Below are 72,089 nucleotides of genomic sequence, written 5' to 3'. Positions count from 1 at the left end.
AAAGCTAGTGGTTAGTAGTCTGACGTAAAGTCAGAATGTAGTAACACAACTATAACCTCTACTAATGATCTATGTAGTAGCAATACTCTCCTGGCAGACAGCTTGTGTAAAACTTCAGAATTAAAAGAACTGACAAAACAGAGCTTTAATCCTCAAATCAGACTGTTTGCGTGTGTGCTTCTATGTTTAGTTCTGATGTGAGTGTCAGTGTGATGTGAAGGATCTTTCTCTCCCTATCTCTCCATCCCCCACCACTAACCCCAGCAGTCGTACCACAGTAGGATATCATCTATCTGTTGATTATTATATATTTTCCCCAGCGGTGGCACCCGGTGAATCAGACTTGTCAATCCAGTGTAAGCATACGTCCCAAATGGCACCCTATTCCTTAGGGGGTTCTAGTTCAAATTAGTAGGGAATAGGCTGCCATTTGGGACCTAACCTCAATCTCAAACACCACACGGAGAGGGAGGCCATGTTTATTTTGTTTATTTAGACCCAGAGCATATGTGAGAAAGCTGTTTAGCGTCGAAACCGAGCCGAAGTTTCAGAGTTCAGTCCTACTCCACTTGGCAACCGTTCAGTTGGCAGGAAGGAACACTGTGAGAGCTCACACACAACACACACACATCAAGACCTCACTGACCTCATTGGGCCACAAAGGACCTCTATACCAGGCGGTGTCAGAGGAAGGCTCCAGCCATCCTGGACCTCTATACCAGGCGGTGTCAGAGGAAAGCACCTGCCATCCTGGACCTCTATACCAGGCGGTGTCAGAGGAAGGCACCTGCCATCCATGACCTCTATACCAGGCGGTGTAAAAGGAAGGCTCCTGCCATCCTGGACCTCTATACCAGGCGGTGTCAGAGGAAAGGCACCTGCCATCCATGACCTCTATACCAGGCGGTGTAAAAGGAAGGCTCCTGCCATCCAGGACTTCCATTACAGGCGGTGTCAGAGGAAGGCCCTAAAATTTGTCAAAGACTCCAGTCACCCAAGTCGCAGTCGGTTCTCTCTGCTACCGCACGGTGAGCAGTAACGGAGCGCCAAGTCTAGATCTGAGCAGTTTCCTTCCTCTCCAGCAACTGACAGGAAGGACACCTGTATCTTTGTAGTTACTGGGTGTATTGATACCCAATCCAAAATGTAATTAATAACTTCAACATGCTCAAACAGATATTCAATGTTTTTTACCCATCTACCAATAGAGTACCACAGTATGAGTCATAATACCCATAGAACCTGGGAATAGAGGGAAATGGTTCCAATCGTTTTTCCACCATTCATTTTTCCTATAGAGGATTTTGTAAATCTCTCCAGGACAAGGTGACATTTATCAATATATTCGCCTGTAGTATTTAGCCCCCGAATATGAAATAATAATTAGCTGATAATGAGGCTATCATAAAGAAGAACAAATGCCTTGATGATCTGGACGAGACTGCCGAATCGAGGAAAGAATCTCGAAATATATTGATAAAAGTCCCCTTTTCCGAGCGAGAATTACATGGTTATCATAATGACATGCCAGAGCATTTCCTTATTTGACCGCTAGGTTTTATGGGTATTATGACACCTCCACTGTGTGGCTCTAAGGGGTGCTCTTCTTTGCGAGGCATTGGAAAACCTCCCTGGTCTTTGTGGTTGAATCTGTGTTTGAAATGCACTGCCTGACTAAGGGACCTTATAGATAATTGTACGTGTGGGGTACAGAGATGAGGAAGTCATTCAGAAATCATGTTAAAAACACTATTATTGCACACAGAGTGAGTCATTGTAATTTCCTATGTGATTTTGTTAAGCATATTTATACTTCTGAACTTATTTAGGCTTGCCATAACAAAGGGGTTGAATACTTATTGACTCAAGACATTTAAGATTTTCAAAAAAAAATAACTAATTCCACGTTGACATTATGGGGTATTGTGTGTGTGTGTGTGTGTGTGTGCGAGAGAGAGTGTGTGTGTGTGTGTGTGTGTGCGAGAGAGAGAGAGAGAGAGAGAGAGTGTGTGTGTGTGTGTGTGTGTGTGAGAGAGAGAGAGAGAGAGAGAGTGTGTGTGTGTGTGTGTGTGTGTGTGTGCGAGAGAGAGAGAGAGAGAGAGAGAGTGTGTGTGTGTGTGTGTGTGTGTGTGTGTGTGTGTGTGTGTGTGTGTGTGTGTGTGTGTGTGTGTGTGTGTGTGTGTGTGTGTGTCTGTGTGTGTGTGTGTGTGTGTGTGTGTGTGTGTGTGTGTGTGTGTGTGTGTGTGTGTGTGTGTGTGTGTGTGTGTGTGTGTGTGTGTATGTGTGTGTGTGTGTGTGTGTGTGTCTGTGTGTCTGTGTCTGTGTCTGTGTCTGTGTCTGTGTCTGTGTGTGTGTCTGTGTCTGTGTCTGTGTCTGTGTCTGTGTCTGTGTCTGTGTCTGTGTCTGTGTCTGTGTCTGTGTCTGTGTCTGTGTGTGTGTGTGTGTGTGTGTGTGTGTGTGTGTGTGTGTGTGTGTGTGTGTGTGTGTGTGTGTGTGTGTGTGTGTGTGTGTGTGTGTGCGAGAGAGAGAGAGTAGACCAGTGACGCACTATCTCAATGTCATATGTTTACAATGCAGGATGTAAAATACCAAAATGTGGGGGAAGTCAAGGGGTCTGAATAATTTCTGAAGGTGCTGAAGCCTCGCTATTGTTATTTTAATTGTGTTATTATGTTATCTTTTTATTTGCAAATGTTCGTACTTTTTAACTGTTGGGAAAGGTTTTTAACTCATTGTTGGGAAAGGTTTTTAAGGGCTCGTAAGCATTTCACTGTAAAGTCTTCAGTATAGTACAGTATAGTACAGTATAATACAGTATAATACAGTATAATATGGTATAGTACAGTACAGTGTAGTACAGTATAGTACAGTATAGTACAGTGTAATACAGTATAGTACAGTATAATACAGTATAGTACAGTATAATACAGTATAGTACAGTATAATATGGTATAGTACAGTATAGTACAGTACAGTATAGTACAGTACAGTATAGTACAGTATAATACAGTATAATATGGTATAGTACAGTATAGTACAGTATAGTACAGTATAATACAGTATAGTACAGTATAGTACAGTACTCATAGTTCATTACGTTATAGTCTAACCAGGGTATGCAATGCTACAGTATAGTACAGTATAATACAGTATAGTACAGTATAGTACAGTATAATACAGTATAGTACAGTATATTATGTAATAGTCTAACCAGGGTATGCAATGCTACAGTATAGTACAGTACTCATAGCTCATTATGTTTTAGTCTAGCCAGGGAAAAGGGGATAGTTCGAAATAGCCTGAGTGCCAGTCTGTTTGAGCTATCATGCAAACTAGGAAAGCAATGGAGTTGGCAAGAATACAACCAGATCTGGGACCAGGCTATAGGAGGAGACAACATATCTGGGACCAGGCTATAGGAGGAGACAACAGATCTGGGACCAGGCTATAGGAGGAGACAACAGATCTGGGACCAGGCTATAGAAGGAGACAACTGATCTGGGACCAGGCTATAGGAGGAGACAACAGATCTGGGACCAGGCTATAGAAGGAGACAACAGATCTGGGACCAGGCTATAGAAGGAGACAACAGGTCTGGGACCAGGCTATAGGAGACAACAGATCTGGGACCAGGCTATAGAAGGAGGCTATAGATCTGGGACCAGGCTATAGGAGGAGACAACAGATCTGGGACCAGGCTATAGAAGGAGACAACAGATCTGGGACCAGGCTATAGAAGGAGGCTATAGATCTGGGACCAGGCTATAGGAGGAGACAACAGATCTGGGACCAGGCTATAGAAGGAGGCTATAGATCTGGGACCAGGCTATAGAAGGAGAACAGATCTGGGACCAGGCTATAGAAGGAGACAACAGATCTGGGACCAGGCTATAGGAGACAACAGATCTGGGACCAGGCTATAGAAGGAGGCTATAGATCTGGGACCAGGCTATAGGAGGAGACAACAGATCTGGGACCAGGCTATAGGAGTGTTACGGATACAGTTATCCTGTGTGTGTGTGTATCCTGTGTGTTTCTTTTCTCTCCTTCTCCCCTCACAGGTGAAAACCATCACTCCCCAATCAGTCAACAATCAATCATCAATCAGAAGACACACCTCCTCCTACTTCCTACGCTATCACAGTTCCTTCCCCATGGTTTAAAAACCCCATCATTTGTTTGCTCTGGAGCAATCTCTAGCTCAATCTCTCTGTAAATGCCATGTCTGTAGGTCTCTGTGTTTCACTCTCGCTTTGTGTCATAACCTCTCTTTTGTTTAAGCACCTCCATAGCACTTTGTCATCACCTGTGAGTATTGTTTTTGGTTATGGTGTTTGTGTTTGTTTGCTGGTGGGAAAAGGGGAAACCAAGACAAGTCGCCCATGGGCATACACTACCCGTAGGTAAACTTTGTTAAATACACTAGTTAGAACTGGGCGGACCACCCACTGTATTTTTGGTTAGTTAGTTAGCTGTTGTTAAAGTAGGCTAGTCTAGCTTAGGGGTGTTTTGGATGCTTATTGTTTCTTTCCTTGGGTCCAGCTCAGCCCCTTTTCCTGCTCCCCCCATTACCGTGTGTTTATAAATAAACCTAGAGTTTGACGGTAGATTTCTGTTGTCGTGGTTATTTCGTGCACACTTTTACTTTGTCACAATAATAATTTGCATGAGGTATGTTACGGGTCTCATTACCATCCCCCCTAGACTGTCGGGCCAAAAGGGATTCGTAACATAAGTGGGGGCTCATCCGGGATCTGTCATAACTGACACCCATGCCGCTCATGTAGATTGTTGTAGTGGTATAGTTCAGTGTTGAGCGTCATAGCTGAAGTAGCATTAGTGTTTGCTATTTTCTTTGGCACTTGTGAAGTAGTGTAAAATGACTACTTTTGATTTGAGATCCTTTTTGGATAACCCTTCGTGGGAGGTTTTTGACAAATGTCGTAGAGTTGATTTAATGACCTTGGCTGACCATTATTCAGTATCGATTCCGCAGAGTTTAGTTAAGGCGGAGGTTAAACAGCTAGTATTAAATGTATTGTTGGAAGAGCAGGTGCTTGTGTTACCGCTGCCTGAGCCTACTACCCCTGTAGGGGATGTTGCTGCTCCTGTAAGCCCATTGGTGTCTGATAATGAGGGAGAGGCTAAAACACCAGCCACATTGTCCCGTTTTGATCCACTCTCCCCACTGTCAAACGGTGATGCCAGGAGGGATGTCCGTTTAGCACAGTTCCAACTGGAGGTGGAAGAGAGAGCCCAAATTAGGCAAGAGACTCTCCAGTTGGAGATATATAAAATAGAGGCAGAAAAAGAACGAGAACAACGACATTTGGAGATGTGTAAAATTGAGGCAGACAGAGAACAAAGGCAGTTGGAGTTCAAAATGCGCCAGATGGAACTGGAGGCAGAGACAGCGAGGCTAGCCTCCGGTCCTACTGTGCCTGTTTGTGAGCCGTCCTCACCTGCTGTGTCCTCAAACACGTTTGACATTAGTAGGCAGATTGCCTTATTACCTTTGTTCAGAGAGTCAGAGGTTGACTCCTATTTTTGTGTATTTGAGCGTATAGCCGTAGCATTGAAATGGCCTGAAGAGGTATGGTGCCTATTACTTCTGTGTAAATTAACTGGTAAAGCCCAAGAGGTTTTGTCAGCGTTACCTCTGGAGGACAGTCTGAATTACGAAGTGGTCAAAGCTACTGTTCTTCGTGCCTATGAGCTTGTGCCTGAGGCATACCGACAGAGATTTAGGTCTCATAGAAAGTCTTCTAGTAAGACTTATGTGGAATTTGCTAGAGACAAGGGAAATCTGTTTGATAAATGGCATGCTGCTAGTAAGGTAACTGATTTCAACTCTCTCCGGGAGTTAATCTTGTTGGAAGAGTTTAAAAATTGCTTGCCCGAACGCATTGTAGTTTACCTAAACGAACAGAAAGTATCCTCCCTGGCAGAAGCGTCTGTGTTGGCAGACGAGTTTGTGTTGACGCACAAGAGTGTGTTTTCGGCTCAAACTGAGAGTAGAGCCACTGAGTTTCCTACCTTTAGCCCTAGTCGGCCAGCAGTAGTATATCAAGCACGCCAGAAGAATGAGCGTCCCTGTTTCTATTGTCATAAAGTAGGACATATGATTAATGATTGCTTCCTGCTTAAACGCAAACAAGGGATGCCTCTTCGTGCCAAGCCACCAACAGGTGTTGCTCTAATTCGTACGGTTGTGAGGTATGCAACAAAACAGGTGCCTCAGGGTAACTGTAGTTTGAAAGTCTCAGTCCCCGACCACAGTTATGAACCATTCATTTTCGAGGGGTTTGTGTCCCTAACGAATGACGAAGCGCCTCAACGACCGGTTAAATTCCTTAGAGATACTGGTGCGGCGCAGTCGTTTATATTGTCTGATGTGTTGCCCTTATCTGACGATACATACTGTGGTTCCAGTGTGTTAGTGCAGGGTATTGAAATGGGTTTTGTCCCAGTGCCATTGCACTTTGTGAACGTACACTCTGAGTTAATCAGTGGAATATTCAGAGTGGGGGTACGCCCTATGTTGCCAGTGAAAGGTGTGACCTTTATAATGGGTAACGATATTGCCGGAGGAAAGGTAGTACCCGTATTGGAAGTATTGGATAAAAGTGACCACTCTCTCTCGAATGAGCTGGCACAGAGTTATCCACATGTGTTCCCCGCTTGTGCTGTCACTCGTGCTCAGGCACGACAAGAGGGTGACGTGATAGATTTGTCGAACACTGTTCTGTTCAAAGAGGTTGATCAAGAAGATGGATTGTGTGATACCTCTGAGAAGCTGATCACCTCTGACAAACAGCCCAGGAAAGAAGCAAAGAACGTTGAACTTATTGCTGATACAATACAGTTACCAGTCACTCGTGAGCAGCTGATTGCTAACCAAAAGGTTGACAACAAGCTTGCTAAATGTTTTTCTAGTGTTGTCTCATTGGAAGATGTGAAGAAGAAGAACGTGGCTTACTTCATTGATGGTAATCTCCTCATGCGTAAATGGAAATCCCATGTTGACGCGGATGGAGATTGGAATGCTGTTTACCAAATAGTGATTCCTACAGCCTTTCGACAAAATGTGTTATCCCTTGCTCATGATCACCAGTGGTCTGGTCATTTAGGAATCACAAAAACTTATGATCGGATCCTTCGACATTTCTTTTGGCCGGGTTTAAAACAAGATGTGGCTCAGTTCTGTCGGACATGCCACACATGTCAGATAACAGGAAAACCAAATCAGGTTATTCCTCCCGCTCCTCTTTGTCCCATACCTGTCATAGGTGAACCATTCGAGCATGTGGTGGTTGATTGTGTCGGACCGTTACCGAAAACAAAATCGGGTAACCAGTTTTTGTTCTGATAATGTGTTGGCAGATGCTTTGTCTCGTGTGTGAAAATGATTTCTGTATGTTTTGCAAGGATGTTGCTTTGTTGTGAGTATTCATTGAATACTGTAGTCGCAACCCCTAGGGTTGCTCTTTTAAGGGTGGGAGTGTTACGGATACAGTTATCCTGTGTGTGTATCCTGTGTGTTTCTTTTCTCTCCTTCTCCCCTCACAGGTGAAAACCATCACTCCCCAATCAGTCAACAATCAATCATCAATCAGAAGACACACCTCCTCCTATTTCCTACCCTATCACAGTTCCTTCCCCATGGTTTAAAAACACCATCATTTGTTTGCTCTGGAGCAATCTCTAGCGCAATCTCTCTGTAAATGCCATGTCTGTAGGTCTCTGTGTTTCACTCTCGCTTTTTGTCTTAACCTCTCTTTTGTTTGAGCACCTCCATAGCACTTTGTCATCACCTGTGAGTATTGTTTTTGGTTATGGTGTTTGTGTTTGTTTGCTGGTGGGAAAAGGGGAAACCAAGACAAGTCGCCCATGGGTATACACTACCCGTAGGTAAACTTTGTTAAATACACTAGTTAGAACTGGGCGGACCACCCACTGTATTTTTGGTTAGTTAGTTAGCTGTTGTTAAAGTAGGCTAGTCTAGCTTAGGGGTGTTTTGGATGCTTATTGTTTCTTTCCTTGGGTCCAGCTCAGCCCCTTTTCCTGCTCCCCCCCATTACCGTGTGTTTATAAATAAACCTAGAGTTTGACGGTAGATTTCTGTTGTCGTGGTTATTTCGTGCACACTTTTACTTTGTCACAATAATAATTTGCATGAGGTATGTTACGGGTCTCATTACCATCCCCCCTAGACTGTCGGGCCAAAAGGGATTCGTAACAGGAGACAACTGATCTGGGACCAGGCTATAGGAGGAGACAACAGATCTGGGACCAGGCTATAGAAGGAGACAACAGATCTGGGACCAGGCTATAGAAGGAGACAACAGGTCTGGGACCAGGCTATAGGAGACAACAGATCTGGGACCAGGCTATAGAAGGAGGCTATAGATCTGGGACCAGGCTATAGAAGGAGAACAGATCTGGTACCAGGCTATAGAAGGAGAACAGATCTGGGACCAGTTTGAAGTACCTCAGAAATGTAGGCTAGCCTATGAAACTAAAGTGTGAAAAGGAAATAAGAGTTGGAAGAAGGAGAAAATGAGTCATGGTGGAAATAAATGCAGCAGCTGGCAATGATTAGTAATTAGTGTTATCTTGGGCTTTAAAAAAATATATATATATATTGAACCTTTATTTAACTACGCAAGTCAGTTATTAACATCAAATTATTTACAATGACAGCCTAGGAACAGTGCCTTGTTCAGCAGCAGAAGAGATTTTTACCTTGTCAGCTCAGGGATTCGATCCAGCAACCTTTCGGTTCCTGGCCCAACGCTCTAACCACTAGGCTACCACAGGTTCTGAAGCTGAAGGGTAATTAGCTCACAGGTCTCTTTAGAAGTTAAATGAATATGTCAGTGTAACATTCATGGTCTCATGACAGCTCTCTCTCTCTGTGTGTGTCAGAACACTGCTCAGTCCTGGTCTCATGACAGCTAATGAGGGTCAGAGAGCATAGCAGCCTGGCTGCACTATACTGGAGGGCCTGTGTGGAGGAGCCTGTTAAGGCATGTAGAGGAGCCTATTAAGGCATGTAGTGGAGCCTGATAGGCATGTAGAGGAGCCTGATACGGCATGTAGAGGAGCCTGATACGGCATGTAGTGGAGCCTGATACGGCATGTAGAGGAGCCTGATACGGCATGTAGAGGAGCCTGATACGGCATGTAGAGGAGCCTGATACGGCATGTAGTGGAGCCTGATACAGCATGTAGAGGAGCCTGATACGGCATGTAGAGGAGCCTGATACGGCATGTAGTGGAGCCTGATACGGCATGTAGAGGAGCCTGATACGGCATGTAGAGGAGCCTGATACGGCATGTAGTGGAGCCTGATACGGCATGTAGAGGAGCCTGATACGGCATGTAGAGGAGCCTGATACGGCATGTAGAGGAGCCTGATACGGCATGTAGTGGAGCCTGATACAGCATGTAGAGGAGCCTGATACGGCATGTAGTGGAGCCTGATACGGCATGTAGAGGAGCCTGATACGGCATGTAGAGGAGCCTGATACGGCATGTAGAGGAGCCTGATACGGCATGTAGAGGAGCCTGATACGGCATGTAGTGGAGCCTGATACAGCATGTAGAGGAGCCTGATACGGCATGTAGAGGAGCCTGATACGGCATGTAGTGGAGCCTGATACGGCATGTAGAGGAGCCTGATACGGCATGTAGAGGAGCCTGATACGGCATGTAGAGGAGCCTGATACGGCATGTAGTGGAGCCTGATACAGCATGTAGAGGAGCCTGATACGGCATGTAGAGGAGCCTGATACGGCATGTAGTGGAGCCTGATACGGCATGTAGAGGAGCCTGATACGGCATGTAGAGGAGCCTGATAAGGCATGTAGAGGAGCCTGATACGGCATGTAGAGGAGCCTGATACGGCATGTAGAGGAGCCTGATATGGCATGTAGTGGAGCCTGATACGGCATGTAGAGGAGCCTGATACGGCATGTAGAGGGCATGTAGAGGAGCCTGATACGGCATGTAGAGGAGCCTGATACGGCATGTAGAGAGAATGTAGAGGAGCCTGATACGGCATGTAGAGGAGCCTGATACGGCATGTAGAGGGCATGTAGTGGAGCCTGATACGGCATGTAGAGGAGCCTGATACGGCATGTAGAGGAGCCTGATACGGCATGTAGAGGAGCCTGATACGGCATGTAGAGGAGCCTGATACGGCATGTAGAGGAGCCTGATACGGCATGTAGAGGGCATGTAGTGGAGCCTGACACGGCATGTAGAGGAGCCTGATACGGCATGTAGTGGAGCCTGATACGGCATGTAGAGGAGCCTGATACGGCATGTAGAGGAGCCTGATACGGCATGTAGTGGAGCCTGATACGGCATGTAGAGGAGCCTGATACGGCATGTAGAGGAGCCTGATACGGCATGTAGAGGAGCCTGATACGGCATGTAGAGGAGCCTGATACGGCATGTAGAGGAGCCTGATACGGCATGTAGTGGAGCCTGATACGGCATGTGTCTGTAGAGGAGCCTGATATGGCATGTAGAGGGCATGTAGTGGAGCCTGATACGGCATGTAGAGGAGCCTGATACGGCATGTAGTGGAGCCTGATACGGCGTGTAGTGGAGCCTGATACGGCGTGTAGAGGAGCCTGATACGGCATGTAGAGGAGCCTGATACGGCATGTAGAGGAGCCTGATACGGAGTGTAGAGGAGCCTGATACGGCATGTAGAGGAGCCTGATACGGCATGTAGAGGAGCCTGATACGGCATGTAGAGGGCATGTAGTGGAGCCTGATACGGCATGTAGAGGAGCCTGATACGGCATGTAGTGGAGCCTGATACGGCATGTAGAGGAGCCTGATACGGCATGTAGAGGAGCCTGATACGGCATGTAGTGGAGCCTGATACGGCATGTAGAGGAGCCTGATACGGCATGTAGAGGAGCCTGATACGGCATGTAGAGGAGCCTGATACGGCATGTAGAGGAGCCTGATACGGCATGTAGTGGAGCCTGATACGGCATGTGTCTGTAGAGGAGCCTGATATGGCATGTAGAGGGCATGTAGTGGAGCCTGATACGGCATGTAGAGGAGCCTGATACGGCATGTAGAGGGCATGTAGTGGAGCCTGATACGGCATGTAGAGGAGCCTGATACGGCATGTAGTGGAGCCTGATACGGCATGTAGAGGAGCCTGATACGGCATGTAGAGGAGCCTGATACGGCATGTAGAGGAGCCTGATACGGCATGTAGAGGAGCCTGATACGGCATGTAGTGGAGCCTGATACGGCATGTGTCTGTAGAGGAGCCTGATACGGCATGTAGAGGGCATGTAGTGGAGCCTGATACGGCATGTAGAGGAGCCTGATACGTCATGTAGTGGAGCCTGATACGGCATGTAGTGGAGCCTGATACGGCGTGTAGAGGAGCCTGATACGGCATGTAGAGGAGCCTGATATGGCATGTAGAGGAGCCTGATACGGCATGTAGAGGAGCCTGATACGGCATGTAGAGGAGCCTGATACGGCATGTAGAGGACCCTGATACGGCATGTAGAGGAGCCTGATACGGCGTGTAGAGGAGCCTGATACGGCATGTAGAGGAGCCTGATACGGCATGTAGAGGAGCCTGATACGGCATGTAGAGGAGCCTGATACAGCATGTAGAGGAGCCTGATACGGCATGTAGTGGAGCCTGATACAGCATGTAGAGGAGCCTGATACGGCATGTAGAGGGCATGTAGTGGAGCCTGATACGGCATGTAGAGGTGCCTGATACGGCATGTAGTGGAGCCTGATACGGCATGTAGAGGAGCCTGATACGGCATGTAGAGGAGCCTGATACGGCATGTAGAGGAGCCTGATACGGCATGTAGAGGAGCCTGATACGGCATGTAGAGAGAATGTAGAGGAGCCTGATACGGCATGTAGAGGAGCCTGATACGGCATGTAGAGGGCATGTAGTGGAGCCTGATACGGCATGTAGAGGAGCCTGATACGGCATGTAGAGGAGCCTGATACGGCATGTAGAGGAGCCTGATACGGCATGTAGAGGAGCCTGATACGGCATGTAGAGGAGCCTGATACGGCATGTAGAGGAGCCTGATACGGCATGTAGAGGAGCCTGATACGGCATGTAGAGGGCATGTAGTGGAGCCTGATACGGCATGTAGAGGAGCCTGATACGGCATGTAGTGGAGCCTGATACGGCATGTAGAGGAGCCTGATACGGCATGTAGAGGAGCATGATACGGCATGTAGTGGAGCCTGATACGGCATGTAGAGGAGCCTGATACGGCATGTAGAGGAGCCTGATACGGCATGTAGAGGAGCCTGATACGGCATGTAGTGGAGCCTGATACGGCATGTGTCTGTAGAGGAGCCTGATATGGCATGTAGAGGGCATGTAGTGGAGCCTGATACGGCATGTAGAGGAGCCTGATACGGCATGTAGAGGGCATGTAGTGGAGCCTGATACGGCATGTAGAGGAGCCTGATACGGCATGTAGTGGAGCCTGATACGGCATGTAGAGGAGCCTGATACGGCATGTAGAGGAGCATGATACGGCATGTAGAGGAGCCTGATACGGCATGTAGAGGAGCCTGATACGGCATGTAGTGGAGCCTGATACGGCATGTGTCTGTAGAGGAGCCTGATACGGCATGTGGAGGGCATGTAGTGGAGCCTGATACGGCATGTAGAGGAGCCTGATACGTCATGTAGTGGAGCCTGATACGGCATGTAGTGGAGCCTGATACGGCGTGTAGAGGAGCCTGATACGGCATGTAGAGGAGCCTGATATGGCATGTAGAGGAGCCTGATACGGCATGTAGAGGAGCCTGATACGGCATGTAGAGGAGCCTGATACGGCATGTAGAGGACCCTGATACGGCATGTAGAGGAGCCTGATACGGCGTGTAGAGGAGCCTGATACGGCATGTAGAGGAGCCTGATACGGCATGTAGAGGAGCCTGATACAGCATGTAGAGGGCATGTAGTGGAGCCTGATACGGCATGTAGAGGTGCCTGATACGGCATGTAGTGGAGCCTGATACGGCATGTAGAGGAGCCTGATACGGCATGTAGAGGAGCCTGATACGACATGTAGAGGAGCCTGATACGGCATGTAGAGGAGCCTGATATGGCATGTAGTGGAGCCTGATACGGCATGTGTCTGTAGAGGAGCCTGATATGGCATGTAGAGGGCATGTAGTGGAGCCTGATACGGCATGTAGAGGAGCCTGATACGGCATGTAGAGGAGCCTGATACGGCATGTAGAGGAGCCTGTTAAGGCATGTAGAGGAGCCTGATACGGCATGTAGAGGAGCCTGATACGGCATGTAGAGGAGCCTGATACGGCATGTAGAGGAGCCTGATACAGCATGTAGAGGAGCCTGATACGGCATGTAGAGGAGCCTGATACGGCATGTAGTGGAGCCTGATACGGCATGTAGAGGACCCTGATACGGCGTGTAGAGGAGCCTGATACGGCATGTAGAGGAGCCTGATACAGCATGTAGAGGAGCCTGATACGGCATGTAGTGGAGCCTGATACAGCATGTAGAGGAGCCTGATACGGCATGTAGAGGGCATGTAGTGGAGCCTGATACGGCATGTAGAGGTGCCTGATACGGCATGTAGTGGAGCCTGATACGGCATGTAGAGGAGCCTGATACGGCATGTAGAGGAGCCTGATACGGCATGTAGAGGAGCCTGATACGGCATGTAGAGGAGCCTGATATGGCATGTAGTGGAGCCTGATACGGCATGTGTCTGTAGAGGAGCCTGATATGGCATGTAGAGGGCATGTAGTGGAGCCTGATACGGCATGTAGAGGAGCCTGATACGGCATGTAGAGGAGCCTGATACGGCATGTAGAGGGCATGTAGTGGAGCCTGATACGGCATGTAGAGGAGCCTGATACGGCATGTAGTGGAGCCTGATACGGCATGTAGAGGAGCCTGATACGGCATGTAGAGGAGCCTGATACGGCATGTAGAGGAGCCTGATACGGCATGTAGTGGAGCCTGATACGGCATGTGTCTGTAGAGGAGCCTGATATGGCATGTAGAGGGCATGTAGTGGAGCCTGATACGGCATGTAGAGGAGCCTGATACGGCATGTAGTGGAGCCTGATACGGCGTGTAGTGGAGCCTGATACGGCGTGTAGAGGAGCCTGATACGGCATGTAGAGGAGCCTGATACGGCATGTAGAGGAGCCTGATACGGCATGTAGAGGAGCCTGATACGGCATGTAGAGGAGCCTGATACGGCATGTAGAGGAGCCTGATACGGAGTGTAGAGGAGCCTGATACGGCATGTAGAGGAGCCTGATACGGCATGTAGAGGAGCCTGATACGGCATGTAGAGGGCATGTAGAGGAGCCTGATACGGCATGTAGAGGGCATGTAGAGGACCCTGATACGGCATGTAGAGGAGCCTGATACGGCGTGTAGAGGAGCCTGATACGGCATGTAGAGGAGCCTGTTAAGGCATGTAGTGGAGCCTGATACGGCATGTAGAGGTGCCTGATACGGCATGTAGTGGAGCCTGATACGGCATGTAGAGGAGCCTGATACGGCATGTAGAGGAGCCTGATACGGCATGTAGAGGAGCCTGATACGGCATGTAGAGGAGCCTGATATGGCATGTAGTGGAGCCTGATACGGCATGTGTCTGTAGAGGAGCCTGATATGGCATGTAGAGGGCATGTAGTGGAGCCTGATACGGCATGTAGAGGAGCCTGATACGGCATGTAGAGGAGCCTGATACGGCATGTAGAGGAGCCTGTTAAGGCATGTAGAGGAGCCTGATACGGCATGTAGAGGAGCCTGATACGGCATGTAGAGGAGCCTGATACGGCATGTAGAGGAGCCTGATACAGCATGTAGAGGAGCCTGATACGGCATGTAGAGGAGCCTGATACGGCATGTAGTGGAGCCTGATACGGCATGTAGAGGACCCTGATACGGCGTGTAGAGGAGCCTGATACGGCATGTAGAGGAGCCTGATACAGCATGTAGAGGAGCCTGATACGGCATGTAGTGGAGCCTGATACAGCATGTAGAGGAGCCTGATACGGCATGTAGAGGGCATGTAGTGGAGCCTGATACGGCATGTAGAGGTGCCTGATACGGCATGTAGTGGAGCCTGATACGGCATGTAGAGGAGCCTGATACGGCATGTAGAGGAGCCTGATACGGCATGTAGAGGAGCCTGATACGGCATGTAGAGGAGCCTGATATGGCATGTAGTGGAGCCTGATACGGCATGTGTCTGTAGAGGAGCCTGATATGGCATGTAGAGGGCATGTAGTGGAGCCTGATACGGCATGTAGAGGAGCCTGATACGGCATGTAGAGGAGCCTGATACGGCATGTAGAGGGCATGTAGTGGAGCCTGATACGGCATGTAGAGGAGCCTGATACGGCATGTAGTGGAGCCTGATACGGCATGTAGAGGAGCCTGATACGGCATGTAGAGGAGCCTGATACGGCATGTAGAGGAGCCTGATACGGCATGTAGTGGAGCCTGATACGGCATGTGTCTGTAGAGGAGCCTGATATGGCATGTAGAGGGCATGTAGTGGAGCCTGATACGGCATGTAGAGGAGCCTGATACGGCATGTAGTGGAGCCTGATACGGCGTGTAGTGGAGCCTGATACGGCGTGTAGAGGAGCCTGATACGGCATGTAGAGGAGCCTGATACGGCATGTAGAGGAGCCTGATACGGCATGTAGAGGAGCCTGATACGGCATGTAGAGGAGCCTGATACGGCATGTAGAGGAGCCTGATACGGAGTGTAGAGGAGCCTGATACGGCATGTAGAGGAGCCTGATACGGCATGTAGAGGAGCCTGATACGGCATGTAGAGGGCATGTAGAGGAGCCTGATACGGCATGTAGAGGGCATGTAGAGGACCCTGATACGGCATGTAGAGGAGCCTGATACGGCGTGTAGAGGAGCCTGATACGGCATGTAGAGGAGCCTGTTAAGGCATGTAGAGGAGCCTGATACGGCATGTAGAGGAGCCTGATACGGCATGTAGAGGAGCCTGATACGGCATGTAGAGGAGCCTGATACAGCATGTAGAGGAGCCTGATACGGCATGTAGAGGAGCCTGATACGGCATGTAGTGGAGCCTGATACGGCATGTAGTGGAGCCTGATACGGCATGTAGAGGACCCTGATACGGCGTGTAGAGGAGCCTGATACGGCATGTAGAGGAGCCTGATACGGCATGTAGAGGGCATGTAGAGGAGCCTGATACGGCATGTAGAGGAGCCTGATACGGCATGTAGTGGAGCCTGATACGGCATGTAGAGGAGCCTGATACGGCATGTAGTGGAGCCTGATACAGCATGTAGAGGAGCCTGATACGGCATGTAGAGGGCATGTAGTGGAGCCTGATACGGCATGTAGAGGTGCCTGATACGGCATGTAGTGGAGCCTGATACGGCGTGTAGAGGAGCCTGATACGGCGTGTAGAGGAGCCTGATACGGCATGTAGAGGAGCCTGATACGGCATGTAGAGGAGCCTGATACGGCATGTAGAGGGCATGTAGAGGAGCCTGATACGGCATGTAGAGGGCATGTAGAGGACCCTGATACGGCATGTAGAGGAGCCTGATACGGCGTGTAGAGGAGCCTGATACGGCATGTAGAGGAGCCTGTTAAGGCATGTAGAGGAGCCTGATACGGCATGTAGAGGAGCCTGATACGGCATGTAGAGGAGCCTGATACGGCATGTAGAGGAGCCTGATACAGCATGTAGAGGAGCCTGATACGGCATGTAGAGGAGCCTGATACGGCATGTAGTGGAGCCTGATACGGCATGTAGTGGAGCCTGATACGGCATGTAGAGGACCCTGATACGGCGTGTAGAGGAGCCTGATACGGCATGTAGAGGAGCCTGATACGGCATGTAGAGGGCATGTAGAGGAGCCTGATACGGCATGTAGAGGGCATGTAGAGGACCCTGATACGGCATGTAGAGGAGCCTGATACGGCATGTAGTGGAGCCTGATACGGCATGTGTCTGTAGAGGAGCCTGATATGGCATGTAGAGGGCATGTAGTGGAGCCTGATACGGCATGTAGAGGAGCCTGATACGGCATGTAGAGGAGCCTGATACGGCATGTAGAGGGCATGTAGTGGAGCCTGATACGGCATGTAGAGGGGCCTGATACGGCATGTAGTGGAGCCTGATACGGCATGTAGAGGAGCCTGATACGGCATGTAGAGGAGCCTGATACGGCATGTAGAGGAGCCTGATACGGCATGTAGTGGAGCCTGATACGGCATGTGTCTGTAGAGGAGCCTGATACGGCATGTAGAGGGCATGTAGTGGAGCCTGATATGGCATGTAGAGGAGCCTGATACGGCATGTAGTGGAGCCTGATACGGCGTGTAGTGGAGCCTGATACGGCGTGTAGAGGAGCCTGATACGGCATGTAGAGGAGCCTGATACGGCATGTAGAGGAGCCTGATACGGCATGTAGAGGACCCTGATACGGCGTGTAGAGGAGCCTGATACGGCGTGTAGAGGAGCCTGATACGGCATGTAGAGGAGCCTGATACGGCATGTAGAGGAGCCTGTTAAGGCATGTAGAGGAGCCTGATACGGCATGTAGAGGAGCCTGATACGGCGTGTAGAGGAGCCTGATACGGCATGTAGAGGAGCCTGATACGGCATGTAGAGGAGCCTGATACGGCATGTAGAGGAGCCTGATACGGCATGTAGAGGGCATGTAGAGGAGCCTGATACGGCATGTAGAGGAGCCTGATACGGCATGTAGAGGAGCCTGATACGGCATGTAGAGGCGCCTGATACGGCATGTAGAGGGCATGTAGAGGAGCCTGATACGGCATGTAGAGGGCATGTAGAGGACCCTGATACGGCATGTAGAGGAGCCTGATACGGCATGTAGAGGGCATGTAGAGGAGCCTGATACGGCATGTAGAGGAGCCTGATACAGCATGTAGAGGAGCCTGATACGGCATGTAGTGGAGCCTGATACAGCATGTAGAGGAGCCTGATACGGCATGTAGAGGGCATGTAGTGGAGCCTGATACGGCATGTAGAGGTGCCTGATACGGCATGTAGTGGAGCCTGATACGGCATGTAGAGGAGCCTGATACGGCATGTAGAGGAGCCTGATACAGCATGTGTCTGTAGAGGAGCCTGATATGGCATGTAGAGGGAATGTAGTGGAGCCTGATACGGCATGTAGAGGAGCCTGATACGGCATGTAGAGGAGCCTGATACGGCATGTAGAGGGCATGTAGTGGAGCCTGATACGGCATGTAGAGGAGCCTGATACGGCATGTAGTGGAGCCTGATACGGCATGTAGAGGAGCCTGATACGGCATGTAGAGGAGCCTGATACGGCATGTAGAGGAGCCTGATACGGCATGTAGTGGAGCCTGATACGGCATGTGTCTGTAGAGGAGCCTGATACGGCATGTAGAGGGCATGTAGTGGATCCTGATACGGCATGTAGAGGAGCCTGATACGGCATGTAGTGGAGCCTGATACGGCGTGTAGTGGAGCCTGATACGGCGTGTAGAGGAGCCTGATACGGCATGTAGAGGAGCCTGATACGGCATGTAGAGGAGCCTGATACGGCATGTAGAGGAGCCTGATAAGGCATGTAGAGGAGCCTGATACGGCATGTAGAGGAGCCTGATACGGCATGTAGAGGAGCCTGATACGGCATGTAGAGGGCATGTAGAGGAGCCTGATACGGCATGTAGAGGAGCCTGATACGGCATGTAGAGGAGCCTGATACGGCATGTAGAGGAGCCTGATACGGCATGTAGAGGGCATGTAGAGGAGCCTGATACGGCATGTAGAGGGCATGTAGAGGAGCCTGATACGGCGTGTAGAGGAGCTTGATACGGCGTGTAGAGGAGCCTGATACGGCATGTAGAGGAGCCTGATACGGCATGTAGAGGAGCCTGATACGGCATGTAGAGGAGCCTGTTAAGGCATGTAGAGGAGCCTGATACGGCATGTAGAGGAGCCTGATACGGCATGTAGAGGAGCCTGATACAGCATGTAGAGGAGCCTGATACGGCATGTAGTGGAGCCTGATACGGCATGTAGAGGGCATGTAGTGGAGCCTGATACGGCATGTAGAGGGCATGTAGTGGAGCCTGATACGGCATGTAGAGGAGCCTGATACGGCATGTAGAGGGCATGTAGAGGAGCCTGATACGGCATGTAGAGGAGCCTGATACAGCATGTAGAGGGCATGTAGAGGACCCTGATATGGCGTGTAGAGGAGCCTGATACGGCATGTAGAGGAGCCTGATACGGCATGTAGAGGGGATGTAGTGGAGCCTGATACGGCATGTAGTGGAGCCTGATAAGGCATGTAGAGGAGCCTGATACGGCATGTAGAGGAGCCTGATACGGCGTGTAGAGGAGCCTGATACGGCATGTAGAGGAGCCTGATACGGCATGTAGAGGAGCCTGATACGGCGTGTAGAGGAGCCTGATACGGCATGTAGAGGAGCCTGATACGGCATGTAGAGGAGCCTGATACGGCGTCTAGTGGAGCCTGATACGGCATGTAGAGGAGCCTTATACGGCATGTAGTGGAGCCTGATACGTCATGTAGAGGGCCCTGATACGGCATGTAGAGGAGCCTGATACGGCATGTAGAGGAGCCTGATACAGCATGTAGTGGAGCCTGATACGGCATGTAGTGGACCCTGATACGGCATGTAGAGGAGCCTGATACGGCATGTAGAGGGCATGTAGAGGAGCCTGATACGGCATGTAGAGGAGCCTGATACGGCATGTAGAGGAGCCTGATACGGCATGTAGAGGGCCCTGATACGGCATGTAGAGGAGCCTGATACGGCATGTAGAGGAGCCTGATACGGCATGTAGAGGAGCCTGATACGGCATGTAGAGGAGCCTGATATGGCATGTAGCCTCTAATACTCTATAGACCATATAATCTAATACTGTTTTTATCTAGGTTTATTATAATCTAATACTCAGGAAGAAGGAGAGATGTTGTCTGCCTCCTAAAGACCCTCTGACACACTCGGTCGCAGAATGAATCAGTCCCACACGATGGCTGCTGCCATTGTCCCAGATGATGTTGACACGTCTTCCTCGCAGGGTCTGAGACGACGGTGTCATTTAGACCCCGATATACCCTGGAGTATTCTCCTCCTCACGCAGACTGCTTAATGAAGCAATTAATGGCCCCGAGAGGAAGAGTGTAGGGGGAAGGGGGAGAGAGAGAGAGTGTAGGGGGAAGGGGGAGAGAGAGAGAGTGTATGAGGAAGGAGGAGAGAGAGAGAGAGTGTATGAGTGTGTATGACAAAGAAGGGAGAAGGAGAGAGAGAAGGGAGAAGGAGAGAGAGAAGGATGGAGGGAGAAGGAGAGAGAGAAGGATGGAGGGAGAAGGAGAGAGAGAAGGATGGAGGGAGAAGGAGAGAGAGAAGGATGGAGGGAGAAGGAGAGAGAGAAGGGAGAAGGAGAGAGAGAAGGGAGAAGGAGAGAGAGAAGGATGGAGGGAGAAGGAGAGAGAGAAGGGAGAAGGAGAGAGAGAAGGATGGAGGGAGAAGGAGCGAGAGAAGAAGCCGTGGAGGGGTACTGATGATGAATGTTAAAGCTAAAACGCCTACCTGCCATTTACCTCCACTGATTAACATCAATTTTAACACATCAACACTGTGGTTTTGTTTCTGTCACATCTAGGTACAGTACATTACTGCATTGGTACATGACTGTATTGGTACATAACTGTATTGGTACATGACTACATAGGTACATGGCCACATTGGTACATGGCCACATTGGTACACAACTACAAAGGTACATGAGTACATATATACATGACTACATTGGTACATAACAGTATTGGTACATGACTGGAACGGTACATAACTGCATATATACATGACTACATTGGTACATGTCTACATTGGTACATGACTACATTGGTACATGACTAGAACAGTACATGACTACATATGTACATTACTACATATGTACATGACTACATTGGTACATGACTAGAACGGTACATGACTAGAAAGGTACATGACTACATATCTACATTGGCACATGACTACATTGGTACATGACTACATTGGTACATGACTGCATTGGTACGTGACTAGAACAGTACATGACTAGAAAGGCACATGACTACATATCTACATGACTACATTGGCACATGACTAGAACGGTACATGACTAGAAAGGCACATGACTACATATCTACATGACTACATTGGCACATGACTAGAACGGTACATGACTAGAACAGTACATGACTACATATCTACATGAGTACATATATACATGGCCACATTGGTACATAACAGTATTGGTACATGACTGGAACGGTACATAACTACATATATACATGACTACATTGGTCCATGACTGTATCGGTACATGACTACATAGGTACATAACGACATATGTACATGACTGTATTGGTACATGGCTGTATTGGTACATGACTGTATTGGTACATGACTGTATTGGTACATGGCTGTATTGGTACATGACTGTATTGGTACATGGCTGTATTGGTACATGGCTGTATTGGTACATGACTGTATTGGTACATGACTGTATTGGTACATGGCTGTATTGGTACATGACTGTATTGGTACATGGCTGTATTGGTACATGACTGTATTGGTACATGACTGTATTTGCTGTGTCGCCACATACCTACATCGGCACATGGGTGTATTTACTTCATTGGTACGTACATGTGTTGGTACATGAATGTATCGGTACATACATATACCTACTATATCGGTACATGAATGTATTGACTGTGTTGGTACATTAATATATTTACCTTATTGGTACATGAATGTATGTGTACATGGCTGTATTTGTACATGTATGTATTGCCTGTATTGGTACATGACTGTATTGGTACATGACTGTATTGGTACATGACTGTATTGGTACATGGCTGTATTGGTACATGACATGTTACAAAACATTAGGAATACCTTCCTAATACTGAGGAAGCTTTTTGCCCTCAGAACAGTCTCAATTTGTCAGGGCATGGACTCTACGAGGTGTCGATAGCGTTCCACAGGGATGCTGGCCCATGTTGACTCTACGAGGTGTCGATAGCGTTCCACAGGGATGCTGGCCCATATTGACTCTACAAGGTGTCTAAAGTGTTCCACAGGGATGCTGGCCCATGTTGACTCCAATGTTTCCCACAGTTGGGTCAAGTTGGCTGGATGTTCTTTGGGTGGTGGACCATTCTAAGTGTGAAAACACCAGCAGCGATGCACCGATGCACCTGGCACCTACTACCATACCCCGTTCAAAGGCAATTCAATATTTTATCTTTGTCCATTCACACTCTGAATGGCATAAATACACAATCCATGTCTCAATTGTCTCAAGGCTTAAAAATCCTCCTTTAACCCGTCTCCTCCCCTTCATCTACATGTCTCCTCCCCTTCATCTACATGTCTCCTCCCCTTCATCTACATGTCTCCTCCCCTTCATCTACATGTCTCCTCCCCTTCATCTACATGTCTCCTCCCCTTCATCTACATGTCTCCTCCCCTTCATCTACATGTCTCCTCCCCTTCATCTACATGTCTCCTCCCCTTCATCTACATGTCTCCTCTATCATCTACACTGATTTGTATTTTTTATTTTACCTTTATTTAACCAGGCAAGTCAGTTAAGAACAAATTCTTATTTTCAATGACGGCCTAGGAACAGTGGGTTAACTGCCTTGTTCAGGGGCAGAACGACAGATTTGTACCTTGTCAGCTCGGGGGATACGATCTAGCAACCTTTAGCATGCCACCATTTAATAGCAGGTACATTTATGTAATTTCGATGTCACAGACACATCACTTGAAAAACCCTTTAAACCCATTTAAAACCCATTCAAATTACAGACTATATATATATATATATATATATATATTTTTTTTTTTTATATATCTGGCTTCCAGACCTTCTTTCTCATACAGGACAAGAACAAATTGGCCTAGCAGCATTGACAAATGTCACTTGGTACAAGTAACCTACAGTACTCCCATCTGAAGCGATGTCAGGCAACACAGTAAGTAAAGCATTACCCAGACACATTATAAGGAGATCTATTAGTGACCGCTGTGCAGCATGGGTAATGGGCCACCCACGGGAGAGCAGGAAATCATTTGAATCTCCACCCCAAATGGCACCCTATTCTCTATAATAGTGCACTACTTATGACCAGGGCCCATATTGTACTATATAGAATAGGGTGCCATTGGGACACAGTTTAAACTTCAGTAAATTCCAAGCAGAGGCAAGCCTCTGCAATCTGCACGCAGCCCCAGGCAGACCATCACTGGTATTATCAGGCTGTACACCATCACGGACCAGATGCAGTTAGAGGGTTACAACGTTCAACCCAGCAAACAAAGAGACATGTAAATTGCTGTTACATTTAAGTCATTTAGCAGACGCTCTTATCCAGAGCGACTTAATAAATCATGAAACAAAGAAGAACAGAAATATTGAGAGGGTATTTCTATTATCTGATGAGCATGTAGGCCTACTGATATAGCTCAGTATCTCTCTATATGATTTACAATCATATCTGGATACTTTTCTTTAATTCAGTAGTTAGTTATTGAGAAGGTAATATTGTAATGACTAAGAAGGCTACCCCCCCCCCCCAAAAGAAAACGTGTAATATTAAATATCTGACCCCTATTTTAATACACTATTACCATATTTGAATGTATTTAACAGTTGATTTTATCTTTATAAACCTAGTTAAATTGCACAGAATCAGATGTTATGTTCTCCTAAATGAACCACAGATAGTCCTTTCTCCTTTAAATCGGTATCTTCCTTCAAGATAACGATACGGGGTTGTTGGTTGGTCAATTGTCGGAAGACTGATCGTACGCCTGCAGCAGAAGAGTCTGGTAAGTGTGGAGGAGAGGCTCATATCAATATATTTATACAGAAACATGCACTACACTACGTGTGCCACTGTGGTTAGTAATGTCCTGCTCGCTATTTCTGAGTCTATAGCTTCTTACCAAGCCGTTCTTAGACATTTTTGTGATGAGTGGAAGCGCATGTCGATTGTTTTTTGTTGTTGTCTGTGAGTCCCGCCTTCCACTCTACTATTGGTCAATTCCGCAAATACTCGTCTCTGATTAGAGGGATACATTGTCTAACATTAGTGGTGACGTGGAATACCAGGAAATGATCATTGGGGTGAAGTGATGTGTTGGCATGTTAAGGAGAATTTGGTGGAAAAATACAGCAAATCTGTCAATTATTTCTTACATGTTTGCAGACTGCAGACAGGCAACCTGAGAATGCAGAAGTACCTTGAATAAGCAACAATATTTCGACTTACTGAGTAGGTAAGTGCACCAATGTAGCAATGTATTTGGGTGTAGTCATTCGATATTGTGCACAGAAAGTGCAGCTAAATTATTGAGTTCAGCCTGTCTGTTGCAGTGGATATTGAAGAGTTGTACAATATGTAGTTGACACAATCACCGCGTAGGGAAAATATACAACTATTATTATCAACATTCTGGTATAAAATGGCTGTTGTGGATTTTTGCGTCCTCCTTGCCCAGGTTGACATTTTATAGTGAATTAAAGCAAGGTCCTAGTGCTGTTCCCTAATCAACCAATCCCACTGTACTGGACATAGGGTTTGTTTTAAAATGCATTTCCTCCTATTTCTTGGTATAGCTGGAGGTGCAAATGGTTTTCTCTGTGACGCTCACACCTTTTTGTTTACTCAGTCTTCAATGGGTTAGCCTACACACCTACAGGTTACTCAGTCTTCAATGGGTTAGCCTACAGGTTACTCAGTCTTCAATGGGTTAGCCTACACACCTACAGGTTACTCAGTCTTCAATGGGTTAGCCTACAGGTTACTCAGTCTTCAATGGGTTAGCCTACAGGTTACTCAGTCTTCAATGGGTTAGCCTACAGGTTACTCAGTCTTCAATGGGTTAGCCTACAGGTTACTCAGTCTTCAATGGGTTAGCCTACAGGTTACTCAGTCTTCAATGGGTTAGCCTACAGGTTACTCAGTCTTCAATGGGTTAGCCTACAGGTTACTCAGTCTTCAATGGGTTAGCCTACAGGTTACTCAGTCTTCAATGGGTTAGCCTACACGCCTACACACCTACAGGCTTCTTCAGACTAGGACCATATATATTATTTTACCTTTATTTAACCAGGTAGGCTAGTTGAGAACAAGTTTCAATGGGTTAGCCTACACGCCTACACACCTACAGGCTTCTTCAGACTAGGACCATATATATTATTTTACCTTTATTTAACCAGGTAGGCTAGTTGAGAACAAGTTTCAATGGGTTAGCCTACACGCCTACACACCTACAGGCTTCTTCAGACTAGGACCATATATATTATTTTACCTTTATTTAACCAGGTAGGCTAGTTGAGAACAAGTTCTCATTTACAACTGCGACCTGGCCAAGATAAAGCAAAGCAGTGCATCACAAACAACATGGAGATACACATGGAATAAACAAGCGTACAGTCAATAACACAGTAGAAAAAGTCTATATACACAATGTCTATATACAGCATGTGCAAATGAGGTAAGATAAGGGAGGTAAGGCAATAAATAGGCCATGTTGGAGAAGTAATTACAATATAGCAATTAAACACAGGAGTGATAGATGTGCAGAAGATGGATGTGCAAGTAGAGATACTGGGGTGCAAAGGAGAAAGATAAATAAATACAGTATGGGGATGAGGTAGTTGGATGGTTGTTGGATTGTTTGTCAAAGCTGCTGAGAGATAAATAAATACAGTATGGGGATGATCATCCACCTCTGGCCTGCTCGCCTCCCTACCACTGAGGAAGTACAGTTCCCGCTCAGCCCAGTCAAAACTGTTCGCTGCTCTGGCCCCCCAATGGTGGAACAAACTCCCTCACGACGCCAGGACAGCGGAGTCAATCACCACCTTCCGGAGACACCTGAAACCCCACCTCTTTAAGGAATACCTAGGATAGGATAAAGTATTCCTTCTCACCCCCCCCCCCCCCCCCCCCTTAAAAGACTTAGATGCACTATTGTAAAGTGGCTGCTCCACTGGATGTCATAAGGTGAAAGCACCAATTTGTAAGTCGCTCTGGATAAGAGCGTCTGCTAAATGACTTAAATGTAAATGGATGAGGTAGTTGGGAGGTTGTTGGATTGTTTGTCAAAGCTGCTGAGAAAGCCTGCGGGCGAAAGCCTCTTGCAACGTTTGAGTCGGGGTTTGTTTTGAGCGCTTGCCTGTACTTTTTAGGGTCTCATCCGTAGTAGACTCTCTCCATACTGTTCCACATGATTCTTCTAGGTAGTAAAGGAGGTTAGTGGTGTTTGAGCCTGTTGGTGGGAAGGGTGTAGGTGGGTAAAGGTTAGTGGTGTTTGGGCCTGCAGCATATTCTGCAGAGGACGGTTTTCTGGTCCGTGTCAGACTTTTCATTCCCAAACCACGTCCATGCGACCGAAGTAGCCCCTCTTTTAGGTCTCTGTCACGTTCTCCATGTTTGTTTGTTTGTTGCACATTTCTTTCCACACGACACGAAGAATGCAAAGCGACGTCCAATTGACAAAAAACTATTTCCGTAAAGTGATTTGCAACACAACGAAATAAACGCTAGAGCATAATATGAAACGATATAAAAACGTCTATCGTCGTAGAGAGATATAGATATCTCCCTAAAACAGAGTTTTGATGTAAAACAGTACTGTGTATAGGCCTAAGAGCTTTGATACAATACCACATTGATTAATAAAGGTTTTGTATTCAAGATTCATGTAATACTTAGCTGTAGGCCTATTGTCCTCAATGCTAACTCTTCTACTCTTCTTCCTCCCAGGTGAGGATGGGGAGGAAGGATGCATGCGCTGCGATGGCCCCGGTCGACCAGTACCGGAAACAGATCGGTGAGTTTCTTGTACTGAGTCAGAGCTAACGTAACTAGCTGGTACAGCCTGATAATACCAGTGATGGTGTTACCAGTGATGGTGTACAGCCTGATAATACCAGTGATGGTGTACACCCTGATAATACCAGTGATGCTGTACACCCTGATAATACCAGTGATGGTGTACAGCCTGATAATACCAGTGATGGTGTTACCAGTGATGGTGTATAGCCTGATAATACCAGTGATGGTGTTACCAGTGATGGTGTACAGCCTGATAATACCAGTGATGGTGTACAGCCTGATAATACCAGTGATGGTGTACAGCCTGATAATACCAGTGATGGTGTACAGCCTGATAATACCAGTGATGGTGTACAGCCTGATAATACCAGTGATGGTGTACAGCCTGATAATACCAGTGATGGTGTACAGCCTGATAATACCAGTGATGGTGTACAGTCTGATAATACCAGTGATGGTGTACAGTCTGATAATACCAGTGATGGTGTACAGTCTGATAATACCAGTGATGGTGTACAGTCTGATAATACCGGTGATGGTCTACAGCCTGATAATACCGGTGATGGTCTACAGCCTGATAATACCGGTGATGGTCTACAGCCTGATAATACCGGTGATGGTCTACAGCCTGATAATACCGGTGATGGTCTACAGCCTGATAATACCGGTGATGGTCTACAGCCTGATAATACCGGTGATGGTCTACAGCCTGATAATACCGGTGATGGTCTACAGCCTGATAATACCGGTGATGGTGTACAGCCTGATAATACCGGTGATGGTGTACAGCCTGATAATACCGGTGATGGTGTACAGCCTGATAATACCGGTGATGCTGTACACCCTGATAATACCGGTGATGGTCTACAGCCTGATAATACCGGTGATGGTCTACAGCCTGATAATACCGGTGATGGTCTACACCCTGATAATACCGGTGATGGGTGTACAGCCTGATAATACCAGTGATGGTGTTACCAGTGATGGTGTACAGCCTGATAATACCAGTGATGGTGTACAGCCTGATAATACCAGTGATGGTGTACAGCCTGATAATACCAGTGATGGTGTACAGCCTGATAATACCAGTGATGGTGTACAGCCTGATAATACCAGTGATGGTGTACAGTCTGATAATACCAGTGATGGTGTACAGTCTGATAATACCAGTGATGGTCTACAGTCTGATAATACCAGTGATGGTCTACAGCCTGATAATACCAGTGATGGTGTACAGCCTGATAATACCAGTGATGGTGTTACCAGTGATGGTGTACAGCCTGATAATACCAGTGATGGTGTACAGCCTGATAATACCAGTGATGGTGTACAGCCTGATAATACCAGTGATGGTGTACAGCCTGATAATACCAGTGATGGTGTACAGTCTGATAATACCAGTGATGGTGTACAGTCTGATAATACCAGTGATGGTGTACAGCCTGATAATACCAGTGATGGTGTACAGCCTGATAATACCAGTGATGGTCTACAGCCTGATAATACCAGTGATGGTCTACAGCCTGATAATACCGGTGATGGTGTACAGCCTGATAATACCGGTGATGGTGTTACCAGTGATGGTGTACAGCCTGATAATACCAGTGATGGTGTACAGCCTGATAATACCAGTGATGGTGTACAGCCTGATAATACCAGTGATGGTGTACAGTCTGATAATACCAGTGATGGTCTACAGTCTGATAATACCAGTGATGGTCTACAGCCTGATAATACCAGTGATGGTGTACAGCCTGATAATACCAGTGATGGTGTTACCAGTGATGGTGTACAGCCTGATAATACCAGTGATGGTGTTACCAGTGATGGTGTACAGCCTGATAATACCAGTGATGGTGTACAGCCTGATAATACCAGTGATGGTGTACAGCCTGATAATACCAGTGATGGTGTACAGTCTGATAATACCAGTGATGGTGTACAGTCTGATAATACCAGTGATGGTCTACAGTCTGATAATACCAGTGATGGTCTACAGTCTGATAATACCAGTGATGGTCTACAGCCTGATAATACCAGTGATGGTGTACAGCCTGATAATACCAGTGATGGTGTTACCAGTGATGGTGTACAGCCTGATAATACCAGTGATGGTGTACAGCCTGATAATACCAGTGATGGTGTACAGTCTGATAATACCAGTGATGGTGTACAGTCTGATAATACCAGTGATGGTCTACAGCCTGATAATACCAGTGATGGTCTACAGCCTGATAATACCAGTGATGGTCTACAGCCTGATAATACCAGAGATGGTGTACAGCCTGATAATACCAGTGATGGTGTACAGCCTGATAATACCAGTGATGGTGTACAGCCTGATAATACCAGTGATGGTGTACAGTCTGATAATACCAGTGATGGTCTACAGTCTGATAATACCAGTGATGGTCTACAGCCTGATAATACCAGTGATGGTGTACAGCCTGATAATACCAGTGATGGTGTTACCAGTGATGGTGTACAGCCTGATAATACCAGTGATGGTGTTACCAGTGATGGTGTACAGCCTGATAATACCAGTGATGGTGTACAGCCTGATAATACCAGTGATGGTGTACAGCCTGATAATACCAGTGATGGTGTACAGTCTGATAATACCAGTGATGGTGTACAGTCTGATAATACCAGTGATGGTGTACAGTCTGATAATACCAGTGATGGTCTACAGTCTGATAATACCAGTGATGGTCTACAGCCTGATAATACCAGTGATGGTGTACAGCCTGATAATACCAGTGATGGTGTTACCAGTGATGGTGTACAGCCTGATAATACCAGTGATGGTGTACAGCCTGATAATACCAGTGATGGTGTACAGTCTGATAATACCAGTGATGGTGTACAGTCTGATAATACCAGTGATGGTCTACAGCCTGATAATACCAGTGATGGTCTACAGCCTGATAATACCAGTGATGGTCTACAGCCTGATAATACCAGAGATGGTGTACAGCCTGATAATACCAGTGATGGTGTACAGCCTGATAATACCAGTGATGGTGTACAGCCTGATAATATACAGTATCTAGTCTGATAAATGAACAAGCCTACAGTCTATAGCCAGATAACATACAGTGTCTAGTCTGATAAATGAACAAGTCTACAGTCTATAGCCAGATAACATACAGTATCTAGTCTGATAAATGAACCAGTCTATAGCCAGATAACATACAGTATCTAGTCTGATAAATGAACAAGCCTACAGCCAGATAACATACAGTAGACCAACTCGTATTCTGTTCTTCTGAAATACATTTCCTTCATATGTTTCTTTGGACCTGACTAAAATAAATAATGGATTTATTGGGATGCTGTCTATTAAAATGATTTCTCACTGTTTAATGTAGATGTTACAGGTACACAACAGTGTGCTTGCAGGCCTGGAGATGTAACCGTGAGACCGGCAGGCTTCTTCTGCATTATGATAGTGCTGTATGCTCTAATCTCTACACTATGATAGTGCTGTATGCTCTAATCTCTACACTATGATAGTGCTGTATGCTCTAATCTCTACACTATGATAGTGCTGTATGCTCTAATCTCTACACTATGATAGTGCTGTATGCTCTAATCTCTACACTATGATAGTGCTGTATGCTCTAATCTCTACACTATGATAGTGCTGTATGCTCTAATCTCTACACTATGATAGTGCTGTATGCTCTAAGCTCTACACTATGATAGTGCTGTATGCTCTAATCTCTACATTATGATAGTGCTGTATGAAAGCACGGGACATAACAAACCACTCTCCCGCTGTGTCCCTTGTCAACGGGCTGAGGCCCAAACCGTACCCTGTTCCCTCTACAGGGGTCCATAGAGCTCCAAAAAGTAGTCGACTGTAAAAGGAGCAGGGGTGCCGTTTGGGACGTCTCTGTCTCTGCGACGTTTCCTCGCAGCCGTTCTCCTACTCATCAATTGAAACCGCAGGTCACAGACAGTCGAGCCCTCCTTTTTATTTCCCTGTGAAAAGAAAGAACCGGTTTTAGAGAACCGCTGGTTAACAACAAAGAGTATTTAAAAAAAATAAAAATAAAAAAAGAATCTTCCAGAATAGTACGAGGCAATTTTATTTTATTTTGAGACCTGAAAGGGAAACGCCGCATTGGTAATGCCGCTAAGGTAATTCATAGGCTGCCACTAATCTGGAGCTTTATGAAGAGCGAGGCTTCTGGGATGTCAGACACTGTCAAAAAGAGACCACTGCTGACACTGGGGGTTTAAATACTATTATTATGGGTTCATAATTGACTAGTCAGCTGTCATCCACCCACCTGCCTGGCCGAGAGTATGGGAGAAAAGGATTGGATGGGGGAGGAGGGAATGGGAGAAGAGGACGGGAGAGAAGAGGAGGAGGACGAGAGGGAAGAGGAGGAGGAGGAGGAGGACGAGAGGGAGGAGGAGGAGGACGAGAGGGAAGAGGAGGAGGAGGAGGAGGACGAGAGGAGGAGGAGGAGGAGGACGAGAGGGAAGAGGAGGAGGAGGACGGGAGGGAAGAGGAGGAGGACGGGAGGGAAGAGGAGGAGGACGGGAGGAGGACGGGAGGGAGGAGGACGGGAGGAGGACGGGAGGGAAGAGGAGGAGGGAGGGAGGACGGGAGGGAGGAGGACGGGAGGGAATAGGAGGAGGAGGACGGGAGGGAAGAGGAGGAGGAGGACGGGAGGGAGGAGGACGGGAGGGAGGAGGAGGACGGGAGGGAGGAGGAGGAGGACGGGAGGGAGGGAAGAGGAGGAGGACGACGGGAGGGAAGAGGAGGGAGGGAGGGAGGGAAGAGGAGGAGGACGGGAGGGAGGAAGAGGAGGACGGGAGGGAAGAGGAGGAGGACGGGAGGGAAGAGGAGGAGGAGGAGAAGGAGGACGGGAGGGAGGAGGACGGGAGGGAGGAGGACGGGAGGGAGGAGGACGGGAGGGAGGAGGACGGGAGGGAGGAGGACGGGAGGGAGGAGGACGGGAGTGAAGAGGACGGGAGGGAAGAGGAGGAGGACGGGAGGGAAGAGGAGGAGGAGGATGGGAGGGAAGAAGAGGAGGAGGACGGGAGGGAAGAGGAGGTGGACGGGAGGGAAGAGGAGGAGGAGGACGGGAGGGAAGAAGAGGAGGAGGACGGGAGGGAAGAGGAGGAGGAGGAGGACGGGAGGGAAGAGGAGGAGGAGGAGGACGGGAGGGAAGAGGAGGAGGAGGACGGGAGGGAAGAGGAGGAGGAGGACGGGAGGGAAGAGGAGGAGGACGGGAAGGAGGAGGACGGGAGGGAAGAAGAGGAGGAGGAGGAGGAGGAGGACGGGAGGGAGGAGGACGGGAGGGAAGAGGAGGAGGAGGAGGACGGGAGGGAGGAAGAGGAGGAGGACGGGAGGGAGGAGGACGGGAGGGAGGAGGACGGGAGGGAGGAGGACGGGAGGGAGGAAGAGGAGGAGGACGGGAGGGAGGAGGACGGGAGGGAGGAGGAGGAGGAGGACGGGAGGGAGGAGGAGGAGGACGGGAGGGAGGAGGACGGGAGGGAGGAGGACGGGAGGGAAGAGGAGGAGGACGGGAGGGAGGAGGACGGGAGGGAGGAGGACGGGAGGGAGGAGGACGGGAGGGAGGAGGACGGGAGGGAGGAGGAGGAGGACGGGAGGGAAGAGGAGGAGGACGGGAGGGAAGAGGAGGAGGACGGGATGGAGGAAGAGGAGGAGGACGGGAGGGAAGAGGAGGAGGAGGAGGAGGAGGAGAATGGGAGGGAAGAAGAGGAGGAGGAGGAGGACGGGAGGGAAGAGGAGGAGGAGGACGGGAGGGAAAAGGAGGAGGACGGGGGAGGGAAGAGGAGGAGGACGGGAGGGAGGAGGACGGGAGGGAAGAAAGAGGAGGAGGAGGAGGAGGAGGACGGGAGGGAAGAGGAAGAGGAGGAGGACGGGAGGGAGGAAGAGGAGGAGGAGGACGGGAGGGAGGAAGAGGAGGAGGACGGGAGGGAGGACGGGAGGGAGGAGGACGGGAGGGAGGAGGAGGAGGACGGGAGGGAGGAGGAGGAGGAGGACGGGAGGGAGGAGGACGGGAGGGAAGAGGAGGAGGAGGAGGAGGAGGACGGGAGGGAAGAGGAGGAGGACGGGAGGGAGGAGGACGGGAGGGGGAGGAGGACGGGAGGGAGGAAGAGGAGGAGGACGGGAGGGAGGAGGACGGGAGGGAGGAGGACGGGAGGGAGGAGGACGGGAGGGAAGAGGAGGAGGAGGACGGGAGGGAAGAGGAGGAGGACGGGAGGGAAGAGGAGGAGGACGGGATGGAGGAAGAGGAGGAGGACGGGATGGAGGAAGAGGAGGAGGACGGGAGGGAAGAGGAGGAGGAGGACGGGCGGGAAGAGGAGGAGGAGGGAGGGAAGAGGAGGAGGACGGGAACAGGAGGTGAAGGAGGACTTGAGGGGGAAGAGGATAGGGAGGGAGGAGGAGGAAGATTGAGGACGGGGGGGAGGAGGACAGGGAGGGAAGAGGAGGAGGAGGCAGACGGGAGGGAGGAGGGGAGGACGGGAGGGAGGTGAAGGACGAGGAGGAGGAGGAAGATTGAGGACGTGGGGGAGGAGGATGGGAGGGAGGGAAGAGGAGGAGGAGGAGGATGGGAGGGAGGGAGGTGAAGGCCGAGGAGGATGGGAGGGAGGAGGAGGCAGACAGGAGGGAAGAGGAGGAGGAGGAGGAGGAGGCGGCGGACGGGAGGGAAGAGGAGGAGGAGGAGGACGGGAGGATGGGAAATCAGATAATGCCTTCTCAGGAGCAGAGAGGAGGTGTTGCCAAGACACTAAATCAGATAATGCCTTCTCAGGAGCAGAGAGGAGGTGTTGCCGAGACACTAAATCAGATAATGCCTTCTCAGGAGCAGAGAGGAGGTGTTTTCTCTCCTCTTGACCTCTAACCTGACTGCACATATATAGTACAGTGCCATAGTGAAACTCAAATTATTATAATTTTTTGCCTTAAAATTGAATAGGGATTCAATGTTTTCCTACAGCTCTACACAGCCTACTCCATACTTTCAAACTGAAAGAGAATAATTCACAAAGGCTGTGTCCTACATGGCACCCTATGACAGCATAATGTTCTGAGTCGTCTCATTGGAGGAGACCAAAGACCGACGGCATAATGTTCTGAGTCGTCTCATTGGAGGATACCAAAGACCGACGGCATAATGTTCTGAGTCGTCTCATTGGAGGAGACCAAAGACCGACGGCATAATGTTCTGAGTCGTCTCATTGGAGGATACCAAAGACCGACGGCATAATGTTCTGAGTCGTCTCATTGGAGGAGACCAAAGACAGACAGTATAATGTTCTCTGAGTCGTCTCATTGGGATGGAGACCAAAGACAGACAGTATAATGTTCTCTTTCGGTCAGGGAGCCAAGGCAGGCAGTCACTTTCTATAGACCTGCTCTGGGGAAACAGCAGCTGATTGATAATGGGATGGATGTGAGCTCCTAGAAAACACAAAGGCCTCTACCTCCAGACCTGTTTCCATAAACAGTAGGGACTGAGAAGCAGCAACCGAGAACTGTGACTAAATGTGTATGTACTCCAAAGCCCACCTCTATACAGACAGACAGCAACCTCCAGAAGTTGCTCAGAGAACCGAGAGAAAGCAGTTTAACTTGCAGTAAGAAGGCATCGCTAGAGGCTGAGACACTGAGTTACTGTCCTCAGTGGAACATGTGTATACTTGCAGTTGAAATCAGAAGTTTACGTACAGATGACTATTAGACATGACCAGCTCTTCCACCCTGGTATCAGTCCCATAGATAACTATTAGACACGACCAGCTCTTCCACACTGGTATCAGTCCCATAGATAACTATTAGACATGACCAGCTCTTTCACACTGGTATCAGTCCCATAGATAACTATTAGACATGACCAGCTCTTCAATGGTCAGACCGTTTAGGAAAACCGTCCATCACCCACATCTTGCTCTTCACACTGGTATCAGTCCCACATAGATAACTATTAGACATGACCAGCTCTTCCACCCTGGTATCAGTCCCATAGATAACTATTAGACATGACCAGCTCTTCCACCCTGGTATCAGTCCCATAGATAACTATTAGACATGACCAGCTCTTCAATGGTCAGACCGTTTAGGAAAACCGTCCATCACCCACATCTTGCTCTTCACCACCCACAGCTCCTCTCCCTAACCCTGAGTCCTGTGATATGGTGTGTGATTAAATGCCATTGTTGCCCAAAAACCTACCTGTAAGGCAAAGCCACAAATAATGTATAATTATTTCAAATTTGTCTCTTCATATAGGACTACATTTAACATGACAGGATGTTTACTGACTAATCTCTCAGGAAACACAATTACTGGAGTTATTTAGTCTCTACACCCATGCATACCCCATAAGACATGCCACCAGAGGTCTCTTCACAGTCCCCAAGTCCAGAACAGACTATGGGAGGTGTACAGTACTACATAGAGCCATGACTACATGGAACTCTATTCCACAGTACTACATAGAGCCATGACTACATGGAACTCTCTCTATTCCACAGTACTACATAGAGCCATGACTACATGGAACTCTATTCCACAGTACTACATAGAGCCATGACTACATGGAACTCTCTCTATTCCACAGTACTACATAGAGCCATGACAACATGGAACTCTATTCCACAGTACTACATAGAGCCATGACTACATGGAACTCTATTCCACAGTACTACATAGAGCCATGACAACATGTAGTCACGTCTCTATGTAGTACTGTGGAATAGAGTTCCATGTAGTCACGTCTCTATGTAGTACTGTGGAATAGAGTTCCATGTAGTCACGGCTCTATGTAGTACTGTGGAATAGAGTTCCATGTAGTCACGTCTCTATGTAGTACTGTGGAATAGAGTTCCATGTAGTCACGTCTCTATGTAGTACTGTGGAATAGAGTTCCATGTAGTCATGGCTCTATGTAGTACTGTGGAATAGAGTTCCATGTAGTCACGGCTCTATGTAGTACTGTGGAATAGAGTTCCATGTAGTCACGTCTCTATGTAGTACTGTGGAATAGAGTTCCATGTAGTCACGGCTCTATGCAGTACTGTGGAATAGAGTTCCATGTAGTCATGGCTCTATGTAGTACTGTGGAATAGAGTTCCATGTAGTCATGGCTCTATGTGGTACTGTGGAATAGAGTTCCATGTAGTCATTGCTCTATGTAGTACTGTGGAATAGAGTTCCATGTAGTCATGGCTCTATGTAGTACTGTGGAATAGAGTTCCATGTAGTCACGGCTCTATGTAGTACTGTGGAATAGAGTTCCATGTAGTCACGGCTCTATGTAGTACTGTGGAATAGAGTTCCATGTAGTCACGGCTCTATGTAGTACTGTGGAATAGAGTTCCATGTAGCCATGGCTCTATGTAGTACTGTGGAATAGAGTTCCATGTAGTCATGGCTCTATGTAGTACTGTGGAATAGAGTTCCATGTAGTCATGGCTCTATGTAGTACTGTGGAATAGAGTTCCATGTAGTCATGGCTCTATGTAGTACTGTGGAATAGAGTTCCATGTAGTCATGGCTCTATGTAGTACTGTGGAATAGAGTTCCATGTAGTCACGGCTCTATGTAGTACTGTGGAATAGAGTTCCATGTAGTCACGGCTCTATGTAGTACTGTGGAATAGAGTTCCATGTAGCCATGGCTCTATGTAGTACTGTGGAATAGAGTTCCATGTAGTCATGGCTCTATGTAGTACTGTGGAATAGAGTTCCATGTAGTCATGGCTCTATGTAGTACTGTGGAATAGAGTTCCATGTAGTCATGGCTCTATGTAGTACTGTGGAATAGAGAGAGTTCCATGTAGTCATGGCTCTATGTAGTACTGTGGAATAGAGAGAGTTCCATGTAGTCATGGCTCTATGTAGTACTGTGGAATAGAGTTCCATGTAGTCATGGCTCTATGTAGTACTGTGGAATAGAGAGAGTTCCATGTAGTCATGGCTCTATGTAGTACTGTGGAATAGAGTTCCATGTAGTCATGGCTCTATGTAGTACTGTGGAATAGAGTTCCATGTAGTCATGGATCTATGTAGTACTGTGGAATAGAGTTCCATGTAGTCATGACTCTATGTAGTACTGTGGAATAGAGTTCCATGTTGTCATGGCTCTATGTAGTACTGTAGAATAGAGTTCCATGTAGTCATGGCTCTATGTAGTACTGTGGAATAGAGTTCCATGTAGTCATGGCTCTATGTAGTACTGTGGAATAGAGTTCCATGTAGTCATGGCTCTATGTAGTACTGTGGAATAGAGAGAGTTCCATGTAGTCATGGCTCTATGTAGTACTGTGGAATAGAGTTCCATGTAGTCATGGCTCTATGTAGTACTGTGGAATAGAGAGAGTTCCATGTAGTCATGGCTCTATGTAGTACTGTGGAATAGAGTTCCATGTAGTCATGGCTCTATGTAGTACTGTGGAATAGAGTTCCATGTAGTCATGGCTCTATGTAGTACTGTGGAATAGAGAGAGTTCCATGTAGTCATGGCTCTATGTAGTACTGTGGAATAGAGTTCCATGTAGTCATGGCTCTATGTAGTACTGTGGAATAGAGAGAGTTCCATGTAGTCATGGCTCTATGTAGTACTGTGGAATAGAGTTCCATGTAGTCACGGCTCTATGTAATACTGTGGAATAGAGTTCCATGTAGTCACGTCTCTATGTAGTACTGTGGAATAGAGTTCCATGTAGTCACGGCTCTATGTAGTACTGTGGAATAGAGTTCCATGTAGTCACGGCTCTATGTAGTACTGTGGAATAGAGTTCCATGTAGTCATGGCTCTATGTAGTACTGTGGAATAGAGTTCCATGGAGTCATGGCTCTATGTAGTACTGTGGAATAGAGTTCCATGTAGTCATGGCTCTATGTAGTACTGTGGAATAGAGTTCCATGTAGTCATGGCTCTATGTAGTACTGTGGAATAGAGTTCCATGTAGTCATGGCTCTATGTAGTACTGTGGAATAGAGTTCCATGTAGTCATGGCTCTATGTAGTACTGTGGAATAGAGTTCCATGTAGTCATGGCTCTATGTAGTACTGTGGAATAGAGTTCCATGTAGTCATGGCTCTATGTAGTACTGTGGAATAGAGTTCCATGTAGTCATGGCTCTATGTAGTACTGTGGAATAGAGTTCCATGTAGTCATGGCTCTATGTAGTACTGTGGAATAGAGTTCCATGTAGTCATGGCTCTATGTAGTACTGTGGAATAGAGTTCCATGTAGTCATGGCTCTATGTAGTACTGTGGAATAGAGTTCCATGTTGTCATGGCTCTATGTGGTACTGTGGAATAGAGTTCCATGTAGTCATGGCTCTATGTGGTACTGTGGAATAGAGTTCCATGTAGTCATGGCTCTATGTAGTACTGTGGAATAGAGTTCCATGTAGTCACTGTGGCTCTATGTAGTACTGTGGAATAGAGTTCCATGTAGTCATGGCTCTATGTAGTACTGTGGAATAGAGTTCCATGTAGTCATGGCTCTATGTAGTACTGTGGAATAGAGTTCCATGTAGTCATGGCTCTATGTAGTACTGTGGAATAGAGTTCCATGTAGTCATGGCTCTATGTAGTACTGTGGAATAGAGTTCCATGTAGTCATGGCTCTATGTAGTACTGTGGAATAGAGTTCCATGTAGTCATGGCTCTATGTAATACTGTGGAATAGTTCCATGTAGTCATGGCTCTATGTAGTACTGTGGAATAGAGAGAGTTCCATGTAGTCATGGCTCTATGTAGTACTGTGGAATAGAGTTCCATGTAGTCATGGCTCTATGTAGTACTGTGGAATAGAGAGAGTTCCATGTAGTCATGGCTCTATGTAATACTGTGGAATAGAGTTCCATGTAGTCACGGCTCTATGTAGTACTGTGGAATAGAGTTCCATGTAGTCATGGCTCTATGCAGTACTGTGGAATAGAGTTCCATGTAGTCATGGCTCTATGTAGTACTGTGGAATAGAGTTCCATGTAGTCACGGCTCTATGTAATACTGTGGAATAGAGTTCCATGTAGTCACGTCTCTATGTAGTACTGTGGAATAGAGTTCCATGTAGTCACGGCTCTATGTAGTACTGTGGAATAGAGTTCCATGTAGTCACGGCTCTATGTAGTACTGTGGAATAGAGTTCCATGTAGTCACGGCTCTATGTAGTACTGTGGAATAGAGTTCCATGTAGTCACGGCTCTATGTAGTACTGTGGAATAGAGTTCCATGTAGTCACGGCTCTATGTAGTACTGTGGAATAGAGTTCCATGTAGTCACGGCTCTATGTAGTACTGTGGAATAGAGTTCCATGTAGTCACGGCTCTATGTAGTACTGTGGAATAGAGTTCCATGTAGTCATGGCTCTACGTAGTACTGTGGAATAGAGTTCCATGTAGTCATGGCTCTATGTAGTACTGTGGAATAGAGTTCCATGTAGTCATGGCTCTATGTAGTACTGTGGAATAGAGTTCCATGTAGTCACGTCTCTATGTAGTACTGTGGAATAGAGTTCCATGTAGTCATGGCTCTATGTAGTACTGTGGAATAGAGTTCCATGTAGTCACGTCTCTATGTAGTACTGTGGAATAGAGTTCCATGTAGTCACGGCTCTATGTAGTACTGTGGAATAGAGTCCCATGTAGTCACGGCTCTATGTAGTACTGTGGAATAGAGGTCCATGTAGTCATGGCTCTATGTAGTACTGTGGAATAGAGTTCCATGTAGTCACGGCTCTATGTAGTACTGTGGAATAGAGTTCCATGTAGTCACGGCTCTATGTAGTACTGTGGAATAGAGTTCCATGTAGTCACGGCTCTATGTAGTACTGTGGAATAGAGTTCCATGTAGTAATGGCTCTATGTAGTACTGTGGAATAGAGTTCCATGTAGTCATGGCTCTATGCAGTATTCCACATCAGGTAACTGATGCAGCAGTAGAATCAGATTTAAAAAGCAGATAAAAATACACCTTATGAAACAGCGGGGGACTGTGAAACAATACACACACACTCTACACACGTCCACATGGATGTTGTATTGTAGATGTGTGGTAGTAGAGTAGTGGTCTGAGGGAACACACTGTGTGATGTTGTATTGTAGATGTGTGGTAGTAGAGTAGTGGTCTGAGGGAACACACTGTGTGATGTTGTATTGTAGATGTGTGGTAGTAGAGTAGTGGTCTGAGGGAACACACTGTGTGATGTTGTATTGTAGATGTGTGGTAGTAGAGTAGTGGTCTGAGGGAACACACTGTGTGATGTTGTATTGTAGATGTGTGGTAGTAGAGTAGTGGTCTGAGGGAACACACTGTGTGATGTTGTATTGTAGATGTGTGGTAGTAGAGTAGTGGCCTGAGGGAACACACTGTGTGATGTTGTATTGTAGATGTGTGGTAGTAGAGTAGTGGCCTGAGGGAACACACTGTGTGATGTGACCGTATCAATGTTGGACCCCAGGAAGAGTAATGGAGTTAATACATCTAAATGACCAAAGCATTCCAGGTGCAGGCTGGTAATGCTTTCACAAGCTGATACAACTAGTTTAACCTGGGCCCAGTCGTATGGTGTTTTACACTATGTAACAGGTGAAATTCAGAAGCCACTCAAGCAATTGCTACATTTTGGTTTTGAGTGGAACCATTTTGTGCCCTCTTGAGTATCATTCGTCAAACCCGAATTAAATAGTTGTGAACCTGTAGAGATTTACCACTAGACATTCTGATTGACGTTCTGTCTGCTAATGATTTCTTTTCCCCAGTCTGTTCCACCCTGATTACCATATATACACGCTGGAGTCAGAGTCAGAGTCAGTCAGAGAGGCAGACTCTGCTCCATCCATCTTTGTGGGAGGCCTATTTGTTCCAGAGTGATTGTCTAGGAGTGTGTTTAGACGGTAACTATCTAGGAGTGTGTCTGTAAACTGGCCCTGTGTGTTGACAGCACTCTGCCAGACCTCACCCTGGGCATTCTGCTGGAGTCACCAAGGACACCTCTCTACCTCTCTCCTCTACTCCTTTCCGCCCCTCCACCCGACCAGTTTGTCTGCTTCACCTCAGAAAGAACAGCTGTTTAGAATCCAAACTGAACCATGCATACCAACGCATCTCTCACTTTGTGTGTGTGAGCAGTTAATTAAATACCAGTCCTCATTCTCATTCATTGTATTTTTTTGCATTGATTTTATATATATATATATATACACTGCTCAAAAAAATAAAGGGAACACTAAAATAACACATCCTAGATCTGAATGAATGAAATATTCTTATTAAATACTTTTTTCTTTACATAGTTGAATGTGCCGACAACAAAATCACACACAAATTATCAATGGAAACCAAATTTATCAACCCATGGAGGTCTGGATTTGGAGTCGCACTCAAAATTAAAGTGGAAAACCACACTACAGGCTGATCCAACTTTGATGTAATGTCCTTAAAACAAGTCAAAATGAGCATCAGTAGTGTGTGTGGCCTCCACGTGCCTGTATGACCTCCCTACAACGCCTGGGCATGCTCCTGATGAGGTGGCGGATGGTCTCCTGAGGGATCTCCTCCCAGACCTGGACTAAAGCATCCGCCAACTCCTGGACAGTCTGTGGTGCAGGCCAGTCGGGCCAGTCCATAGCATCAATGCCTTCCTCTTGCAGGAACTGCTGACACACTCCAGCCACATCAGGTCTAGCATTGTCTTGCATTAGGAGGAACCCAGGGCCAACCGCACCAGCATATGGTCTCACAAGGGGTCTGAGGATCTCATCTCGGTACCTAATGGCAGTCAGGCTACCTCTGGCGAGCACCAAACCGGTCATGCTGGAGGATGTTGCAGGCAGCAGAACGTTCTCCACGGCGTCTCCAGACTCTGTCTTGTCTGTCACGTGCTCAGTGTGAACCTGCTTTCATCTGTGAAGAGCACAGGGCGCCAGTGGCGAATTTGCCAATCTTGGTGTTCTCTGGCAAATGCCAAACGTCTCGAGCCCTCATGGAGTCTGTTTCTGACCGTTTTGAGCAGACACATGCACATTTGTGGCCTGCTGGAGGTCATTTTGCAGGGCTCTGGCAGTGCTTCTCCTGCTCCTCCTTGCACAAAGGCGGAGGTAGCGGTCCTGCTGCTGGGTTGTTGCCCTCCTAACGGCCTCCTCCACGTCTCCTGATGTACTGGCCTGTCTCCTGGTAGCGCCTCCATGCTCTGGACACTACGCTGACAGACACAGCAAACCTTCTTGCCACAGCTCGCATTGATGTACCATCCTGGATTAGCTGCACTACCTGAGCCACTTGTGTGGGTTGTAGACTCCGTCTCATGCTACCACTAGAGTGAAAGCACCGCCAGCATTCAAAAGTGACCAAAACATCAGCCAGGAAGCATAGGAACTGAGAAGTGGTCTGTGGTCACCACCTGCAGAACCACTCCTTTATTGGGGGTGTCTTGCTAATTAACTATAATTTCCACCTGTTGTCTATTCCATTTGCACAACAGCATGTAAAATTTATTGTCAATCAGTGTTGCTTCCTAAGTGGACAGTTTGATTTCACAGAAGTGTGATTGACTTGGAGTTACATTGTGTTGTTTAAGTGTTCCCTTTATTTTTTTGAGCAGTGTATATTATATCTATGTCCATTTTATATTTCAGGTAAACAAGACTACAAGAAGACCAAGTCAGCTCTGAAGTTGACGAAGTTGAAGGCTGAGGCGAAGAAGAGTGCTCCTGGAATAAGGGTCTGTATGTCTCACCCTCCTTCATACCCTCCTCTCCTCTCTGTGACGAAATGGTTTTATGCCCACTGGTCACGAACACACACATACACACACACCGTCTAATCTGCCATATTATATTAAGAGTGTGTTCTATTATGTGTTCTTTATGCATTTAAGCCATTTTCTTTCTAGAAGCATTATCTATTAACTTCTATTTAACCGTTGAAAACACCTTGAGACTTAGGTCTCATTTGCCCCGGGAACAATACAGAAAATGTAACAAGTAGCATATATTATATAAACATGACTAATATTGTTTAGCTCCTTTGTTAGCTGTAGTTTAAAGTATATTCTGTTCAGGGTTTCTGTTAGCCGCTTTTGGCCCCCAAAAGTTTTAAAGTTTTTATTTTTATTAGTGTTTCTTTATTTATTTTTTTATTATGTGACTGTGACGTCTCATTAAATGTGAAGACTTATTTTATCAAATCAATTCTCTGTGTAATAATAATAATTATTACGTGATTAACTATTCATGTAAGCTTTAATTAACTAGGAAGTCGGCACCACGGGAAAAATGTTTAGCCTGTTTTCCCGAATCTACTATTTTCATATCTTCTCAAGTCTTCTAGTAATGTATTATTATGACATCATCAGTTCTCATTACTGAACGTCGCAAATATGGAACTCAGAGTACCATTCGGGAATTGTTCTTAGAGTGGCTGCTTTTGCAGTCTAAATAATTGTTCTTTTAGTTTGTAGATTGTTTTTCCATTTCAACGTGAGAATTATCTCCACGTTCTCTGGTCTTGTCCTTTTGGTAGAGTTGTAGTGCCAACCATTTCAACGTATAGCTACCGCTTCATATCTTCTCGTCTTAAAAATTCAACCATTTTGCAACCTTAGTTTACACCGTGATTTGCGTGGTCTGGTGTGAATTGCGTCACGTGGGCTTTTATACTTGACTAGAAAAATGGGCGGGTCTCATCATGTTTGTGCACACCTGGGCGTGGCTACTGACTGTGAATAAATTACCATAAAACATCCAATTCTCGTTTAGAAGACTAAATCACATTTTGTTTTCTTTTTCAAAAGTATTCTTATACTTATTCATCCATTTTTTTTATACAACATTCAGAAGTAAACCTGACAGCTGGGAAATGTGCACTTTAAGAGATACAGTTATGTGTGTTTCCTGTCCTTCATGAGATCACCAAATGAAACACACTCGTCATGACTGTCCCTTTTAGTGTCCACGGACCATTCCCACATTCTCAAAAATAATTACATTTTTGGGGAGTTTTCTAAAGAGAAGCTGTTTGTTCTCCCTCGTGCTCTCCCTCTCCGTGCTCTCCCTCGTGCTCTCCCTCTCCGTGCTCTCCCTCGTGCTCTCCCTCGTGCTCTCTCTCCGTACTGTCCCTCCGTGCTCTCCCTCTGTGCTCTCTCTCTGTACTCTCCCTCGTACTCTCCCTCTGTGCTCTCCCTCTGTGCTCTCCCTCTGTGCTCTCTCTCGTGCTCTCTCTCCGTGCTCTCTCTCCGTGCTCTCCCTCCGTGCTCTCTCTCCGTGCTCTCCCTCCGTGCTCTCTCTCCGTGCTCTCCCTCCGTGCTCTCTCTCCGTGCTCTCCCTCATACTCTCTCTCCGTGCTCTCCCTCCGTGCTCTCCCTCGTACTCTCTCTCCGTGCTCTCCCTCCGTGCTCTCCCTCGTGCTCTCCCTCCGTGCTCTCCCTCCGTGCTCTCCCTCCGTGCTCTCCCTCGTGCTCTCCCTCGTGGTCTCTCTCCGTACTGTCCCTCATACTCTCTCTCCGTGTTCTCTCTCCGTGCTCTCCCTCCGTACTCTCCCTCTGTGCTCTCCCTCTCCGTACTCTCCCTCCGTGCTCTCCCTCGTACTCTCCCTCTGTGCTCTCCCTCTGTACTCCATGGCAGCGAAGAGAGTTTCTAAGCAGGAATTTATGACAGTTGTAAAACCTGATGTGGGTGAGCGAGAAATGAGCTGCACACGTGTAACGCAGCGCATCCACAGCCAATCAGAAGAAGCTCCGCTAATGCCACCACTTTAGCCTGAAGTGCCGTCATGCCACGTACACATGCTAAAACTGATGAGGAGGCCCATACAGTGGAACACAGGAGTGATGGTTGCTGATAATGGGCCTCTGTACGGCCTATGTAGATATTCCATTAAAAAAATCTGCCGTTTCCAGCTACAATAGTAATTTACAACATGAACAATGTCTACACTGTATTTCTGATCAATTTAGATGTAATTAAAAAAAATATTTTCAAAAAACATTTATATTTCTCCCAAAACTTTTGTCAGGTGGCCAGCTGTTACAAAACACGGGTTACAGTTACAACTTCCCACAAAGTTGGAAGCACAGAATCATCTAGAATGTCATTGTATGCTGTAGCATTAAGAATCCCCTTCACTGGAACTAAGGGTCCCGAACCATGAAAAACAGCCCCAGGCCATTATCCCTCCTTCAAACTTTACAGTTGGCACTATGCATTGGGTCAGGTAGCGTTCTCCTGGCATCCGCCAAACATTCGTTCATCGGACTGCTATATGGTGAAGCGTGATTCATTACTCCCGAGAACACGTTTCCACTGCTCCCGAGTCCAATGGAGGTGAGCTTTACACCACTCCAGCTGACGCTTGGCATTCCACACGGTGATCTTCGACTTGTGTGCGGCTGCTCAGTCACTGCGATGTAGTGATATGAAAGTAACACAGTATACGCACGTACACAGTTTTGATATGGGGATAGTTTAGTGTCAGCACACGGTTAGGCAACACCAGGATACACTTCCATCCCCAGGTGGCAGCACCAATCAGGTCAATGGCTGTCCTCTGCCAGGAAGCCTTGATCAGCACAACAGTGGTGGCAATGAAGCTCCTGATGAACAGTTCTAGCAGTTTGGAAGTCGGTAGTGAGTGTTGCAACCAGACGATTTTTCATGAGCTACGCGCTTCAACACTGGGCGGTCCCGTTCTGTGAGCTTGTGTGGCCTACCACTTTGCAGATGAGCCGTTGTTGCTCCTAGACTTTTTCCACTTCACAATAACAGCACTTAGTTGATCGGGGTAACACAGCAGGACAGACGTTTGACGAAACTGACTTGTTGGAAAGGTGATGATGCCACGTTGAAAGTCACTGAGCTCTTCAGTAAAGCCATTCTACTGCAAATGTTTGTCTATGGAGATTGCATGGCCGTGTGCTCCATTTTATACACCTGTCAGCAACGGGTGTGGCTGAAATAGCCGAATCTACTAGTCCCCCCACACACACACTGCACTCGGAAAGTATTTACAAACCTTGACCTTTTTCCCACATTTTGTTACGTTACAGTTATTCTAAAATGGATTAAATACTTTTTTCACAACACAATACACCATAATGACAAAGCAAAAGGAGACTGAGCCACTGCTGGATTGTTTTGGCTGTGAGCTTAGGGTCGTTGTCCTGTTGAAAGGTTAACCTTCGCCCCAGTCTGAGCACATTTTCATCAAGGATCTCTGTGCTGTCAATATATTGAAGATAAAAAACAAGGAAAAACAGACTGATGGAAGAGATCCACTACGCCTGTCGAGAAGTTTTAATGGAGACATGGAAGCTTTAGTTTTTAGCGAATCCAACCACACAAGGAACAAAGACAAAACATCCTCAAAACTCCTGATCGCTCAAGAGTAACATTTATATACACCCAGGAGAGGAGACAAAAGGAGAGACAACACTTACCAACCCCAGCAACCCAACCCTGCTCTCATGAATATGGAAGGTGTCTGAATTTCACCAAGGTTTCTCCCTAAAGACTGTAAGATAGGCGCTGTGCCACCTTGTGGACTGGTACTAATATAATAATAACAATAATAATAATAAACAATAACACATTTTTTTTACTTTATTTGTTAATAACCAGGTTTCCATCCAACCATGACATGGGATGAATTACAGCTGATGGAAACATGAAATATGATTTTATAAATGACAATTTGTTTGTCGGACATGGTGGGATGTTTTTGTTTCTGTAAGACGTACGGGAAACGTCTTTATGAACAAATATCGACGTAACAACAGTATCAAAGTAAACTAGAAAATATTGTCTATTTATGGAATGATGACCTCTTTGTTCCGATCACACTAACTAATGGCACTCCAGACAACTCGTTTTCATTTTAAATCATTATGAGCAAAAAAATATTTCATTTTATTTGGAATGCTAAATTAAAAACATGCATATTTATATAATGAATGAGTTTGGGAGGCCTAAATTATTAAATTATACAATATTAAAGCATTAAACCTCTCATTAAAAGCTTCACTCATACATGAACTGGTTTGCCAGTAGATTATTAGGCTCAGCCTTCATACAGACCGCAACTTCTCATTTTCCAATTAACTGAAAATTAAACTTTGTTCAACATATCACCCTTTTCTTAAAAACAAAACAAAGCTGGTTACAATGAATGTCATCCTCCAGAAAAAGACTAATAATACAACAAATAGTATGGTTAAACTCAAATATAGGGATATTATATTATATATATATATATATTATATATTATAAATAACAAAAAAATTACTCAGAGCATTTTGAGAAATGCTCTCCTTTCTTTAGTCGCCAACGGAGCACGTTTTATTTTTTTAAATTAAAAGATGTTTCAGATTAACGTGATTAATGTGACAATGATTTTGAGAAATGAACATTGTTGATATGAAAACTGTTCCACAAAAAATGCACAGATGAAAAAAGCACAAACTGTTATGCAGAACGGTGGGATATATTGTACGTTTTCCCGTTAAAAACACGACGAAGTCTTCATAAAATAATTGCCTCCACATTTCCATGGTTGGATTTTGTATATAGCCTGATAATATGAAATAAAACTTTTCAGGTTTCAAAACAATTAAGTATGTTTTCAAAATGCCTCCAGCTAACCTTGTAGTGGTGGATGACGCTCTGATAAGACTGTTGAATTGTGAAATGGGAGACGCACTTCAATTACCAGTTGAGAAATTGAAAAATCACAGCAAATTTTTTTTTTTTTATGAAAACTGTTAACGTGCGACTGCATCTAGAATTGCTGCACATGTTCTACTCCGGCAGCAACAGGAGAAATCTCTCCCAGGCTCTGTATGCTGTGAGTGTGTGATAGTGGTGTTGGATAAATAAGATACATGATGACTAACGAAAGGCCAATTTAATTATGCAAATGAACCTACATACAGATAAGCATGGTGGTCAAAAAAATTGTTCAACTGGTATTTTCATCAGTGAATAAAAAGCAAAGTTGTTTTTTTCCGGACATTTTGGCAACAGTGGTGTAAATTGTGGACCCCCCCCCCCTTTCATGCAACTTGTTTCAAATCATCATTAGAGTCACATCACGCAGCCTTACAATGTATTAAAAATCAAAACATATATCCCAACATTTTTTTAGAACAACTAAAGTTACTTTAATAACTCTAAATTAAGAATATAGGAATAGCTATTTTTTTGCACAAACTGTCGATAAATTATAACTCGCAGCGATACCAAAAAACAAAGGGACGACCGGGACGGGAGCACAGAGGACCCGCCCCGACCGGGACGGGAGCACAGAGGACCCGCCCCGACCGGGACGGGAGCACAGAGGACCCGCCCCGACCGGGACGGGAGCACAGAGGACCCGCCCGACCGGGACGGAGCACAGAGGACCCGCCCCGACCGGGACGGGGAGCACAGAGGACCCGCCCCGACCGGGACGGGGAGCACAGAGGACCCGCCCCGACCGGGACGGGAGCACAGAGGACCCGCCCCGACCGGGACGGGAGCACAGAGGACCCGCCCCGACCGGGACGGGAGCACAGAGGACCCGCCCCGACCGGGACGGGAGCACAGAGGACCCGCCCCGACCGGGACGGGAGCACAGAGGACCCGCCCCGACCGGGACACAATACAGACACATATTAACACACAGCTTCTACTTCCTGAACTGTCCACAGTAGTGTGGGGGAGGAGGAGGGTTCATGAAATGTAACATCCAATTAAATGTTATTAGTTGTATGGGTCATGTTAAAGTTTATATATGCTGGTTTGAGAGATACCGGTCTTCATCAAGCATTCCCTTAATCCCATTAGATTAGTCGTGAAATACTAATGTTCTTAGTGATGAACTGGAACGGGGAATCAAAGGGATTCCTCTGGTAGGAAGATGGAAACCACTTAAATACTGAAATATTGGGTTGGAATGTAGACAATGGAATGGATATGGCCTCCCCTTCAATATAGTATTTGAACAGAAATCATGTTTTTACATTTATTTTAAAGGGGCCATCTCCCTGTTTGTCTTTGAGGCCGTGGGCTTCATTTTTTTATTACACTGTTAGCCTGATTTTGGGGAACACCTCCCTCTCCCGTTGACGGTTACGGCTTTGTTGGGCCTGCTTTTTGTGTGAGACTATTTCAGGACCCCTCTCCTCCCTGTGTTCTGGTCTCCGCTGCAGCTGGTGTCTCCTAGGGTTCCAGCTGGCCATGCAGACAGGCTGTCCTGGAGCCCAGAGCGTGTGTGTGGCAGGCAGGTACGGCCAGCTGCTCCATGGGGCTGGTGGATCTTGGCATGCTGCGAGAGCTGCTGTGCTGTGACCAGGTGGCGTGGTGATGTTCAGGGAGCCAAGGAGCGGGAACCCACCTGCTGTGGTCTCTCTCTCAATTCAATTCAGTAAATGCTTTATTGGAATGAATGGCTGGTTGCCACTGTTGCCAGAGCGACATTGTATTGTATTGTGTTGCCAGAGCGACATTGTATTGTGTTGCCAGAGCGACATTGTATTGTATTGTGTTGCCAGAGCGACATTGTATTGTGTTGCCAGAGCGACATTGTATTGTGTTGCCAGAGCGACATTGTATTGTATTGTGTTGCCAGAGCGACATTGTATTGTATTGTGTTGCCAGAGCGACATTGTATTGTGTTGCCAGAGCGACATTGTATTGTGTTGCCAGAGCGACATTGTATTGTATTGTGTTGCCAGAGCGACATTGTATTGTGTTGCCAGAGCGACATTGTATTGTGTTGCCAGAGCGACATTGTATTGTGTTGCCAGAGCGACATTGTATTGTGTTGCCAGAGCGACATTGTATTGTGTTGCCAGAGCGACATTGTATTGTGTTGCCAGAGCGACATTGTATTGTGTTGCCAGAGCGACATTGTATTGTGTTGCCAGAGCGACATTGTATTGTGTTGCCAGAGCGACATTGTATTGTGTTGCCAGAGCGACATTGTATTGTGTTGCCAGAGCGGCATTGTATTGTGTTGCCAGAGCGGCATTGCATTGTATTGTGTTGCCAGAGCGACATTGCATTGTATTGTGTTGCCAGAGCGATATTGTATTGTATTGTGTTGCCAGAGCGATATTGTATTGTATTGTGTTGCTTGAGCGACATTGTATTGTATTGTGCGTGAGTGCTATAGTCATTTAGACATGTTATCTTGCCATTCTTATGCACAGGGACTATTGTTGTCCGCTTGAAACATGTAGCTATTTCAGACTGCGTCAGGGAGAAGTTGAAAATGCTCTCGCATGGTTCAGTGTTAATTGGCTCGGAAGTGAGCATAGAAGGCAGTTAGCTTGTCTGGTAGGCACGCATCACTGGCCAGCTCACGGCTGGGTTTCTCTTTCTACACATAGTTTTTAAGCCACATGCGACGAGTGTCGGAGCCGGTGGATTCCATCTCAGCCGTATTGACACTCTACCTGTTTGGTTGTTCGGTGGTGGGCATAGCGGGATTTCCTAGAAGTGTGTCCCGCTCCTTGAAAAGTGGCAGCTCTAGCTTTTTAGCTCAGTGCGGATGTTGCCTGTAATCCATGGCTTCTGGTTGGGATATGTACGTACGGTCACTTTTGGGACGACGTTGTTGATTCACTTATTGATGAAGCCCGGTGACTGAGCTGGTAAACTCCTCAATGCCATTGGATGATCTTGGAACATTCTGCTAGTGAAACAGTCCTGTAGCTTAGTATTATAAGTATTATAATTATATTATCTTATAAGCAGGAATCGGGAGGATTTATGGTCAGATTTGCCAAATGCGGGAAGGGTGCGTATGCGTCGCTGTTCGTGGAGTAAATCCAGAGGTTTATTAGATTCTTTTTTTGCCTCTATTTGCATAGATGACATGCTGGTAGAAATGATAGATTTCAGTTTTCCTGCATTACAAGAAATGGATAAGAGCGTCTGCTAAATGACTTAAATGTAATGTAAATGTAATATTTTTATTCAGTATAGTTGAGAGAAAAACACTGCTCTTAATAGTATCTCTGCTCTTAAGTTTTACATATCGGCCTCAGAGCTTTTGTGAGTGTTTTTCATTTGCACCCTTATGTAGACTCCACCCACATCCAAGTACAGATCCTTATGCTCCACCCACATCCAAGTACAGATCCTTATGCTCCACCCACATCCAAGTACAGATCATTATGCTCCACCCACATCCAAGTACAGATCATTATGCTCCACCCACATCCAAGTACAGATCCTTATGCTCCACCCACATCCAAGTACAGATCCTTATGCTCCACCCACATCCAAGTACAGATCCTATGCTCCACCCACATCCAAGTACAGATCCTTATGCTCCACCCACATCCAAGTACAGATCCTTATGCTCCACCCACATCCAAGTACAGATCCTTATGCTCCACCCACATCCAAGTACAGATCCTTATGCTCCACCCACATCCAAGTACAGATCCTTATGCTCCACCCACATCCAAGTACAGATCCTTATGCTCCACCCACATCCAAGTACAGATCCTTATGCTCCACCCACATCCAAGTACAGATCCTTATGCTCCACCCACATCCAAGTACAGATCCTTATGCTCCACCCACATCCGTTAAATGCGTTTTCATAAATAAGATCAAACGTTTGGACACCTACTCATTCAAGGGTTTTTCTTTATTTTTTAGTATTTTCTACAATATATATTTTTTTTTTGCTTTTTTGAAGCTGGTGTACAAAACCTTAAGTAAAAGATGCTATAACAAAACCTTAAGTAAAAGATGCTATAACAAAACCTTAAGTAAAAGATGCTATAGCAAAACCTTAAGTAAAAGATGCTATAGCAAAACCTTAAGTAAAAGATGCTATAACAAAACCTTAAGTAAAAGATGCTATAGCAAAACCTTAAGTAAAAGATGCTATAGCAAAACCTTAAGTAAAAGATGCTATAGCAAAACCTTAAGTAAAAGATGCTATAACAAAACCTTAAGTAAAAGATGCAATAACAAAACCTTAAGTAAAAGATGCTATAACAAAACCTTAAGTAAAAGATGCTATAACAAAACCTTAAGTAAAAGATGCAATAACAAAACCTTAAGTAAAAGATGCTATAGCAAAACCTTAAGTAAAAGATGCTATAGCAAAACCTTAAGTAAAAGATGCTATAACAAAACCTTAAGTAAAAGATGCAATAACAAAACCTTAAGTAAAAGATGCTATAGCAAAACCTTAAGTAAAAGATGCTATAACAAAACCTTAAGTAAAAGATGCTATAACAAAACCTTAAGTAAAAGATGCAATAACAAAACCTTAAGTAAAAGATGCTATAACAAAACCTTAAGTAAAAGATGCTATAACAAAACCTTAAGTAAAAGATGCTATAACAAAACCTTAAGTAAAAGATGCTATAGCAAAACCTTAAGTAAAAGATGCTATAGCAAAACCTTAAGTAAAAGATGCTATAACAAAACCTTAAGAACGGGAAACACAGACATAGCGTACAGAGTAGATCTACCACTTCTTAGACTGGCTTTCAATGAGAATGACAGATCTATCATGCACATTTCTTTGTGAATATGGTCGGGTCGCCCAAAAAAAGAAACATTGACTTTTTTTTTTTAATATTGGAGACGCCCCCCTTGAGTTACCCGACGCCCCCCTTGAGACCGCGCCCCCCTTGAGTTTACCCGACGCCCCCCTTGAGACCGCGCCCCCCTTGAGTTTACCCGACGCAGCCGTTCTGTCCTGCTGATGTAAAACACGGGATATGATGCATCCCACGGGAGCATCCTATGTCTTAGACCATTAAACCATGAGGAAATCCCACGGGAGCATCCTATGTCTTAGACCATTAAACCATGAGGAAATTCCACGGGAGCATCCTATGTCTTAGACCATTAAACCATGAGGAAATTCCACGGGAGCATCCTATGTCTTAGACCATTAAACCATGAGGAAATTCCACGGGAGCATCCTATGTCTTAGACCATTAAACCATGAGGAAATCCCACGGGAGCATCCTATGTCTTAGACCATTAAACCATGAGGAAATTCCACGGGAGCATCCTATGTCTTAGACCATTAAACCATGAGGAAATTCTACGGGAGCATCCTATGTCTTAGACCATTAAACCATGAGGAAATTCCACGGGAGCATCCTATGTCTTAGACCATTAAACCATGAGGAAATTCCCACGTTTAATGTCTTAGACCATGAGGAAATTCCACGGGAGCATCCTATGTCTTAGACCATTAAACCATGAGGAAATTCCACGGGAGCATCCTATGTCTTAGACCATTAAACCATGAGGAAATTCCACGGGAGCATCCTATGTCTTAGACCATTAAACCATGAGGAAATTCCCACGTTTAATGTCTTAGACCATGAGGAAATTCCACGGGAGCATCCTATGTCTTAGACCATTAAACCATGAGGAAATTCACACGTTTTAATGTCTTAGACCATGAGGAAATTCCCACGTTTAATGTCTTAGACCATGAGGAAATTCCCTGTTGTCTGAAAAAAGACGCTGGTTTTGAAGTACGCAGGAAGGGCTACCACATCATGTGACCATGAGCAATTATTCTGCACAGGCTTCCTTCTTTTCACTCTGTCATTCAGGTTAGTATTGTGGAGTGTCGTGTCTTTACTATCATTAAACTGAAGACTTTTCGTTTTTATCAAAGATTCTCTGTAATTAGCATTTCGTGATTAACTAATCAGGCAAATGTAATTAACCAGGAAGTCGGGCACCAAGGAAAATATTCAGATTACAAAATTATAATTTTCCTCATACAACTTTTCAGATATTTTAAGATCTTAATTAATGAATTATTTATTTTACCTCACGTTAGTCTCATTCCAAGCGTTGTAAATGGTTGGTTATCTGCATGAACCCAGTCTTCACTATCAGTCATCCATACATCAATTGTCTTAAATAATTTATTTACTAACTAAGTAATTCACAGAAATGCATAAACAAACAGTCGATATGGTTACAAGGAAATTATAACGGAGTTTGGGATAAACCGGTATCGCGGCTTGGTGTACAAAAGGGAAGTGGGGGTCGACTGAGAAGACGACACACAGTTGATAATTATAACAATTGAAATGCTAATCCTTTGCACATGAACACTCACTCATTCGGGAACAATTGCAATCAATATATATTTACGCTCAGTGTGTCGTCGGGGTCTCTGTTGAAAAGTTTGTTTCTTTTGGAGAGTTTCCGTCCTCTCTGTTGTGGTTAGAATGGATAGTTCAGAGTGACATTCATTCATGTTGTTATAGGATGGATGTTTCGGCGGTTGTCGGTCTTCGCGTTCAATGATACCGAATTCCTAGCTGAAGACTAGTAATTAATATCAAAGACTTGTTCTTATTCTGTCGGTATCGATAGTCTAAGAGTTTAACCACGTGGGATGGTTAAAAGATTCAGAAATCTACTAACCTTATTTCCCTCTATGATAGAGGTACTGGTCTCGTCTCAACCCTTAGCGCTCTCATAATTTGAGGTAAGCTCGGTCGCAAACCTTGGCCCACGCGTTATCGAGGTAAGCTCGTCTTGTGATAGAAAAACCCAGGTGGGGGTTTTATTCGGAACATAGAAAAGGGCTCATGACGCCTGGTCCTGTCTGTACCCCTGGGGGCGGGCCAAGGATTTAGTGAAACTTTTTAGGGAATTGGAGTTTCCTCCATTAAACAGTCCAAAATCACATGACACAATTTCACAAACAGTTCCATCCTCACTCATTCATTTTGATAATTAAGTTCTCTTTAATTAAGTTCTCAAGTTCTGTGAGGTGGAAGAAATTCCTTTGTTCTCTCTATGAATCTTCACTCTCTTTCTATACTGTGGCCATGAGGAGACTGAATTAGGAAGGTCGCCTGTATTTTTGTAGTGACTGGGTGTATTGATACACCATCTAAAGTGTATTTAATAACTTCACCGTGCTCAAAGGGATTTCCAACGTCTATTTATGTTTTACCCATCATAGGTTCCCTTTTTTTTGTCAGTCATGGAAAACCTCCCTGGTCTTTGGATGAATCTGTGTTTTTAAATTCATTGCCTTATAGATCATTGTATGTGTGGGGTACAGAGATGAGGTAGTCATAGAAATTGGTACTGAACTTATTTAGGCTTGCCATAACAATAATAATATTGTTATATAAACATAATAATGAATACTTAATTTTATTTTTATAAACATTTATAATATTTCTAACATCCCGCTTTGACACTATGGGGTTGTGTGTGTGTGTGTGTGTAGGCCAGTGACACAAAATATTATGGACTAGATTCAAGACTATATTTCAGATGCAAGATATTTGGCTGGCGCTCTTTTTTGGAGGGGATGTCTACTTAGACCGGCCTAATTCGGCCCTACATGCATTTGTTGGTGTTTCAAATATTTCTACAGTATCTCTGTTGGATTGCTTGTCCCATTTAGCTATGATACCTCACATCCATACAGAGCAGTGAACTGGATAATACTATCACATACTCTCTGAGTGAAGAACTCTGTCACAAATTAACTCCACACTTGTTTTCCGAATTCATGGCAAAAGCTTGGTTTTTCTTTATTTTTACTTATTTCTACATTGTGGAATAATAGTGTAGACATCAAAACCATGAAATAACACATATGGAATCGTGTAGTAACCCCCCAAAAAGTGTTAAACAAATCAAAATATATTTTATATTTTTGATTCTTCAAAATAGCCTCCCTTTGCCTTGATGACAGCTTTGCACACTCTTGGCATTCTCTTAACTAGCTTCATGAGGAATGCATTTCCAACGGTCTTGAAGTTCCCACATATGCTGAGCAACTTGTTGGCTGTTTTCCCTTCACTCTGCGGTCCAACTCATCCCAAACCATCTAAATTGGGATGACGTCGGTTGATTGTGGAGGCATGGTCATCTGATGCAGCACTCCATCACTCCCCTTGGTCAAATAGCCCTTACACAGCCTGGAGGTGTGTTGGGTCATTGTCCTGTTGAAAAACAAATGATAGTCCCACTAAGTCCAAACCAGATGGGATGGCGTATCGCTGCAGAATGCTGTGGTAGCCATGCTGGTTAAGTGTGCCTTGAATTCTAAATAAATCAGACAGCGTCACCAGCAAAACACCATCACACCACCTCCTCCATGCTTCACGGTGGGAACCACACTTGCAGAGATCATCCGTTCAACTACTCTGCGTCTCACAAAGACACGGCGGTTGGAACCAAAAAAACTTCAGGACAGATTGTCACTGGTCCATTGCTCGTGTTTCTTGGTCCAATCAAGTCTCTTCTTCTTATTGGTGTCCTTTAGTATTGGTTTCTTTGTAGCAATTCGACCATGAAGGACTGATTCACGCAATCTCCTCTGAACAGTTGATGTGTCTGTTACTTGAACTCTGTGAAGCATTTATTTGGGCTGCAATTTCTGAGGCTGGTTACTCTAATGAACTTATCCTCTGCAGAAGAGGTAAATCTCTGACCTACTCATCGTCAGCCTTGTCATTCCGCCCCGTCTCTGAAAGATGGCAGTACAGCTGCAGCATATTGACGATTATGGAGGTTTAGAGATGTGAATATCAGCATTACACTTTTGTGTGTGTTGAAAATAACTAAGCTTTATAATTGCAGATATGTGAATGTTTAGAATAAATTCACATACTTTTTTATTATCAAATCAAATCAAATCACATTTATTTATAAAGCCCTTCGTACATCAGCTGATATCTCAAAGTGCTGTACAGAAACCCAGCCTAAAACCCCCAAACAGCAAGCAATGCAGGTGTAGAAGCACGGTGGCTAGGAAAAACTCCCTAGAAAGGCCAAAACCTAGGAAGAAACCTAGAGAGGAACCAGGCTATGTGGGGTGGCCAGTCCTCTTCTGGCTGTGCCGGGTGGAGATTATAACAGAACATGGCCAAGATGTTCAAATGTTCATAAATGACCAGCATGGTCGAATAATAATAAGGCAGAACAGTTGAAAATGGAACAGCAGCACAGTCAGGTGGAAGTTGAAACTGGAACAGCAGCATGGCCAGGTGGACTGGGGACAGCAAGGAGTCATCATGTCAGGTAGTCCTGGGACATGGTCCTAGGGCTCAGGTCCTCCGAGAGAGAGAAAGAAAGAGAGAATGGAGAACGCACACTTAGATTCACACAGGACACCGAATAGGACAGGAGAAGTACTCCAGATATAACAAACTGACCCTAGCCCCCCGACACATAAACTACTGAGGCATAAATACTGGAGGCTGAGACAGGAGGGGTCAGGAGACACTGTGGCCCCATCCGAGGACACCCAAACAGGAAGGGCAGGGCCAAACAGGAAGGATATAACCCCACCCACTTTGCCAAAGCACAGCCCCCACACCACTAGAGGGATATCTTCAACCACCAATTTACCATCCTGAGACAAGGCTGAGTCTAGTGGACCCTAGTGGACTCTAGTGACCCTCGTGTGGACTCTTAGGACCTTGGTTTGCATTGTATACGTCTAAAAAGAGCGAAAATGTAGGTGCTGGTATCTTTCTGCAAATTGAAATGGTCTCACCATTTTAGTACATTTTAATGAAAAACATACTTGAATGAAATGCGTACTTGAAGGAAAGGCCTTCCGCAAAACAACTAGCCCAGAACAGCACCTTCTCAGCTATCTCGACACAGTATAGCAATGCCCCTGAATGAACCATTTGAATGAACAAAACACTTGAATCACTTCAGTTTTGATTACAAAGTTTGGTAATGACTTCTTAAAACAAAGGTTGAGAGGAGAGTGGACCCATGTGGACCTGTGTGGTCTCTAGTAGACCTGTTTGGACTCTAGTGGACGCGTGTGGACCCTAGTGGACTCGTGTGGACTCTAGTAGACCTTTGTGGACCCTTGTGGTCTCTAGTGGACCCGTGTGGTCTCTAGTGGACCCGTGTCGACTCTAGTGAACCCGTGTGGACCCGTGTGGTCTCTAGTGGACCCGTGTCGACTCTAGTGAACCCGTGTGGTCTCTAGTGGACCCGTGTGGTCTCTAGTGGACCCGTGTGGTCTCTAGTGGACCCGTGTCGACTCTAGTGGACCCGTGTCGACTCTAGTGGACTCTAGTGACCCTAGTGGACCCGTGTGGACCCGTGTGGAACTAGTGGACGCGTGTGGACTCTAGTGGACCCGTGTGGACTCTAGTGGACCCGTGTGGACTCTAGTGGACCCGTGTGGACTCGGACCCGTGTGAACTCTAGTGGACCCGTGTGGTCTCTAGTGGACCCGTGTGTTCTCTAGTGGACCCGTGTGGTCTCTAGTGGACCCGTGTGGTCTCTAGTGGACTCTAGTGAACCCGTGTGGACCCGTGTGGTCTCTAATGGACCCGTGTGGACTCTAGTGGACCCGTGTGGTCTCTAGTGGACCCGTGTGGTCTCTAGTGGACCCGTGTGGTCTCTAGTGGACCCGTGTGGACTCTAGTGGACCCGTGTGGACTCTAGTGGACCCGTGTGGACCCGTGTGGTCTCTAGTGGACTCTAGTGAACCCGTGTGGTCTCTAGTGGACCCGTGTGGTCTCTAGTGGACCCGTGTGGACTCTAGTGGACCCGTGTGGTCTCTAGTGGACCCGTGTGGTCTCTAGTGGACCCGTGTGGACTCTAGTGGACCCGTGTGGTCTCTAGTGGACCCGTGTGGTCTCTAGTGGACTCTAGTGGACCCGTGTGGTCTCTAGTGGACCCGTGTGGACTCTAGTGGACCCGTGTGGACTCTAGTGGACCCGTGTGGTCTCTAGTGGACTCTAGTGGACCCGTGTGGTCTCTAGTGGACCCGTGTGGACTCTAGTGGACCCGTGTAGACCCGTGGCTGGTGAGAGTTGTAATGCGGTGTAAAAGGTATTAAAGGAGCACGTAGAAACCCATTTGAAGTAGGAAACCACTCAGCTCCAGCAACCATCCAATTAACAGCACAATTAAACACTTCAACTCCACGTTTAAATTAGGAAAATTGATTTGTGAATATTGAAAAAGTTCATCTCAATCAGTGTGGGACACAAATAATAATATTAATAATGACCACTATATAGGCCATGTTGGCTTCTGTTTGATACAGTATTAATAATGACCACTATATAGGCCATGTTGGCTTCTGTTTGATACAGTATTAATAATGACCACTATATAGGCCATGTTGGCTTCTGTTTGATACAGTATTAATAATGACCACTATATAGGCCATGTTGGCTTCTGTTTGATACAGTATTAATAATGACCACTATATAGGCCATGTTGGCTTCTGTTTGATACAGTATTAATAATGACCACTATATAGGCCATGTTGGCTTCTGTTTGATACAGTATTAATAATGACCACTATATAGGCCATGTTGGCTTCTGTTTGATACAGTATTAATAATGACCACTATATAGGCCATGTTGGCTTCTGTTTGATACAGTATTAATAATGACCACTATATAGGCCATGTTGGCTTCTGTTTGATACAGTATTAATAATGACCACTATATAGGCCATGTTGGCTTCTGTTTGATACAGTATTAATAATGACCACTATATAGGCCATGTTGGCTTCTGTTTGATACAGTATTAATAATGACCACTATATAGGCCATGTTGGCTTCTGTTTGATACAGTATTAATAATGACCACTATATAGGCCATGTTGGCTTCTGTTTGATACAGTATTAATAATGACCACTATATAGGCCATGTTGGCTTCTGTTTGATACAGTATTAATAATGACCACTATATAGGCCATGTTGGCTTCTGTTTGATACAGTATTAATAATGACCACTATATAGGCCATGTTGGCTTCTGTTTGATACAGTATTAATAATGACCACTATATAGGCCATGTTGGCTTCTGTTTGATACAGTATTAATAATGACCACTATATAGGCCATGTTGGCTTCTGTTTGATACAGTATTAATAATGACCACTATATAGGCCATGTTGGCTTCTGTTTGATACAGTATTAATAATGACCACTATATAGGCCATGTTGGCTTCTGTTTGATACAGTATTAATAATGACCACTATATAGGCCATGTTGGCTTCTGTTTGATACAGTATTAATAATGACCACTATATAGGCCATGTTGGCTTCTGTTTGATACAGTATTAATAATGACCACTATATAGGCCATGTTGGCTTCTGTTTGATACAGTATTAATAATGACCACTATATATAGGCTATGTTGGCTTCTGTTTGATACAGTATTAATAATGACCTCTAGATTAGTTGTGATATGGTGTTATCAGTCACTGTTTGATACAGTATTAATAATGACCTCTAGATTAGTTGTGATATGGTGTTATCAGTCACTGTTTGATACAGTATTAATAATGACCTCTAGATTAGTTGTGATATGGTGTTATCAGTCACTGTTTGATACAGTATTAGTATTGACCACTAGATTACAGTCGTGATTCGGGGTTAACATGAGGTTGAATAACTTGAGCACCTTGCAGCTCAGAGCTGTTGTTCAAGCATCTCATTTGTTATGTTGTTAAAACCACAATGTTTTTAGTGATTTGATCTTAAGTGCTAATTCCTCATGTGGAATTGGAAAGTGGGTTTTGATTTCATTCTAATATTTAGACGTTTTTCTTAAATCAGATTTTAATTTGAGTTTATTTCTTTGTCGTTTTTTCCAGATGTTTGTCATCCCTCTCTTTATAAATCCATGTGGTCTTTGTACCTTAACTTTAGGCAGTTTAACTAAACTCATGAGGGATCTATGGGTTGTATTTTTCAACAATCAAGACTCAATTTGTCGGGGCATGGACTCTACAAGGTGTCGAAAGCGTCCCACAGGGATGCTGGCCCATGTTGACTCCAATGTTTCCCACAGTTGTGTCAAGATGACTAGATGTTCTTTGGGTGGTGGACCATTCTTGATTCAACAGTTTCCCATGTGTATGTGAAAAAACCTGCAGCGTTGCAGTTCTTGACACACTCAAACCGGTGTGCCCAGTACCTACTACCACACACGGTTTAAAGACAATTCAATCTTTTGTCTTGCCCTTTGAATGGCGCAAACACACAATCCATGAGGGGCGGCAGCGTAGCCTAGTGGTTAGAGCGTTAGACCGGAAGGTTGCAAGTTCAAACCCCCGAGCTGACAAGGTACAAATCTGTCGTTCTGCCCCTGAACAGGCAGTTAACCCACTGTTCCTAGGCCGTCATTGAAAATAAGAATGTGTTCTTAACTGACTTGCCTGGTTAAATAAAGGTAAAATTAATTAAAATGTCTCAAGGCTTAAAAATCCTTCTTTAACCGGTCTCCGTTATTTTACCAGTATAAGTTGACTGAGAAAACGTTCTCATTTACAGCAACAACCTGGGGAATAGTTACAGGGGAGAGGAAGGGGGATGAATGAGCCAATTGTAAACTGGGGATTATTAGGTGGCCGTGATGGTTTGTGGGCCAGATTGGCATATTAGCCAGGACACCAGGGTTTAAAACACCCTAACTCTTACGATAAGTGCCATGGGATCTTTAATGACCTCAGAGAGTCAGGACACCCGTTTAACATCCCATCTGAAAGACAGCACCCTACACAGGGCAATGTCCCTAATCACTGCCCTGGGGTATTGGGATATTTTTTTACGGCACGCTACACAGTGACATCAATAAGGGATCATAGCTTTCACCTGGTCATTCTATCTCATGGAAAGTCCGTGTATATCATTATTTTAAGATTGCCTTTTTTTTAACTATATACTTGTCTCTCCCCTTTCTGTGATTGCAGGATGCTTTCCTGGTCATCTTAGCCATCGTGGTGTTCATGCTCTGTGTGTATGCGTTCTTCTACCTCAACCTGAGCACTGAACTGGACATGGACCTGGATGTGGACTAAAGCAGGACAACTTAACCTCGGGCTCGGGGTCTTGCTGGGCTGGGCTATTGTCAGTCTCTGTCAACGTGGCTCATTGACTCATCTGGATGCAAATTTGACTCCATTTTTTTTTCCCGTCTGATTCCGTTTAATTTTTTCCCTCATTTCTGTTTTCTCCATTTTGTTTTCCCTGTTTTTTTTAGGCTTTTGTTCTCAAAATCACACTTTTATAGAACATTCAATTTCAGTTGTGGTCCAGAACGATGCTTAAACCACGTCAGGAGACTACTTGAGGTCTGGGGAAAAATAAACAAATATATCATTTTCGATGCAAGGGCACACCAGCAATAGACTGTTTGATAAGTGATGTAGCGTTCATGTGATGGCAGAGTTTGCAAAACAATTGGCCACTGGATTGTCGCGATTGTCATTCTGCCAATTAGGCATAGTCTACTTTTTGTAGACATTTAATTGTTAAGTTGTTTTTTTTGGGGGGGGGGAGCTTTATCATCTACCAAGAAGACTGTTGACATTAGCATCATCTCTAACAGCTACACAGAGACAAATGCGCGAACAGACAGGGCAGTCCTGTTGCCTCTTCAGAAATATGAATCACTGATGCGTTTTTATTTCATGTCTTTATATTCATGAATATTAATGAATGTTATAAGTTCAATAAATGTTGTAATATTGTTGAATTCCGTTTTTAATATTATTCATTATGTCTGCTGTTCTCCGCAACCGAGATTTTATACATACATCCTGTCCTGGACAAACTCCTCTGGATCACCATCTGAAGAGTCTTTCTGATTAACAGAGGAGACTTCCCAACCTCTACCTGGCACTAACAGAAGGAGAAACACTGATATGGTCTTCTACGTGACACTAATGACCATCTGCCTTTGTAGGTGATGATGATGCATCAATCAACTGAAGTTTCAAACCGTCTTGGAGATGACCTTCTCTTGATTGTTCGAATACCCTGCCACTCTTCTTCGCCTTTTCATTATTATACATATATTTTATTATATATTATATATATTTTATTATATATATTTGTTTTTTAAATTTGTATTTTATTTATTTATTTCACCTTTATTTAACCAGACTAGGACCATATATATTATTTTACCTTTATTTAACCAGGTAGACTAGTTGAGAACAAGTTCTCGTTTACAACTGCGACCTGGCCAAGATAAAGCAAAGCAGTGCATCACAAACAACACGGAGATACACATGGAATAAACAAAACATACAGTCAATAATACAGTAGAAAAAAATAAAACAAAAAGTCTATATACAGTGAGTGCAAATGAGGTAAGTTAAGGAAATAAATAGGCCATGGTGGCGAAGTAATTACAATATAGCAATTAAACACTGGAGTGGTAGATCGGCAGAAGATGAATGTGCAGGTAGAGATACTGGGGTGCAAAGGAGCAAAATAAATAAATAAATACCAGTATGGGGATGAGGTAGATAGGCTAAGTACAGGTGCAGTGATCTGTGAGCTGCTCTGACAGCTGGTGCTTAAAGCCAGTGAGGGAGGTAAATAAATACCAGTATGGGGATGAGGTAGATAGATGGGCTGTTTACAGATGGGCTAAGTACAGGTGCAGTGATCTGTGAGCTGCTCTGACAGCTGGTGCTTAAAGCCAGTGAGGGAGGTAAATAAATACCAGTATGGGGATGTGCAGTTTCATTGCCCCCTTTTGTTTGACTAATACCATCTGAATAGTAACGTTGTCCAGTTGTACTTCATAAACTATTAACACCTCTTGACTTTTCCTGCATTTTGTTGTGTTACAAAGTGTCCTTAAGAGTCTATTGACGCACCCATCAATCGAAATAACATAACAAAATCCCCATCAAAATCTGTTAATTTAAGAGATGTCTGTCACGGCTATCAAACGAAATTACTACAACTACAATACCTCTTTCGCCATCTGCCCTGGGCCGTAACACCATGACTGGTTCACCGACGTAACCGCTGTGCCCTCAACCGGCCTGTGTCTTCAACCGGCCTTCGGAGCAGACGCTTCTACTTACCCCGGCCTGCTAACCTTAAACGGTGTGTCTCTCGCGTGCTAGCGTGCTAACGACTACCCCGCGGCTTCCCTGTTCCATCTACTGCTGTTCACTGGACCCTATGATCAACTGGCTACATAGCTGATGCCTGCTGAACTGTTCACTAACACGGTACTCCATCTTCAAACTCAGGCTCTGTGTGTAGTTAACCGACCCTCTCTGCCCATTCATCGCCATTTTACCTGTTGTTGTCTTAGCTGATTAGCTGTTGTTGTCTTACCCGTTGTTGTCTTAGCTAGCTCTCCCAATCAACACCTGTGATTGCTTTATACCTCGCTTTATGTCTCTCTCTAATGTCAATATGCCTTGTATACTGCTGTTTAGGATAGTTATCATTGTTTTGGTTCACTCCGGAGCCCCTAGTCCCACTCAACATGCCTCCCACACATGCGGTGACCTCACCCAGCATAACTAGCACATCCAGTGATGCAACCTCTCGTATCATCACTCGGTGCCTGGGCTTACCGCTACTGTACCCGCACCCCACCAAACCCGTCTGTCCATTATGCCCTGAATCTATTCTACCTCGCGGCTATCTGATGCTAGGTTCGGATGCACTATTGTAAAGTGGCTGCTCCACTGGATGTCAATAAGGTGAATGCACCAATTTGTAAGTCGCTCTGGATAAGAGCGTCTGCTAAATGACTTAAATGTAAATGGAGCAGGGGCGTTAGCCACTATAGCCACTCGGTAGCAGCTAGCTAACAGCGATGATCCGATGCAAGGGTCCAGTGGAGTAGTGGATTCTAGCCGTGTTGGGGTAGAGTCCGGGGGCATCGGCTGTGTAGCCGAGTATTATCCAGGCTAAAAAAACAGCTGGTGTCTGTGCAGAAGGTAAAGGACGCTAGCAGTGGCTAACAATGACTAAATTGCTGGTTAGCTGGTTAGCTTCTGATGGCTAGCTTTTGATGGATGTTCTGGCAATAAGGTCTAAAAAATAGCGGATCCGTGTCACATTGGGTGAGGCAGGTCACCAGAAGGTTTGTTTAATAAAACAAAAATGGAAAAGAGATTGAAAACAAATAGAAATATATACAAAAAAAGATGAAAAATATCAAAAGTACAAACCACGTCAGCACTGCTACGCCATCATGTCCACTTGGTAAGCAACTCCAGTGTAGATGTGGCTTTATGTTTTGGGTTATTGTCCTGCTGAAAGGTGAATTCATCTCCCAGTGTCTGTTAGAAAGCTGAACCAGGTTTTCCTTCTCCAGCTGCTGAGTCAGGAAGGATGCCTGTACCTTTATAGTGACTGGGTGTAATTAATAACTTCACCATGCTCAAAGGGATGTTCAATGTCTGTCTATTTTTGGGTACCCATCTACCAATAGGTGCCCTTCTTTGCGAGGCATTGAATATATACCTCCCTGGTCTTTGGTTGAATCTGTTAATGAAATTCACTGCTTGACTGGGGGACCTTACAATTATCTGTATGTGTGGGGTACAGAGATGAATAAAAAAATCATGTTAAACACTATTACTGCACACTGGGTTCATGCAATTTTTTTGTGACTTGTTAAGCACATGTTTACTCCTAAACTTAGGCCTGCCATAACAAAGGGATTAAATACTTATTGATTCAAGACATTTCAGCTTTTGATTTTTGTAAAAAAATATCAAACATTTGTGGGTATTGTGTGTAGGCCAGTGACAAAAATGTAATACATTTTATATTCAGGTTGTAACTCAAATAAATGTGTAAAAAGTTAAGGAGTGTGAATATTTTCTAAAGGTCCATTGAAACTAGTTTTGTGCCCCACATGCCTCCCTATATAGTGCACTACTTTAGACCAGGGCCTTATAGAACCCTATCCCCTATATAGTGCACTATTTTATACCAGAGCCCTATGGGGAATAGGGTGCCATTGGGAAGCATCAAGAATGTGGACTGACTGCTACCTAATCATATTCCTGTCACTTCTCCTCACTGCCTAAGGATGTTGTCAGGATTTTCTATGTCCGTAAGACTGCAGAGTCATGTTGCTACCTAATGTCGTGACTTAATATTAACATTTCATCTGAATACTTATTTATCTATTTACCTAACTGTTTAATTTTGAATTAATTATGTAACAATGAACTCATTAGGATCTGGGGCACCACGAGAGTGATTCTTTAAAGAGTTACCATCTCCAGAATTAAATTCTAAAAGGTCTTTACCTATCACATCTATAAACACTCAACTTATTAACCTCGTATCATATCATCATTCCAAACAACAAAAACAAGCCTTATGATTCAGTACTACACAAATGTGTTTATTCATTTACTAGCTAATTAGATGGGAAGACAGGATAAACATCCACACTTTGCATCGGTTATTGACTGGAGACTTAATAATATGCAGAAAACAGAATGACAACAACATGGCTGCTTGTTAAAGAAGAGAGGGAGAGAGAGGGACAGAGACACTTAACATGGGTACATTCAGAAACTACTCTCACCTACAGTAACCATATACTTTGGCTGCTTGTTAAAGAAGAGAGGGAGAGAGAGGGACAGAGACACTTAACATGGGTACATTCAGAAACTACTCTCACCTACAGTAACCACACGAACCGCCGCCCGCTTTGAGTAAGATCATGAATATATTTAAGTGAAATGCCTGGGATCTGTCTCGGTGAACAGGGCAGCCTTGGAAAGGGAGTTGGGCCTTTATGGTGGGGTGCGGGTACTAGCATGTAATCTGATCGTCTGAAATGGTTCTGACAAGTCTTTTACTGTTCTTCTCTGTTGTTGGTATCCTGTGACTTCTGTCTCAGCCCTGACCCCTGTCTCAGCCCTGACCCTTGTCTCAGCCCTGACCCCTGAACAGAACTAGAGTTGACTTTCCTTCCATTCGCTCTTGAAGATAGCCAGCCGTGGGGTGATGAGAGTAGCGTAATACGATAATATTGTCCGAGAGGTGAGTTTATCGTCTCCACCTCGTGTTGAGATTGAGTTCAAACCACTTTAAATATGCAGCTGCAGCTCTACGTCTTTCTGGTCTGGTATGTTAATTATTAACCCATCATTTATACAGTTTGCAGGAAAGGGGTGGTTCCGGCAGGCTGACACGTTCTCTGACTTCACTCCGGGGCGGTAACTACTTACTGTGCGCAGTTATAAAAACCATTATGTTATAGCTTCTCAAATCACATCCCTCTCTTAATTAACAAAAACCCTTTTCATAATTGTTCATATTACACAACGCATAGTATGGACACTTCATACATGTAGTGAGAGACCTTCCGGTATTTTCTTAACATTTTTTTAAATTACATCACAAAATGATAAAAAAAAACGACAGTGTTCAATGGATCGGACCATTTCCTACATTCTATGTTAGAAATATTGTTCCAGTATTCGCTTTTGTACGAGTTATTTTCAGTGGGAAAAGTCTGTTTTAAACAAGCAAGATTACTTTGAATCTTGACAGACCTGAATCTTGTCCTTTTTATTTAGTTATTTACTTCTTCCTCTAGGGTGAGAGGGGGTCTGATTGAATAACTTCAATGTAAAACCTGATCTGACCTATTTGGATTCCCGTGGACACTAATCATATTCCAATCACCTCTCCTCACTGCCCAAGGACGTCGTTAGGATTTGCTATGTCCTTAAGACTGTGTAGTCATGCTGCTCAGGACCTGCATTCCTGAGCACAAATGTCTGCTTACACACACACCTACCTCTGCTTTACAGATCCCAGAGATTAGCGTATGGGATGAAACAGAAAGCTTTCCGCTGAATGCGTGTGCTGAATACCAAAACACACATCATGGCTTTCCCAAAAGGCACCCTACAGTATTTCCTATATAGTGCCCCACTTCCTGTAGGGCTCTGGTCAAATGTAGTGCATCACTTCCCGTAGGGCTCTGGTCAAACGTAGTGCATCACTTCCTGTAGGGCTCTGCTCAAACGTAGTGGACCACTTCCTGTAGGGCTCTGGTCAAACGTAGTGGACCACTTCCTGTAGGGCTCTTGTCAAACGTAGTGCATCACTTCCTGTAGGGCTCTGGTCAAACGTAGTGGACCACTTCCTGTAGGGCTCTGGTCTAACGTAGTGCACCACTTCCCCTGGGACTCTGGTCAAACGTAGTGCACAACTTCCTGTAGGACTCTGGTCAAACGTAGTGCACCACTTCCCCTGGGACTCTGGTCAAACGTAGTGCATCACTTCCTGTAGGGCTCTGGTCAAACGTAGTGCATCACTTCCTGTAGGGCTCTGGTCAAACGTAGTGCATCACTTCCTGTAGGGCTCTGGTCAAACGTAGTGCATCACTTCCTGTAGGGCTCTGGTCAAACGTAGTGCATCACTTCCCGTAGGGCTCTGGTCAAACGTAGTGCATCACTTCCTGTAGGGCTCTGGTCAAACGTAGTGCATCACTTCCCGTAGGGCTCTGGTTAAACGTAGTGCACCACTTCCTGTAGGGCTCTGGTTAAACGTAGTGCACCACTTCCTGTAGGGCTCTGGTCAAATGTAGTGCACCACTAAGACAGGATCCATGTAGAGACCTAGGTCGTATGACCACAGGATCCATGTAGAGACCTAGGTCGTTATGGCCAAACAGTTCTATTTTTGTTTCATCAGACCAGAAGACATTTCTCCAAAAAGTATCATCTTTGTCCCCATGTGCAGTTGCAAACCGTAGTCTGGCTTTTTTATGGCGGTTTTGGATCAGTGGCTTCTTCCTTGCTGAGCGGCCTTTTCAGGTTATGTCGATATAGGACTCGTTTTACTGTGGATATAGATACTTTTGTACCCGTTTCCTCCAGCATCTTCACAAGGTCCTTTGCTGTTCAGAGATTTTTGCACCAAAGTACATTCATCTCTAAGAGACAGAACGCGTCTCCTTCCTGAGCGGTTTGACGGCTGCGTGGTCCCATGGTGTTTATACTTGCATACTATTGTTTGTACAGATGAACGTGGTACCTTCAGGCGTTTGGAAATTGCTCCCAAAGATGAACCAGACTTGTGGAGGTCTACAATTATTTTTCTGGGGTCTTGGCTGATTTCTTTTGATTTTCCCATGATGTCAAGCAAAGAGGCACTGAGTTTGAAGGTAGGCCTTGAAATACATCCACAGGTACACCTCCAATGGACTCAAATGAAGCTTCTAAAGCCATGACCTTATTTTCTGGCATTTTCCAAGCTGTTGAAAGGCACAGTCAACTTGGTGTATGTAAACTTCTGATAAACTGGAATTGTGATACAGTGAATTAAGTGAAATAATCTCTGTAAACAACTGTTTAAAAAATGACTTGTGTCATGCACAAAGTAGATGTCCTAACCGACTTGCCAAAACTATAGTTTAACAAGAAATGGGTGGATTGGTTGAAAAACAAGTTTTAATGACTCCAATTTAAGTGTATGTCAACTTACGACTTCAACTGTATGTGTATATATATACACACTTATGTGTTGAATATGAATATATATTTATACAGGGGGTATTATATATATATATATACACACACCTTACCGTAACACACACACACTACCGTAACACACACACTACCGTAACACACACACTACTGTAAAACACACACTACCGTAACACACACACTACCGTAACACACACACTACTGTAAAACACACACTACCGTAACACACACACTACCGTAACACACACACACTACCGTAACACACACACACTACCGTAACACACACAGACTACCGTAACACACACACTACCGTAACACACACACTACCGTAACACACACATACTACCTTAACACACACACACTACCGTAACACATACACTACCGTAACACACACACTACCGTAACACACACACTACCGTGACACACACACTACCGTAACATACACACACTACCGTAACACACACACACTACCGTAACACATACACTACCGTAACACACACACTACCGTAACACACACACACTACCGTAACACACACACACTACCGTAACACATACACTACCGTAACACACACACTACCGTAACACACACACACTACCGTAACACGCACACACTACCGTAACACACACACACTACCGTAACACACACACACTACCGTAACACACACACACTACCGTAACATACACACACTACTGTAACATACACACACTACTGTAACACACACACACTACCGTAACACACACTACCGTAACACACACACACTACTGTAACACACACACACTACTGTAACACACACGTACTACTGTAACACACACACACTACCGTAACACACACACTACCGTAACACACACACACTACCGTAACACACACACACTACCGTAACACATACACTACTGTAACACACACACTACCGTAACATACACACACTACCGTAACACACACACACTACCGTAACACACACACTACCGTAACACATACACCTTACCGTAACACACACACACTACCGTAACACACACACTACCGTAACACATACACCTTACCGTAACACACACACACTACCGTAACACACACACTACCGTAACACATACACCTTACCGTAACACACACACACTACCGTAACACACACACTACCGTAACACACACACACTACTGTAACACACACACTACCGTAACACACACATACTACCGTAACACACACATACTACCGTAACACACACACACTACCGTAACACACACATACTACCGTAAAACACACACACTACTGTAACACACACACACTACTGTAACACACACACTACCGTAACACACACACACTACCGTAACACACACATACTACCGTAACACACACATACTACCGTAAAACACACACTACCGTAACACACACACACTACCGTAACACACACACACTACTGTAACACACACACTACCGTAACACACACACACTACCGTAACACACACTACCGTAACACACACACTACCGTAACATACACACACTACTGTAACACACACACACTACCGTAACACACACACTACCGTAACACACACACACTACCGTAACACACACACACTACCGTAACACACACTACCGTAACACACACACTACCGTAACACACACACACTACCGTAACACACACACACTACCGTAACACACACACACTACCGTAACACACACTACCGTAACACACACACTACCGTAACACACACACACTACCGTAACACACACACTACCGTAACACACACACACTACCGTAACACACACACACTACCGTAACATACACACACTACTGTAACATACACACACTACCGTAACACACACACACTACCGTAACACACACACTACCGTAACACACACACACTACCGTAACACACACACACTACCGTAACACACACACACTACCGTAACACACACACACACTACCGTAACACACACACACTACCGTAACACACACACACTACCGTAACATACACACACTACCGTAACACACACACACACTACCGTAACACACACACACTACCGTAACACACACACACTACCGTAACACACACACACTACCGTAACACACACACACTACCGTAACACACACACTGCCGTAACACACACACTCTACCGTAACACACACACTCTACCGTAACACACACACACTACCGTAACACACACACACTACCGTAACACACACATACTACCGTAAAACACACACTACCGTAACACACACACACACTACCGTAACACACACACACTACCGTAACACACACACACTACTGTAACCCATTAAGGCAGTTTCTAAAATCTAGATCATAAGAACATAGAATAAATGTGTGGAACATGACTACAATGGATGGTGGTGGGGAGTCTTTCATTTCCAACTAATACATATATAATCCTGTATAACACAGCAGTCACTTCCTGTCTCTAGTGCTTCCTAAGTTCCAGGTAACATCTGGGAGGTGTTCGCACATCACCTCCCTCATCATCAGTCACAGCTGGCCAATAGGCTGTTGACAGTAGGAGGCGACTAATAACCTTCCTAGTTGCACTGTCCCCTGTACATTTATGAAAGCTCAACGGTCTTTTTCTAAGGGTTGAGTCCCAAATGGCACCCTATTCCCTACATAGTGCACACATTTTTGGTCAGAGCCCTATGGACCCCGGTTAATTGTAGTGCACTAAAAAGGGAAAATGGTTCCGTTTGGGAGACAGACGAAATGTATTCTATGAAGAGTGCCCGTCCCCACGCGAGGCACTAAGGTTCCCACCTTATATATAATCGCCGCGGAGTTCTGCAGGTTAACAATGAAGCCTGTATTTTAACAAAGCACACGAGAGCAACTTTACGGCGCTAATTTGTATAAAAGGAGTATTACAAATGACTCACATTTACAGAATAATGAATG

The 72,089-nt window shown here is 45.5% G+C and overlaps 1 protein-coding gene across 2 annotated transcripts; it reads left to right on the top strand.

Moving 5' to 3' along the window:
* Positions 1-23,852: 23,852 nt before the first annotated feature.
* triqk (triple QxxK/R motif containing) lies at positions 23,853-62,448 on the top strand. Of its 2 annotated transcripts, none has more exons than XM_065020121.1 (5): positions 23,853-23,941; positions 24,322-24,387; positions 26,887-26,953; positions 42,598-42,683; positions 61,664-62,448. In XM_065020121.1, exons 3-5 carry the CDS (start codon positions 26,893-26,895, stop codon positions 61,769-61,771), a joined length of 255 nt encoding a protein of 84 aa, XP_064876193.1. In that variant the 5' UTR covers positions 23,853-23,941; positions 24,322-24,387; positions 26,887-26,892; the 3' UTR covers positions 61,772-62,448. The 2 variants fall into 2 exon arrangements, with proteins under 2 accessions (XP_064876193.1, XP_064876192.1); XM_065020120.1 differs by having other exon boundaries at positions 24,322-24,391.
* The last annotated feature ends 9,641 nt before the right edge of the window (positions 62,449-72,089 follow it).

Source organism: Oncorhynchus nerka, linkage group LG7 (genome assembly GCF_034236695.1).
Source record: "Oncorhynchus nerka isolate Pitt River linkage group LG7, Oner_Uvic_2.0, whole genome shotgun sequence".
Taxonomy (NCBI): Eukaryota; Metazoa; Chordata; class Actinopteri; order Salmoniformes; family Salmonidae; genus Oncorhynchus; species Oncorhynchus nerka.
Note: the sequence above shows the minus strand (reverse complement) of the source record. Positions and strands in the feature narration are given on the sequence as shown.

Excerpts from the sequence above, each read along its gene's own strand:
- triqk (XM_065020121.1), top strand. The coding sequence starts at position 26,893 with ATGGGGAGGAAGGATGCATGCGCTGCGATGGCCCCGGTCGACCAGTAC. Across the intron at positions 26,954-42,597 it reads CCAGTACCGGAAACAGATCG|GTAAACAAGACTACAAGAAG; the intron begins GTGAGTTTCTTG and ends TTTATATTTCAG. Across the intron at positions 42,684-61,663 it reads AGAGTGCTCCTGGAATAAGG|GATGCTTTCCTGGTCATCTT; the intron begins GTCTGTATGTCT and ends CTGTGATTGCAG.